The 70,513-nt window shown below is 45.8% G+C and overlaps 5 protein-coding genes, 1 long non-coding RNA gene and 1 pseudogene across 8 annotated transcripts; 3 read left to right on the forward strand and 4 right to left on the reverse strand.

Moving 5' to 3' along the window:
- Window positions 1-18,543: 18,543 nt before the first annotated feature.
- LOC136509924 (uncharacterized) lies at window positions 18,544-19,448 on the reverse strand. Its single transcript, XM_066504515.1, has one exon. The coding sequence runs from the start codon at window positions 19,176-19,178 to the stop codon at window positions 18,765-18,767; it is 414 nt and encodes a 137-aa protein (XP_066360612.1). The 5' UTR covers window positions 19,179-19,448; the 3' UTR covers window positions 18,544-18,764.
- Window positions 19,449-22,120: 2,672 nt separating this feature from the next.
- Window positions 22,121-25,674, reverse strand: LOC136509909 (ketol-acid reductoisomerase, chloroplastic). Its single transcript, XM_066504501.1, has 10 exons — window positions 25,163-25,674; window positions 24,939-25,031; window positions 24,641-24,706; window positions 24,195-24,335; window positions 23,733-23,960; window positions 23,475-23,592; window positions 23,261-23,400; window positions 23,010-23,177; window positions 22,749-22,904; window positions 22,121-22,654 (listed from the first exon to the last, which is right to left on the reverse strand). Exons 1-10 carry the CDS (start codon window positions 25,436-25,438, stop codon window positions 22,289-22,291), a joined length of 1,752 nt encoding a protein of 583 aa, XP_066360598.1. The 5' UTR covers window positions 25,439-25,674; the 3' UTR covers window positions 22,121-22,288.
- A 4,941-nt stretch (window positions 25,675-30,615) lies between these two features.
- LOC136509914 (U-box domain-containing protein 7-like) lies at window positions 30,616-36,837 on the forward strand. The gene is made up of 2 exons (XM_066504506.1): window positions 30,616-31,038; window positions 35,889-36,837. The coding sequence occupies exons 1-2, from the start codon at window positions 30,773-30,775 to the stop codon at window positions 36,787-36,789; spliced, it is 1,167 nt and encodes a 388-aa protein (XP_066360603.1). The 5' UTR covers window positions 30,616-30,772; the 3' UTR covers window positions 36,790-36,837.
- LOC136509926 (uncharacterized) lies at window positions 32,415-35,440 on the reverse strand. Of its 3 annotated transcripts, none has more exons than XR_010772568.1 (5): window positions 35,042-35,440; window positions 34,879-34,937; window positions 34,772-34,805; window positions 34,560-34,700; window positions 32,415-33,678 (listed from the first exon to the last, which is right to left on the reverse strand). It is a non-coding gene; the product is annotated as an uncharacterized lncRNA (long non-coding RNA). The 3 variants fall into 3 exon arrangements; XR_010772569.1 differs by having other exon boundaries at window positions 32,415-34,428; XR_010772567.1 differs by having other exon boundaries at window positions 32,415-34,700.
- Window positions 36,838-37,183: 346 nt separating the features above from the next.
- On the forward strand, window positions 37,184-38,069 carry LOC136509923 (uncharacterized; annotated as a pseudogene).
- Window positions 38,070-53,602: 15,533 nt separating this feature from the next.
- Window positions 53,603-54,628, forward strand: LOC136509925 (uncharacterized). The gene is made up of 3 exons (XM_066504516.1): window positions 53,603-53,966; window positions 54,124-54,222; window positions 54,364-54,628. Exons 1-3 carry the CDS (start codon window positions 53,775-53,777, stop codon window positions 54,415-54,417), a joined length of 345 nt encoding a protein of 114 aa, XP_066360613.1. The 5' UTR covers window positions 53,603-53,774; the 3' UTR covers window positions 54,418-54,628.
- A 128-nt stretch (window positions 54,629-54,756) lies between these two features.
- LOC136509908 (protein INCREASED PETAL GROWTH ANISOTROPY 1-like) lies at window positions 54,757-59,800 on the reverse strand. Its single transcript, XM_066504500.1, has 6 exons — window positions 58,253-59,800; window positions 57,032-57,163; window positions 56,762-56,943; window positions 56,555-56,666; window positions 55,197-55,334; window positions 54,757-55,105 (listed from the first exon to the last, which is right to left on the reverse strand). The coding sequence occupies exons 1-6, from the start codon at window positions 59,552-59,554 to the stop codon at window positions 54,977-54,979; spliced, it is 1,995 nt and encodes a 664-aa protein (XP_066360597.1). The 5' UTR covers window positions 59,555-59,800; the 3' UTR covers window positions 54,757-54,976.
- Window positions 59,801-70,513: the final 10,713 nt, after the last annotated feature.

Below are 70,513 nucleotides of genomic sequence, written 5' to 3' on the forward strand. Positions count from 1 at the left end.
TCCATATTATGAGGTTTCTATATTTTAGTAACACATTTGTCTTCCACACATGAAAAGTTACTAAATGAGAAACTAGTGTTTGTGTTACTAATGCCTTCTTGTGTTGAAGCTTATTTATAGAAAATCAAGAAAAAGAGGTTGTCTTGTTTAACTAAATAAATCATAAGCCCATGGTTACTCTCCATCTGAAGAAAGATGAGGTTGCTAGAGGCTAAAGAGACCAAATTCTCAGTTTGGATAAAATCAAGTTTGAGGTTGAGTTGAATAAGCTATATTAGAAGAATTCACAAGACTACAAGTATCAATAAGAGAAATGACTGGAAATAATATCTTGTGAGTATTCTCAACCAAATTCACCTCAAGATTTGACAAGAAGAAGAGAAGAATTAGGAATTATCAAATCTGTCCAGAAAATTTAAATGCTGAATTGGCTGCCTTCAAGTATGGATTTAGAAGTTCAAATACTGATGAATTGGCCTAAAACTTTATGAGCATATGTAACACCCTAAAATTTGCTTCTCTTGAAATAGGGCTAAAATTATTTAATTTGGAATTTATGCGCTCATGAAAACATAGGAAATAAAAAATTTCATAAAATTAAAATTTATTATAAGGTTTAGAAACATGTTTGTGCATTCCTGCTGTTGCATATTTATTTTGTGATGAGTGGTTTGATCCAAATTCAAATTTATTTAAAATGTTTTTCTTAAAAATGGATTCAAAAATAGAGTTCAGAAAAAGAAAAGAAAATTTAAGAATAAAAGAATTTAAAAAGTTCTATAAATTTATGTTTGAAAACTTACTAAAATTGTTCATTTTGTTTGAATTGAAAAGTGTGTTTGAAACCCCATTTGAATTTGACTTTGGTCATATTTGAATTTGGATTCAAAATTGAAAAATGGGAAAAACACTCCTCCCTCTTTCGGCTCAACAGTTAGCCTGCTCCTTCCCATCCTTTTTCTCCCATGCGAGCCCAGCTCGGTCGTTTCATTTCCCCGGCCTACCTCTGTTCCTCCACGTGTTCGGCCCAGCTCTGCTTCCCGCTCTCCCACAGTCCCAGCCACCCCTCGTCCTCGCTCTTGGACTACCCCGCTCCCCTGGTTCTCTCGCAGCGGCCCATTTAGCGACCAGCTTCGTAGCTCAGCAGCCCACACCACATTGCGCTCCTCTTTCCTTCCCTTTCCCACTGATAGCCTGGCCTCACCTGTCAGTCGTCTTCCACCTTGTGACATAGCCGCACCGGACTCTGAAGCCATGACCGTGTCCCTCTCCTCGTTCCTTTCTAGTAGCATGCTCCCCAAGCCGCACAGACTCATAAATACCGCACCCCTACCCTTGCCTCCTTCACCTAGCTCTAATTCGAACTGCTGCACTACTAGGAACCCTAGCTTCACCATCCTAATTCCACCGAGAAGAGCCCGACGCCGCCGAGCGGATTGGCTATTCCTCCATCATGGTAAGAAGAACCCCAAGCTTCGGGAGTACATCTCGAGCATGCAGAGCCTCTTTTCTTCCTCTTTTTCCCCCTGTGCTGCCCTATGCCGCGTAGCAGTTGCTCCGCAGCCACCATTGGTCGTCGCTCGTAATCTCTGCTAGCCGATAGCTATAATGGATCATCTAGTCGAGTTCGCCTTCACCCTCTCTAGCTCCCGTGCCAAAATCCGAGCCCAATTTAGCCATAGCGGTTTTCCCCAATATCTCTAGCAAGAAATCGGACTTCACCAGCGAGAAACCCCACCGTCGGCCACTGTTCCGGCCATTGTTTCCCCAATTCCCCTCTTCGTTCTAATCTGATCCGTTCGTTCCAGATCCAACGGCCTCAATTAGGTGATACCCCTTTGGCTAGAACAATTGCTAAAGAGCCCCTGCCCTTTTATAGATTCTAACCCGTAGTCCATGGCATCTTTTGAGATTACGTTTTCTTCTTTGGAAAGCGTAGTTTCTTCGGTTTAGATCCAAAATATGTTTTCACATATTTACAGTTTTGTCACTAGTTTTCTTTAGGCCATATCTTCTCCGTTTTAACTCTGATTTGACCTGTTCAACTTGCGTTAGGTTCGTAATTTCATAATCTACATGTTCATACTACGGTTAAGTAAGTTTTGAACTTTTAAAATTCAAGGTTAGATTTAATCTATTATTTTAATAAAGGAAATCTTGTTTAATTCATATCTTCTACGTTTTAGCTCCTAATTGACCCGTTTAAGTTGTTCTAGATTCATTGCAATGAGATTTATGCGTTAGTAACAATGTTTATCATGACACAATTTCTAAAATTTCATTGTTTTAACTCTAATTTGAAAAATAATTATGTAACTGGATTTTCTAAATAAAATATGATTTGTTTTACTTTAGTTTTATAATTCAAATCTAAATTTGACTTGATTCAATTTATATTATTTATAAAATATCTTATATATATGAATTTATATAGTTAAAATAAATGAAGCCTATAGTTTTCTTTTTCACGTATAAAGCAAATCTTTCGGTAGTTGTATCTTTTCAACCGTAACTCTGATTTGCATGCCTCTCGTGACTGTCTGTTCATAGCGATGCGTAGAATTATGTTTCAAACTCTTTTACTTATTTTTCTATGATTAGTGTACTGTTCTGATTTAGTTCTATTGTTTGATTTGTGTATGATTGTATGGATGCTTGTGTGGTGCTTTATGATTACGTCCAGTCGGTGAGATATACGTGGTGATCAAGAAAAAGAAGAAGAACATTGAACATTAAAGCTTACCGAAGGATCGGTGTTTTAAGGCAACTATAGCATGGGATCTTCCTTGTTATCCTATACACCTTAAATCATTTAATTCATACTGCATGTGTCTACCTTGATTGCCACTAAGGATTTTCTAGTACTTTGTACCTTGTGCCTTGACACCTATGGGGCATTATATTGGGTAGTATGATGCTAGTGCTCAACTACAACCATAATCTTGTAACTTGACTAATGGTATATGCAATAAATACTAAAAGATGTTTTTAGCAATATGGAACAAGGGGGCTAGAGCATTGGGCTATTTTTATGGTGCTCTAGACTCCTCTCCCTAAGGACTTATCTGTAAGTGATTATTCGGGACTTACAGTACAATTGTGAGGGCTATATGGCTCTGACTTTAGCTCAGTATGAAGACCTTTTCTAGCTTGTTAGAGGTTACCTTTACTAACGTAAGAATGGCTTGCCGAATTAGGTATAGGACAGCCTCTACTCTTATGTGTATAGCCATGATGGAATTGTGCCATTCGACAGGAGGTTCCTATATCTATTTGCCGAGTAAATCTAACGGTCCTAACTTATTAGACGAACCTTTGAAATGCTTCATAGTGAACCATGCCCACCTTCCTTGGTAGTGGGTCAAGAGGCTGATCACCTCGGGCAAAAGGATAAATTACGACTCACAATGAAAGTGTACAACCTCTACAGAGTGTAAAACTGGTATATCAGCCATGCTTATGGTCACGAGCGGCCTTAGAACCCTTACAGAATAGATGATGAACACTAATAATACTGATGATGAAAATGCTCACTAATGATTACTGTTTATGCTATTCATTATTTATGTTTACCTGATCATGTGTTTATGGGCTTGTGATAAACTTGTTGCTACTCAATTGCTAAAATCATGACTCATTAAAAGCTAATCGCAGTTGAACTAGTGTCAGCCTTTTGAGCCTCATGAACCCCATGTTATATTTGTTGAGTACGATATGTACTTACGCTTGCTTTATTTTTCACATATTTGGATAAAAATCCTGGATACGTACTAGATTGCTAGTTTGGAGGAATTAGGCTTATGATCAACCAGTCAGTTGTCCATGTAGATTTGGAGTACTCGCCTAAAGATCAGAGTTGTCTTTCTGCTATCTATACTCTGAGGTTATAATCTTTATACTAATACGCTATGTATTTGAGCATTGTCTTTCGATATTATCCTTATTTGTAGCTATATGTGAGATTTGACTTCTTGGGCTCACATATGGTGCGTATCTGGTTTTGTTCTTAAAATTGGGTTCTATAGCATGCTATACACATATAGTACTTGTTGCTGTATAGTTGGCATGAAGATTGGTTTAGAAGAAAGTCAGTTTTGAGTTGAACTCTGTTAGCTTCAGCACTGCAGTTTTAGACCTTAGCAGTTTTGGTAGAAAATTGATTTGACTGAACAAATGGAGTCCAAATAAGCTAAAATTTTCACAGCAGTTAGAGGATTTATGGGTGCACATATCAGTAAAATTTCATGCATATTGGACTAGTAGTCTGAGAGATATGAATTTTTCTCCAAGGAAGACAGAATCTGAAAACTCACTGTATTGGATTAGATTGTATTGTAACAACAAGATTAAGTTGGCTCTCAAGTTGGTCATGAAGAATCAGTATAAATGATAAGCATCAGTTTGGTCTAAAGGATTGCAATGAAAAAGAAAGACTCACACAAGGGTCTAAAGAGTTACAATCAAAATACAAGAAGTAGCAAGTAATTACAACCGATTAGAACTAGAAGAAATCAGTTATAGGCTTTTAGAAATAGTAGCTGAGATCAATTGAAACAAGATGAAACTAGTTAACTTCTACAGTTACAAGTAGCAGCAATAGGCTACAATCAGTTGGAACTCTTTGAAATCAATTGGAAGCAACTGAAACTAGCTGAAACTAATTAGATTGCATGCAGCTTGAAGGAGTTTAAGATTAGTTAGAATATAGTGTAAACTTCTCCCTTAACCTTATGTTATTGATGTGCATGAAGGTGCTTTGTGTACCCTTGTATGCACAAATTGAGGGGAAGTTTAGTCTATATCTTGTGGGACTAATGGTTTCTCTCAAGTGTATGTTGTGCAGTCCCACACATGGGAAAAAGAAGGATGGATGGTTCCTTTGGATTTCTAGGTGTTTCACAATTATTCTAGGGGTTCTTGGTCTTTGTAAACCAAGTGCTCCTGATTTATTATCGAATATTCCAATCCTTTAGTGGAACTAGATTTGAATGAGTTGGACAAAAGAATTGAAGAGTGGGCTTTTATTGCTATTTCTCCTCTCTAGAGCTCATTATATGCACATGATCCATCCCATTGATCACCCATGATCTTATCAACAAAGAGTGGTAACTCCTAGTTCACTATTTGCAAAATTCATGAATTTTACCTTTGCTCTCTGTGAGAATTGCTTTAGGTAAAGAAAGAACTAGAAACCAAATATGGATCTTGGATGATCATAAGAGCTCTAATTCACCATGAGTCATCAAGTGAAGAACTATGGCTATCCAAATCATCAAGTCTCACTTATGATGGTCATATCAATGTGGTGATCTATCTACCTTGGTGGTGGTATGTTTCCTTGACATAATTTTAATTGTTACAAATTTATCATGTCTTGACCAAGATATAGGATGAACTCCTCTTAACTCTTAAACCGATTCAAGTGCACTTCACAAAGTAATTCGAGTACTTGATGCACATATATAAGGGGGGCCCATTCTATGTCTTGTGTCTTTTGAGACTAATCTTTTCTTCTAGTGAATTTATGTAGTCTCTTGGTGAGAATGAGTTTCTCATGGGTATGCTACATTGACTCAATCCAAATTGGTAAAGTTATCTCTCATATTCATTTGGATTGTAATTTTATCTCTTGTGTAGCTACTCTCCATAATATAGTTTAAATTCCCTTGTTTGGACTTAATTGATCAAAAGTGCATATGTTCTTGCCTTCCACATATATATGTATGCACTATCAAAAGGGGAGAATTTAGTCTATGTTATGAGGTTTTGCAATTAGTGATCTACATGTCTTCCACATCCAAAATGATCACTAGTTGTGAAACTCTAGCTTGTGCAATTTAATGCTATCTCTTGTCTTTATGAGCATTCCCTAGGTGACATTATGAGATACAAGAGTCTATTCCAATTGGCATCAACTTATAAAGGCTCTCCTTCAAGTGGTGTCAAAACTGTGAAGATCATATTTCAATTGGTATTAGTGGATAATCTTTCAATTCGGTATATCAAGAAATATGTCTTCAGTTGGTATCTCAAAATGACAAGAAGAGCTAGCAATGGACTTTCAAACGAGATCAAGCACAAGTTTGTGAAATCTTCATGAAGGTCATGATTAAAAGAGATGGGCATAAATGAAATCTTTTTGCATTATTCCAAGCCCATCAAAGCACTAAATCCAAAATATCATGATCACAATGGAGATTATGAGGCTTAGAACAAAGATATTTGGTTTATATCTCTTGTGGTGATGGCATGACTCAGTCTCATGTTAAAAGTGTCATCTAAGTGAGGTATGAGTCAAATATGCTGACTTCTCAAGAATCTTGACTTAACATGTTGTGTACTTTGTTTGGTACTTGGTAGAAAACTCAGGAGAGAAATCATATATGTTAAACTTTTACCTACCTCTTGCCCTCACTTGTCTACCATTATTTCCTCCTTTTGGTGGTGAGATCCTTTTTAGAGATTAATGCCAAAGGGGGAGAAATATTGGGAGAGAGTGTAAGGAAAAGAGATTGATATGAGGATTTAAAGGGGTAAAAGGGAGGCATATAAGATTTTTCAATTTTTATTGCGTGGTGTGTGCAAAGATAGTTTAAATTGATGCTCTTGATAAGGACCATATATGCTAGTGTGTGATATTCATGCCTTGAATGATGTGTTGTTTATCTTCTCTGACTGCCACTGTGCGGCAGTGTCGCGCTCACTCGTGGAAGTGCCACATATGACAGCTTCAGAAACTTCTTGAGTGCATGAACTACCATGAGCATCATGTTTATCATAATGACACCATGCACCCTACGGATGCCAAGATATAGAAGAGTTCCCACACTTTATCTTGAATATGTGCATTTGGCATTTGAGGCCAAAATTTAAATTTCTTTCAATGCACACATTTAGGGGGAGCTCACTGTATCATAGGATTCAAAATCTTATTATTTATCATTCTCTTGTAAGCTTGAATTGTGTTGTCATCAATCACCAAAAAAGAGGAGATTATAAGTGCATCTAGCCCTTTGGTGGGTTTTGATGAACTGAATGACAACACCATTAAAGGTCTAACAAGTTTGCTAAGTGTTGAACAGGAAATTGAGTTTATTGCATACACTTGTGGACTGTGGAATGAGAAGTGTATATAGGTTCAACAAGAAGGCAAACTTGATGATATTCCATATAATCTTCAAATCAAGGCCAAATTGTGTATTGTTGTGTTGGAAGATCACGGAAATAATATAGTTCAAGAGAAAGACAACAATGCAAATGGAGTTGATGAAATGGCTTCTATGTTCAGGAATATCATAGTATCATGAGAAAGCAAGCATATTTGGCAAATGTTGAAAGAGACATGAGTTGATGATTTTGGATTGGTCTCAATAATGGCTTGCTTTGCATGAACAAGAAGAGTTTGATAGTAGATTAGCGTTGATCAAGGATTGAAGAATGAGTCAAGAATGCATAAGTGAAGAAATACCAAGCAAAGGTTTAAATGACAAAGGACACAACTCATATTGGATATAAGTCGGTCTCTATATTGGTTTGCTTGTATGGATAAAGAGTTGGAAAATCACTTTGCTTTGCTTTGATCAAGCTAGAAGTATGAAGATAGATATTGAAGTGAGTATTAGGAGTGTCAAGCCAAAATAAAGAGGATATAAGGAATCGTGAATTGGCTTGACCATATTGATGTTGATTCATATATGTCTTTATGTGTGTAAGGGACCATGACGCCTAAGTGGGGGGTGAATTAGGCAACTTAAAACTCTAACTCTATCTAAGGCCTCTAATTTCATTTCACCTAGTCAAAACCTATGCAAAAGATAAACTTTCTAAATGTGCAATTATGGTTTTGCTTGGTGTGTTGCTATCTCTACCGCAAAAGGAGTTATACAACCTAGGTTTTAAACCTACCAACTAGCCTATTACGAAGCTAGGAAAGTAAAGCACACACCAAGATTGCAATGTAAAGGCGGAAGCTAAAGAGTAAGGTAGAGATATGCAAACTCACATAGACGACTCCAGTATTTTTACTAAGGTATCAAGAAGCGTGCAAGCTTCCCCCTAGTTCTCGTTGGAGCCCCTTGCAAGGAATCCCTCGCTAGGGCCAAGCTCCCGGTCGGGTAACTCCGTGGATAGCCTCAGGCCTTCCCCACATGCAAGTGGGTCTCCAACGTGCCTTTCGGAAAGCCTCTCCCGAATGCTCTCCGCCATCTTCACTATCAAGCTTCCGGCCGAACCACCGCGGGCCTTATTCCCTTTGGTACATGGTGGCGGCCACACCACAAACGTGGTTGGTATGATCTCGCAAGACTACAAACCTCTCTGATGTACAACAATTGCGCGCGCAAGCACCGAGTGATAAGAGGTGTGTAAACCTCACTAAACACTAGGCCTAAACCTAGAGTAAGCGCATAAGCGGTGGTCTAATCAATCTAAGCACTTTGTAAAGCACCTACGCTAATCACCTAATGAATCACTAAGCACTATGCAAGTGGAGATCACTAAAATAGTGTATCAACACCCTTGGTATATTTCATCAGCTCTCCACACATCAAATGCCCGGTTGGGGGGTTTATTTATAAGGCCCATGAAGAAAGTAGCCGTTGGGGGCAAAACCTAGCCTTTTGCTACTGACCGGACGTAGCTGTCGTCCTGACCGGACACGTCCGGTCGTCCCAACCATTGGTCTAGGCTGAGTCCAGTCATCATCGATCGGACGTGTCCGGTCATGCTGGTGCCACTCTAGAACCTTTTTGGACTCTATCGGATGCCACTGCCTGGCGTGTCTAGTCATTCACAGCCGTTGTGTCTAGTCACGCTGAATTATTGCCACAATGATGAACAATGAAGTCCGTGCGTCTGGTCACTACCTCGCTCAACGTACGGTCACTACTGTTGACGCCTACTATTGCTGAGCAACTGATCAGATGCGTCTAGTCACTCATAGGGCCATGCCCGATCACCTCTGTGGAGCTTGTTTCTTCGTGATCTTGCGTCTAGCTTGGATCCTATCTTCGTGCTTGGACTTTGCTTGATATCTTGGATCATCTCTTGTGCTTCTAGGGTCTTTCTTATGGTGTTGATCATGGGATCATCATGTTGCCTTTTTCTAAGTCACATCTTGCACCCTATTGAACTACAAAACAATTACTTGTAAATTCATTAGTCTAATTTGGTTGTGTTGGTCATCAAACACCAAAACAATTTGGTTGTGTTGGTCATCAAACACCAAGATCCTATTGAACTCCATAATCCACTATCCTCCTTTTCTCGGACCATTACCAATTGTAAATTATTACCATTACCACTTGTAAATTATTATAATCGAGCTTGCTTTTGGTCCTACAAATTCTCCCCCTTTGGAATCAAACACCGAAAAGGAAGACATTAGTAGCACAAGGGAGGGTCAAACTTTGTGATCCTTTGTATGTGAAGTGGAATAGGTCACAAAATTTGACTCTCACATTACATAGACTAACCTTCCCCTAAATATATGCATACATATGATGGAGAATGAAGTTTATGCATAATTGGCAAATTAATGCTCAAAGGAGTTTAATCTATATAATGCATGGAGAAAGCGTATAAATACAAAAGTGAAATCAACATGATGATGTCAGCATATGTAAGCTAAAGATACCACAAGTAAGCTAATGCATATCACATGTAAACATCTTTGAAAACTTATATTGCCCTTGCAAATGTCCCCATGTGGCATTATGGATTTAAGTCTCCCCCTAACTCCATAATCCGCTATCCTCCCTTTCTCGGACCATTACCAATTGTAAATTATTACCATTACCACTTGTAAGTTATTATGATCGAGCTTGCTTTTGGTCCTACAAATTCTCCCCCTTTGGAATCAAACACCGAAAAGAAAGACATTAGTAGCACAAGGGAGGGTCAAACTTTGTGATCCTTTGTATGTGGAGTGGAATATGTCATAAAATTTGACTCTCACATTACATAGACTAAGCTTCCCCTAAATATATGCATATATATGATGAAGAATAAAGTATATGCATAATTGGCAAATTAATGCTCAAAGGAGTTTAATCTATATAATGCATGGAGAAAGCATATAAATACCAAAGTGAAATCAACATTATGATGTCGGTTTAGAAATACCACATGTGGAAACCAATTTGATTTATACAACTTGCAATAGGTGGTGGATATTTGAAGTATGATACTTAACTCCGGGGACTCCATTTTTCTTGCAATGAGACTACTACACACATGATAAGCTTGAAAAGGTGTTAGTCTCAGAGCATCCAACTTATAGAGTAACCTCCTCCTAAATTTGTGCACACAAGTATGGAATACTTGTAGGAGACATGCACATTGATTTTAGAATAAAAAATACCACTTGAAAGATGACATCACATGAATGTGAGAATCATTTTTGAAAGTGATATTTGGGAGAAATTATCTACAATTTGAACTTTGGCATATTTTTGGTAAACAATTGTAAAACAAGCTATGTGTCATGCTTCTAAACAATTAATCCATGTAGGTTTGCTCCAAGGGTTAAGAGTGAAACCGAGCAAGCCTACCATAAGATATACCTAGTGTATGCAAGACAAAAGATTAAACATGCAAATGTAAACCTAGGCATGAAAAGGAACTAGATGCTAATTGAAATTACAAAAAAATAAATCTAGTTACCTAACATGGGAAGTGGAATTTGGGTCCATAGTATTCACTGATCCACTTGGCAATTACCTTGTCCATAATGATGCACCCCATGAAATGCACCCATACTTTGCCAAGTCTTCAAATTCCCCGAAGTCCATTGGACTTCTCACTTACCTTTCGGGATCCAAACCTTCTTGGTGCTCTTCATATTGGAAATGATCTCCTTTGGCACCCAAATACGTTTGGCCCCATTGTTGGCTTGCTTGTTCACCTTGATAGCCACCACCTTGTCATTTTTCTTCTTCAAAAGATAAGGTGTGGAGGCCTTTTTGTCCACCTTGTTGGAGTAGGTGTTGGAGAGCTTGCTTGTTTCCTTTTTGTTTTTCTCTTTCTTCTTAGCTCCTCCCCCATTCTTCACCTTGTACTCATAGGACTTGTGACCTTCCTAGTGGCATACGTAGCAAACCACGGTTTGTCCTTCATCAAGCTTCTTCACTCTCTTGACAGTGTTATCTTGATGAAGTTGAGCTTGCTCTAATTTGTCTTTTACTTGAGTCAAGTCCTTGGTAAGGCAAGCCACTTCTTGCTTGAGTTGCTCATTCTCCATTGCGACCTCTTGTGTGCTTGTATCTACAATAACTTTCTCAACACAAACTTGGTTGTACAGGGGCGAGTCTAAACATAAATTGTTGCAAAAATTGAATTTTTCTTTTTAGATGCCCCGGTGAGGGTGGGACTGGACGCGTCCAATCGTCCCAACCGTTGGACTGTACGCGTTGATTGGACTCTGGGCCGAGTCCGATCATCGTCGATCGGACACGTCCGGTCGCACTAGAGCCGCTCTGTAACTTTTCTAGACTCAATCGGATGCCACTGCCTGTCGCATCCGGTCATGCTAAATTATTGCCACAACGATGAACAGTGAAGTCCGTGCATCTGGTCACTACCTTGCTCAGCATCCTGTCGCTGCTGCTAATGCCTGTTGTTGCCGAGCAACTAATCAGACATGTCTGGTCACTCATAGGGCCGCGTCCGATCACCTCTGTGGAGCTCATCTCTTTCGTGATCTTACGTCCAGCTTAGTTCCTATCTTCGTGCTTGGACTTTGCTTGATATCTTGGATCCTCTCTTGTGCTTCTAGGGTCTTGCTTATGGTGTTGATCATGGGATCATTATGTTGCCTTCATCCAAGTCACGTCTTGCACCCTATTGAACTACAAAACAATTACTCGTAAATTCATTAGTCCAATTTGGTTGTGTTGATCATCAAACACCAAAATCCAAAGTAAATGGGCCTAGGGTCCATTTCCTTATAATGTGAATCAAACAAAAGCTTGATTGATCTCAACATTCATATCTAAAAGATATTCAAGCAAGGATCATAATTTTGAAAAAATGGTTTTTCAATGGATACTTAATATGATGTGACTTGAGTATGGCTTGATAAGGTGAAGATAGCAAGAAAAGGGCTTCGAGGGACTAAGCAAAGGTGAAGGGCAAGCGATGGCTTGAGGATCGAGGTACTATGGCTAAGGTGAAGAAGAGAGTAATTGCATTGATTCGAGGAACTAATCGAGCTATGAGGAGTCATATTGTGTTGAGGATCAAACAATTATTGGAAGTGACTTAAAGCCATGGATTGAACTCACATGTGTTGAAATGGTTCAAGTCACATGCTCAAGGTATAATGGGAATGAGGACAATACATTCGATGGTGGAGCCCCCAATTATAAAAAGGATGCGGTGACCATCTTAAAGGTGTTTAAATTCTTTGATATTTTGAATTTGAGTTTAAGAAAAGTCATACTATAAAGGGGGATATAATGCACAAGCTTTAATGTGCAACCAAGTGCTCATTTACCCACCAAATATCCTTAAAGCCTCAGCCAAGACAGCAAGCTTTGCAATCCTATCTTTTGTGTTGCCTGGCAGGTGAGGCACTACCGCGCTAAAGTGAGACACTACCGCACTAAGGCACTGCCGCAGTTTAGGCAAGGCACTACCATAGTTTAACCATGGCACTGCCGTGACTGAACTGACCGGTGGGAGGAGGGGGTATTTATACCCCTTCTCTTCCTCCCCAATGGCTCTCTTGAACCTCCTACTCATTCTAGCTCGTCAAAAACAGAAAAGAGCTACTCTCTCTCCCTCACTCACCATTGGAGACCCTCAAGCTTCTCCCTTTGATTCCCTTCCAAATCCAAGAGAGTTTTAGCCTCCAAACTACATTAGAGAGCAGCCCCAACTGTTCTTCATCTCCTAGAGCACTTGGTTCGCATTCCATCCGGTGGATTATGTTTGTTACTCTTGGAGCTTGCTCCTAACTGGTGAGAGCGTTGTCCGTGGAGCTTGCCAACTTATGTGGCAGTCCTAGGAGGTTTATAATCACCCCAATCATCTAGTGAAATCACCCCTCATCTCAAGAGTTCATTCTCTTGACTTGAGAACGAGGATAAGGTTGAAAGAGACCAAAGCCTTTGTGGCTACCTCAATAATGTGGGCATAGGCAAGCCTTAGTGGCAAGCTGAACCATGGGTCAAATCGGTGTGTCACTTGTGCTCTTATGATTTGCATTGCTATACTTGTATTTATGGTGATTCTAGGGTTTGGTCCCGATCTACTTGCTCGTTCACTCATGGCGCACCGATCAGACACCTACAAGGAGTCCACCAGGGTGACTCTTTGTCCCCAATGCTCTCCATAATAGCGATGGACATGTTGTACCGCCTGCTACAAAAGGCATCTCATGATGGTGTACTAAGGAGGATGGCACCACTGGAGATAAAGTTCTAGTGCAGCCTATACGCGGACGATGTTATCCTATTCATCTGGCCGATGGTATAGGAAGCAAGGGCGGTCAAGGAGATACTAAACATCTTCGGCCAAGCATCCAGGCTACACACAAATCTTGCCAATGCTCCATCACTACGATTTATGGAGGAGATGACACACTGCCAGACATTCTGTCCATCCTCGGGTGCCAGGTTCAGAACTTCCCAATCAAGTATCTCGGATTGCCACTCAGCACAAAAGCTATCCTGAAGACCCACTACCAATCACTTGTTGAAGCAGTCGCTAGGAAGCTCTCGCCGTGCCACGGCTCGCTAATGGTGAGAAGTGGAAGACTAGTCTAGGTCAAATCCGTTCTGCGAGCCATCCCCATCTATGCCATGATGGCAGAGAACTTGCCTCCTTGGGCGAGGAAGGAGCTTGATGCAATCTGTAGGAAATTTTTCTAGGCAGGAAGAGATCAATCCATCAAAGGGAAATGCATTGTCGCATGGACAACTTGCGGCAGGCCGACGCAATTCGGTGGTTTGGGAATCGGTGATCTCAAACTGGCTGAGTATGCCCTACAGACTCGTTGGCTTTGGCTGTAGAAGACTGATCAGGATCGAGCATGGAGTCAGCTGCCGATCCAAACCTCCAAGGAAGTGCAAGCCTTTTTCAAAGCTTCAACCTACACAAGTCTAGGTAACGGCCGACAAGCATTTTTCTAGGAAGATCGATGGATCGACGAACAGGACATGGCCACCATCGCACCATACTTGTATCTGGCAATCTTGCAACGAGTGTGTCGCAAACAGACCATCAGAGAGGGACTGCACAATAGAGCTTGGGTGCACAGCATAGCCAGGGGACTCTCGGTTCAGGAGTTGGTGCACTACCTACACCTTTGGGCAGCACGCAGCAGTCGATGGTATCTAGCTCACTGATCAGGAAGATAAAACCATTTGGCAGTGGATGGTGGACGGCACCTACACTGACAACTCGGCGTATAACATGCTCCACACTGGCTCCATTCCATTGCCTAGTCACAAGTTGATCTGGAAGACCTGGGCACCGCTATGGATCAAGATCTTCCTTTGGCTGGCATTCAAACGCAAGCACTGGACCGGGGATAGGAGAGTAAGACACGGTCTTGAGGCCAGGGAACTATGCTACCTAAGTGATCAAGGCCACGAAACGATCGACCATATCATTGTGGCATGTCCATTCTCCAGGGAGGTATGGTTCTACGTCCTTCAAGCTCTCGGCTGACCAACACCGCCCTCATCCCCAACAATGATAATATGGTGGCGGCGATTGAGGTCCCTGTTCGATGGTGATAAACGAGCCGGCATAGACTACCTATTCGCCTTTGTCTCTTGGCAACTATGGAAAGAGCGGAACGCATGTTGCTTTCGGGGATCCTCAGCGGCCATAAGTGAAGTCCTGCAGATCATCAAGGCCGATGCCGACCAGTGGATTCAAGCAGGTGCGCGAGGTCTACAAGCCTTGGCACAGGGCTAGCGCGTGTTGGAACCCGGCAGGGCGAAGGATTGACAAATTCCAAGATGTATCGTGTAATAGAAAACTAATGACCGGGAGCAGCACTCTTGTAATATAAACTCTGCTTCTTCTAATACAATGATATGCACACTCGTGTGTATTCAAGAAAAAAAAATTCTGTCCAGTTCAGCAATAGAGCAAATCAGCAGTGTCTTGACCCTACCATCCGATGAACCATCTTAAGATTTAGTTGAGCCAAATCTAAGCGTGCACCTAAATTAGCTTTTTCAGACTTCAAGTTAATGTAATCTTTTGCGTAGTGTAATGACCCAGAAGGGGTTTATGAGTTATTGCTAAGTCGTAGACGGTATTGAAGATGAATATTAAGCCCTAGACATGGCTTGTTGTTCATTAGTTCAAGTATAATACTACAACTAACTATTGATTTCCCTGTTCGACATGTGTTCCTATTATTTTCAGGACTCCCACTTCCAAATTGCTCCTAGCTAGATGTTCAAAAACACTGAATTATTCGCACCCAACTCCCTCGCACCACCACAACAAATATGAGCTTCTATGACATTATGTTTTTGACATTGATCACTGAATATATATATATATATATATATATAACTTATGAATCTAGAACTTATGACGCTTGGATGGTAAATATTGGTTTGTTCCCTATCTTTCATTTTTAAGGATGACCAGTGACGAATCTAACATTTTTCATCACAAATTTTGTAACATTATTGCTTTGTCATGAAATTTGTGAGGTTTCATGTGGCATTATTAGTGTAGGCCTTTATATATATATATATATATATATATAGGGAGAGGCTATTCAGCAGCCGGGTACAAAATAAGTTATTCTGTAGCCACCTCTATTTACCATAATTTTATATACTAATTTACCATAATGTCAATACATATTTACAATAGTTGGGTTACTATAACACATGAGAATATTTACCATAACGTTATAGTAAACCACTTAGTAAGGAGTTACTGTAAATTAACATAGTAATTATCGTAACTCAAAGTGGCTACAGAATAAGTTATTCTATGGCCAGCTACAGAATAGTAGTTCTATATATATATATATATATATAGAACTTATGACGCTTGGATGGTAAATATTGGTTTGTTCCCTATCTTTCGTTTTTAAGGATGACCAGTGACGAATCTAACATTTTTCATCACAAATTTTGTAACATTATTGCTTTGTCATGAAATTTGTGAGGTTTCATGTGGCATTATTAGTGTAGGCCTTTTAATCTGTTCTTTGCTGGACGTGATGACGATGATGGTGATCTGTCGATGGGCTCATCTAAAGGGGACAGCTATATATCGGGCAATTGCAGTTTGGGTTTAATTTGGATTGGAGCTGACTCAAGATGGAGGATGGTGTGATATAGTTCATCGATCTGTGGGGTCCTTTGTGGAATGCATGTGTTTGAAATGATATATAACGGTGGATAGCAACATGCTTGGGGATCATGTTAACAGGTAACTAGAGTAGGAATACCTGCATGCGAGGACGGTGCCAAATGGAATGTATATTGGGGTTTGGTTCAGCAGCAAGTGGTTAATTAACAGCTTGGTCAAAGCTTTCGCAAAGTTTTCCGAGGGATGGCAGCAGCACTCAGACTTGAACAGGTCCAAAACCACGGTCATGTACTGTGTTTAACTCGGGTACGATATTGACTGATCAACAGAATAGCAGCAGCTTCTTCACGGCTTCTTCAACAGAATAACAGCTCTGACCGTGGTTAGTTGTCAAACTACAGGGCCGGCACAAGGTCAAAACGCCAGTGCAATTGCTGCTTCGACTTGCCTGCCTCTTCTCCTAGCTCCTCTCTTAGAACAAAACGAGCCTGCAGGCTGCAGCCAATATACTTGAGCCACGGCGCATCGGCAGCTAGCAATGTCGACGAGGGAGGATGGGAACCCCAAGCCCGTGACCGTGAAGATCATCGAGACGGTGTACGTGGAGTCCGACACCGCCGACGACTTCAAGTCCGTCGTCCAGAGGCTCACCGGCAAGGACGCCGTCGCCACCGAGCTGGAGGAAAGCAGCAGCAGGCCTGCTGCACCACCACAAGCTGCTCAAAGCAGGACGGGCCAGGGTCGTTCTCCTGGTGATCGCAAGGCTGCTGCTGGCGCCTCCAGCAAAAGGCAGAACGGGTGAGAGATAGATCGATGTGTGTAATTACTCTACCCTGCATATATACTTTATATATCATCATTCATGCAAGGTCTTCTTCTTTGATTTCTTCTGTCTCCCTCTTGTTCTTTCTTTCTTTCTTTCCTTAATTTGTGAAATAGCTAACGATCAGTTGTTATTTCGTCCGAAACTTATTATACTGTGTTACGATGAACAACGGCCTTTGCGGTAGCCGGCCGGTGTGTATGTATGAATTAATATGAGATCTGGTAGAAGTTTCCTTCATGTATGAACAACGGCCTTTGCGGTAGTTGCACCAAAATCCAAACTTTGACACTATGTAAAAAGAAGATTCACCGTCACATCAAACTTGCGGTACATGTATGGAGTACTAAATGTTGACGAAATCAAAAACTAATTGCACAGTTTGGTTGTACTTTGCGAGACGAACATTTTAAGCCTAATTAGTCAACGATTGGACAATTATTACCAAATACAAACGAAATGCTATAATATGCTACAGTGAATCTGCCGCCATGGATTCGGGCAAACTAAACGAGGGCTAGATCTTCTGTCGCTCTGTCAGCTAGCTATCTGTGGCATTTATTCAACATGGAGTACTATGCTAACCGTAACGAGAACGGCTCTCGTTGTTCACCCTTCACGCTGGCATAGCTATAGAAATAGAATCACATCAAAGGAGAAGGAGCTGACTACAAGCTAGTAGCAAGCAGTAGAGAAAACTCTGCATCAAATTAAAATCGAAAACCAGAAAGGTCGGACACATGCATCTTGTTGTTCATTGTTGCTGTTGCGTAATGAACTCTTATCCATTGTTGCATTTATTTTGTCAAGTAAACGAGGTAGACTATGATGTTATCCTTGCATTAGTTCCCACAAGTATAATTCACTACGTACACCATCGCACAGCTTCACACAGCGGTATCCCTGTTACCAACGTTGAAGAAATTAAGGGCTGACGCGTGCCTGTCCTTCGTTCAAAATTTACACGCCGCATAAATATTGCTTTCGGCTCTTCGCCTCTTCTTTAATTCTCTCTGATTTGTTACTGTTTCACCGGCTAACTAATTTTGGGCTTTCTGAACCTGAACGATATATAAATGCATTCAAGGGTTGTCGTTCATATTCATATACTATGTACTCCCTCCCTAGGTCCACGGAAAATTTGTCTTAAGTTAATATTTTATTAAGTTTTTATCAAATTCATAGAAAAGAACGCCATGATTTATGTAAATTAAACAATTAATTAATATCACTAAATACACCATAAGATATTTTTATAATATGATCATCTGGTGGCATATGCATTTATGCCATTTTCTATAAATTTGGTCTAACGTAAAAAAATAACTTAAGATAATTCTAGAAAATGATTTGTTCATCAATGAAGGAAGTATGACTAGATCAACATGGTACTAGTATAGTGTATGAAAAAGTATAGCATTTTGCTTTTATTTAGCTTTATTTCATCATATTTCTAGGAAAAACTAGAGTTTATCCATCATCAGGATCAGCAGGTATACATAAGCAGCCCATCGTAACATATATATTGGTAACACATCAAGATTATTATTACTATATGCGCAATACATAATGGTGTTTTTTTTATGAAACTATATAATGGTGTATTATAGTACGTAATATAAGATCGATATGCATGCATGGCTACTGCCTACTGGCCGGCGGCGAAGGCGTCAACGGGGAAGGTCTTGGTGACGCCGGCGAGGCTCTTGAAGTGGATCTTGCCGGTGGGCGGGTCGTCGACGGCCATCTCGTTGATGGGGGGCCAGAGCATGAGCTCCTTGGCCTTGACCCCCTTGAGCTTCTTGATGCCCCTGGGCTGGACGTAGCCGGCGATCTCGACGTCGTAGCTCACCTGCTTGCCGATCTTCTGGAACCGGTGCTCCACCTTCTTGCGCTGCGCCAGCCAGAAGTAGCCGGTGTCCCGCACGAACCCCACCTCCGTCACGTCCTCCAGCGGCAGCAGCCCCAGCGGCAGGCCGAACTCCTCCAGCAGCGCCGCCGCCGCCTTCATCCCCTCGTCGTTCCCCTTGGTCACCACCGCGCCCTCCTTCTCCGCCGCCATGGCTAGCTAGCTACTAGCTGCTTGGTGGGTGGTGTGTGCGTCTTACTAGCTAGCTACTAGCTGAGAATCTGAGATCGATCTACTTCGTCTGTTCTTGGCTGGTAGTTGGTTTGTGCTTGCATTGGGGGTGGCTGGGCACGCATATATGGGGGAAGACGGGTGGGCAGGTCGCAAGAGCGTGGAGCCATGTTTGGCTTGGACTCGCCGTTAGTTTCGGAATAGAGCGCGGTGTTGCATTGGGACACGCCCTCGGCCCTCGGACTCGGACCAGCGCGTCGATCGATTCGGCGCCCAGATTTTTGAATTTGCCGTTAGTTCGTCAACTCCGAGGGGCCGGCGTGCACGTACTAGACAATTATAATGCATGCCATTGCATGGTTTTTGAAGCATTTGGATATATCATATATGTAGCTCCGGCAGCGGCTCCATGTTTAAAATAAGGGAATTTTAAGATGGTACTAGTTCTAGAGTAAAGGTCAATGTAGCTCTGGCTCCATATGGTTATACATATAAATTTTAAAAAACGTGCAATGTATAACCGAACCATTACATTAGTGCAAGAAAACGTGATACAGTTTGAATGCTATTTAACGCTCTAGTGATTCTTGATTCACTTTTGCTTTGTTTGGAACAACAAAGAATTTTTTGTTGGTGCTTGAATTTGAATTTTATTTTCTTAGCTGCTCTTTTGCACAAGTTTGATAAATTTATTTGTTGAATTCAAGGAGATGTAAGTATACAAGTTTGTTGATAAATTTATTGTTCACAACTAACCAAAGTCGGTTATCTTCTCTCTTTTGATTTTCTACGTGGTATATATACCCATATAGATATTCTTTAATCTCTATTTGGTTGTATAATAAACTTATTACTCTATATATCATTCCATCCATATTTATAGTTTTCCCTTTGCATTGCACCTTTAGGCTCCCTTTGGAGAAACATAGAGGAATTTCCTATGAATCCCTTCAGAACAAATGACTGGGTTGCTACAAATCCTATGGAATGTCTTGTTTCATATGATTTGGAGGAATTTTACCAAGTGGAAAGTTTCATTTATCTCTCTCTCTCTCTCTCTCTCTCTCTCTCTCTCTCTCTCTCTCTCTCTCATCAAATTTCATGTATTTTCTCAATCCATAGGATTTAAGGCGTTAGGGCATTCTATTCCTATAATTTTTATATTCTGCCTTTCTAAAATCTTTGAATTGCAAAAGGAAGCCTTATGTGTTTAAAATACTGAATTTGTTGAAACTTTAGCTACCTTTCACAGTTTGTTCTTGCGCATGCAGCACCTGCATCTCGTGCACTATGATATGATCCTTCTCTTTCCAAGAATCGCTCAAGAAAGGACTAGATAGAGCTAGTGCAAACAAGGCCAAGATGTCGATTACTCTCACTCTGTGTGGAGATCTTTGCTGGTGAAACTAAACGCGTTCCATGTTTCACTTTAATCATGGTTTATTTGAAGGGCATTGCTGTGGTACTTCCTAAGAGGTATAGGTAATAGGTTAAATATATATTTAGTTATTTAATTTGTAATTTTAGAAAAATAGGGTAAACAAGACATAAAAATCTTTTTTATATCTAATTGATGCTTGTGTGATCTATTGGATGTGATAAATCTTTTTATTTGGTAATTTAGACTAACATAATTTGGTTAGCACTAATAAGGTGTCAAATCGGATGAGATGTGATGCTTACTCCCTCCGTCCCAAACGTTTTTTACTTTCACATATCTTGTTTGACCGTTCGTCTTATTCAAAAATTTTATGTAAATTATAAAATAAATAAATCATTATTAAAGTATCTCTATTGATATAATAAGTCATAACAAAACAGATAATATTTATAAAAAAAAAGTTTGAATGAGACGGACGGTCACAAGATGTCTGCGAGTTCAGCATTCCTCGTCGCAAAAATAGAGAGAGAAATGATTACAGTTCAGCAAGCAAATTTTATTTTTATTTGAAAAATGCTGGACCATGGTTTATATAGGAACCAAAATGCAAAGCGCGTTTCCGCCAAACTAGAGGCCACCGAACGCGCGCTACTTGCCTGCTTCAACAACCGACCACAACAAACTGCGTAACCACCCAAGCCTTTCTAACGCACTAGTAAGATGCGCCTACGTCTTCAGACTTTCAGAGTTGAGAGCAGCAGCTGTTGTTTAGGCAAAAGCTTGCAACAGCTTTTCTACTCCAAACCGGGCACACAACTTCTAGTGCCGCATGCGTAAAAGGAGCTACTATTTATCTTTAGGTTCTACAATTGTAGGAGTAATAAAATAATACTAAAAAACATGTTAAAATTTTATATATAGAATATTAATATTTATTATACTAATTTTTTTATGATACGCCTATTTAGAGTCATAAATGTTGATGTTATTTTCTATAAAATTAGCGAAATTTAAATAGTTAAACTTTGACCAGGTCTATAATTGTTTTTCTTCTTTTTTTGAACGTAGGCAGTTGCCACGGTTTGTTCCACGTGGTCTCCGAATTTTGCCCAAATCCCTACAAATTTCGGGCAAGACTTGCACATTGGTTCAGCCCAACTCCAGCCTCCAGGCAAGCAAACAGTGTAATGGGTTGTCGGAGACTCGACTTAACAATATCGATCCCTGGCGCGCCCGTCTGACCCGGTCGCGTTACGCTGGCTGGGCGAGCGTACGCGGTGTTGGAAATTGGAATCGCACCTGCTACGAGGTGTTGGGCCGCACCTGGCAGTTTCGATGATGGAGAGCCCGTTGGCAAATCCTATAGAGATGGGCCTATGTTCGCAGTGACAAGTGGGCCATGTTGGGCGCCCTAATAATACTCTCTTAGTCCATTCCTAGACAACATTTCGAGTGATTCAAGGCACGAGTACAAAAGCCCGGCCTTTACCAAAAAGAAAAGGTCATGATGAGCAAGATCACATACCCATACCCTCCCGAGCTATTCCATGGAAGGGTCCATTTTATTCCGAAAACAGATGCCCAAGCTTTCTCAGGTCCTCTGATAGAAGATCACATAGGTTCAGTTCGCACAACATACAGCACTCTGTTCTAACTCTGGACACGAAATCCTCTCTTCCTCTCCCTCCCTCTCTCTGCTCACCGCCTCAATCTAGGAAGACTGCCGGAGCTCCGGGCGCACAAAGTCGGCGTTGGCAGGCACGGAGATGTCGACGGTGGGCCTCAGCTCGGCACAGACCTCGATGGCGCCGTGGACAGGGTCTGACAAGAAGTTGCTGATGAGGTCCTGGTTGATCGGGGCGTCCTTGTCCACCGTCACAAAGGCCTGCTGCGTCAGGATGTAGTCAAAGCGCGGCGCCCACTTCCTGGATCCCAGGCGGGCCGTCGTGGAGCAGTTGTCCACCATGAAGGCGACCCCACGGGCGTGCATGAACGGGTTCAGCGAGTCCACCGACTCGATCACGCTCTCGTTGATGATCTCAGAGTAGGAGTGCCCCTTCTTCCTCAGGATCTCAATCTAGAGCCATTGAACAAACACTGAACGGGTAAGGTAACATCCACCGACAACAAGAGGTTCTCGGTTGTCGCTTGAGAAGTTGGAGAAACCTTACCTGAGCCATCATCAGGGCAATGTACACTCCAGCAGTGAAGGCATGGAGCGGGCCAAGATCACCTTCTGGACGGGTTGAGCGCACCTTTTCACCAACCTTCCACATGCGAGTTTGGTCGATGTTGCCCATCGGAAAAGCTGGGAGGCCCTCTTTATCCTATAAAACATAATTATTTAAGCTTAATAATCTGTGTCAAAACTGTAAACTTAACCATGAGCACAACCAAAATCAGAAATGGTAGTTCAATGTAACAGAACTCACATAAAACCTCCGCCCAGCCAACACCACGCTCCGGATTTCACTTCCAGAGGCCACATCTTCATAGCATTCATAGAGTATATCCATGCACGGATAAAACGATGCACTGTAAGCCTTGTTGAACTCCTTTTTGCCTTCCTCACTCAAAGAGTTGTACACTTCAAGCATCCCCTGGGGTCCAAACAGGAAATTCAGATCACAATCTAATAAACAAAGACTGACAATGGTTTCCATAAGTATGAATAATCGCTTACCTTCTTTGAGATGGTTTTCGAGATGATCCCAGTGATGCCCTCGACAGTGTTTTTGTAGGCTGACTCCTCATCCATTCCTTGTTCTGTGTATCTCCTAAACAGAGCCTCCACGATACCATGGACAGCACCCAGCAAAATGCCTGTATGTTAAATGGTTAGTTACATACTCACGGTACAATTATTAGAGGCACCATGAACAGATCAGTATGCTCACCTCGCTCTCCAAAGATATCGCTCTTGTACTCCTGTTCTAAAGTAGTAGCAAACGTGAAGGGGGAGCCAAGCGCAACTGACCATGCTAGAGCAACATCAGTTGCCCTTCCATCAACATCCTACACAATGAAACAACATTAGTAAAAGTAAGTATAAAGCACATCTGTCACCAAATGCATCTAAAATATGTTTTCAATAGATCAAACAAATAGAAATAAAAAATAAAACATTGATGAGCACAGCAAAGCTTCAAACATACCTGGTGCACAGCAAAGCTAGAGTTGATGCCAGCACCATTGACTTCCTTGCCCTGAACATAAAGCCTGCGAACAGATGGACCCATTCCCTTGGGGCATACAGCAATCACACTGATGTTCTTTGGGAAATCAAGTCCAAGTGATTGCAAATGTCCCAGAAGAAATCCATGAGATAAACCAAGGATACTGTTTGGTTTCATGTGAGAGAAGATCTTCTCATAGTTGTCAGCCTGCAGAAAGTGAAATCCAACTTTCAGGATGAATAAAACCAAAGATGCAACAATTAAGTACCAATATCAGCATAATGAAATGATGAATGGGTGTGCTACAGAACGACATATAGGTTGAACTAACCGGCAGGGAACAAAATAACCTCTTGTTGGCACAAGTCAAGCATCAGGCAGAAGTATACATATACAAAAGAATGCACATGAAACCGTGCAGCTAGTGAACATGGAGCAAACCTGTGCAGCATCAGATATCAGCAGCAACACAAGATCGCTGCCTGAGACAGTTTCCCAAATATCGCCCAAGGTTCCACTCTCTTCAGTGAATCCAGCAGCACGTGCTTCCTCGAAAGATTTGGATCCTTTCCGGAGACCAATCTGAAAGCAAAAGGCAGCAGCATGTTGGACTGACAGAACAGTGCCGAAGTATATACAGGAGGCAGAATATCTGGCTCATGATTGCCATGTCCAAGTTGCACAGAATAAAGAATTATAAACTCTCTCCAATTGAAGTTAATAAAGATTCAAAGAAACTAGGCCAGAGGAAAAATAAAATAAGATTTTTCACTGAAGCAAAGTATAGGTCTTGTTTTTTTCGTAAAAAAAGTAGAGATCTTTCAGTCGATGTGGTCTTCTCATGTATCAGTGCTAACATACATTAGTCCGACAAGAGAAGAACAAACCTTCACAACAATATCTGACTTGGCTTCAGCCAGTGAATCTCTCAGGTTCTGAGCTTGGGCAGGACCCTGCAAAAGGAACGGCGACATGTTATGAGCACTGAACCCAAACAGAAGTAGAAATCCAAGTGAAACCGATGCCATCTACTAGATATGACAACAGTTATGTGGCGATTTAAGCACAGTTGCTCAGTACACAATCTTAGCAACATATATGCCACAACCGACCGTCTACATGACTCCGGAAGAGGAAGAGGAACCGCATAATAGGTGTAGGAAAAAGCTGGCATGTGTGTCGAACCTGCGAGCCCCATCCAATGACTCCCATCTGCTTGACCCCCTTGAACGCCTCCGGGAGCAGCGGGAACAGGTTCCTCCCGCCGCGCACGATGTACTGCGCCACGAGAACCGGTCACGAACCAAACAAATCAAATCGTGCCGAAACGACGGAGAGATTCATCCACCCATCCATCCACGGAGTAGCGAAAGGGGGACGGCGACGGGCGAGTGGGGGGCGCAGCGCACCTCCTCGTGGCCGGCGAGGGAGACCTTCTCCTTCTTGAAGACGGAGGTGTCGAAGTCGAGCGACGGCATAGCGGTGCCGACAGCCGGCGGCGCGGAGACCATGGCGGCGACGTCCCGGCGGCGGGCCCCTGGCGCGGACGCGGACGAGGAGAGGAGGCACGCGGGCTGCTGGGTGGCCGGGAAGGAGACGGACGAGGAGGTGGGGAGGCTCTTGGCACCGGCGGCGGCGGCGGCTAGGGTTTTGGGGTGGCCGAACGCGAGGGTGGAGGCCGCCATGTAGCCGGGTGCAGGACAGCTGCGCGAGCGAGCAAGGACGGCGAGGCGGGTGGCGAGCGGTTGGTGGGGGGTGGGGACTGTCCGTGTGTGATTGATGAGGGCAGACGTGTCAGGGCTAATCCCTGTGGATTTAGACGGCTAAGCCAGCCATGTGATGCGCCGTCGTCGACTGCGATGCGACGCCGGGGCTAGCTAGCTGCCCAGGCCGTTGGCCGCTCACGTGCGCGGTGGGCCTACGAGGTTTTGGCGGGTTGCGCGGCGTGGCGCAGGCGGCGTCCTTTTTTAGCGTCTCGCCCCGCGCTGCTCGTGTCGATCTCGAGACCGCGGGCGCCGTCCGTGCCTTGCCGTCCGTGCCGGATACATCATACACGCGCAGCGCGGCGCGGACAGCCGGTCTGGGGCCGCCTTTTCCGCGTGATAAGCTACCATTGTTTGCTGGGGTTGGGTTAACTCCACGCAAGCAAGCAGTGTGCGTTTTCAGCGCACGTCACGTACGTACGGCGAGGTCAATTGGTGGTGGTGTCAGCGTTGGGTGGATGGATGCACCAGTGGCTTAGCAGCAGATTGATGGATTGAGTGGAGCAGGGTTGAGCCGCAACAACGAATACTTGGTGGATTTATTTCACTAGTCGCGATCTCGTGTGGCATCACGGGATAGGAGTATGTCCGTGGGGGCAGCTGAATCCCCGCCGAGAACGACACCCGATCACCCGATGGGAAAATGCCGAAGGTTCGCTGTCCCCACAACTACGGCCCAACTACCCATCCATCGGCCTAGCCCAGCCCACTGACGTATCATCTGCGGGACCACGTGCGACGTGCGAGACCTGCGACGGCGTGACACGCATGGGCCATTTCCCCTCGGGGCTTCCCCAACGCGGGCTGTCGATAGTGTTGGCTTCACCAAAGAGTTACAGCCAGCAACCCCTGGACAAAGCCAAGGCAGTTCTACTCCCAACGCAAGCCCACACTCAGGCCGTGTGTTTAGTTCGCGAAAATTTGGAAATTTGGCTACGGTAACACTTTTATTTTTATTTAATAATTAGTGTTCAATTATAGACTAATTAGGCTCAAAACATTCGTCTCACGATTTCCAACCAAACTGTGCAATTAGTTTTTTTTCGTCTACATTTAATGCTCCATGCACGTATCGCAAGATTCGATGTGATAACTACTGTAGCACTTTTTAGGAAAACTTTTTGGAACTAAATGTGGCCTCAATACTACTGCTAACTTCAGCTTGTGTCACATCTTTCTCTGGAACACGTCATAAGCATACAAGTTTCAATATTTTGTCAGACCAGGCACAATCAAACAGACATTTTGAGCTGTTTGGCTGGTATTAAAGTCGGCTTATCAGTCGACTAAAGCTATTTTATTATGAAAAAAAAATATTATAGATTCTAGCTGATAAATCGGCTGATAAGTTTGATTGAACAAGCCCCAAAGCTAGGGCTAATGGCCAGCGTGGTGCGTGGAGGACGGCCTCAGCGGCCCAACACCAGCACACCGCCACCACCCTCGCGGCCTCACACGGTCACACCGTCACACAGTGTGCCTCGCTCATCAACTGATGCTAGCTTGCTCAAAAAAGAAAAATGATGCTAGCACAATGACAGGACCGACACCAAAGGCTATAGTATACATGAATAGCATTTTGTGATGAATCTGGTAATGTTTTAGGGTAGAAAAAAGATAAGTACGGATTCCTAGGAGAAGGTACGAGATTATCTCAAGTTTAAATTTACAGGAGGCATTTACATGAGGGATATACTGTACAATATGTGAGAGATTTGGACAAATATTTTATCAAGAAATTGAGCTCACCAAGAGGAACCGAAGGATGCCTTGATTTGTTCTTGGCACAAAATGCATAATCACAAAATAGTAGTAGAGAAATATACGAGAGACTAGCTACTGGTACTGGCGGGTTTATAAACTCAGAGTCCCTCGCAGACCGGCTTCCCCGCAAAGGCTCGGCCCAAGCAGACAGCGCGCAACTCATGGGCCGGCCCAAGAGTCTAAAACAACAGGTCAGAAGAGCGGTCCAGTCACCAACCGGAAGGTCTGGTCAAGGAGGAACAATGCCCGCTTGTCGACTTCGACCCACCTCTCCGACCGGAGCGCTCACTTCGGTCTCCAGCCACCTCCGGGACGGTTTCTCCGACCAGAAGGCCTGGCGAAGCACTACCTCCGACTTCGACCCCGTGTCTCCGACCGGGGCATGCAAAGACCCTGCTCACTGCTCTTCTCTGACTAGCACGATCAGAGCCGACTGGAACCAACCGACCGGGGACGCCCGCTCGGTAGGGATCAGGAGACATGCGGAGAAAAGCAAGGCAAGGCGCACAAGTCAAACCACGATACCAGGGACCATACCCTATTGCCTGCAGGAATAGTACTCTGCAACCGCCCTAACACAAACAGTATTGTAGGCGCCGATATTTTCCTCTACAGTATTGTGGGCACCGTTAAACTCCCATACGGTAAGGCCCCCCCACATGCCTTTGGGCATTGATAGTGTTGTGGGCGTCGGGATTTACCGTACCAGGTGATCCTGGTGAAACCCCTCACATGCCTCTGGGCATCAACAATATATGCAGGTACCGACGTCTGCACACCCAAAGAAGACAACATCACCTCCCACATGCGTCTGGCACTCAGCAGTAACATCAATAGTGTTGTGAGCGCCTACTATTATCTCGTACCCGTCGGCGTGGGTAACAAGGCTCAGTGGCATACGTACCCTCTCCCTTTCACTTGCAAAGCCATCTCCTTCATTTATAAAAGGGGATGCGCTCCCTCCAATACAGTTAAGTTCCAAAAAGAAAAACCAAAGCTCGATCAAGCTCACAACCATAGAACCGTCAGGTTCGGACCTCAAGCACACGCTTAAACACTTAGCTCATAGCGGAGCTCCTGTCGCTCTCGGCCCTTCCGACCGGAGCCGACCGGATCTCTTGTACACCCCATTTCTCTCCTTCTCGTTTGTAACCCCACTGTAAACTTCGAGCACCTGGACTCAGGAATAAAGTCACCGACCGACTCAAACTGGACGTAGGGCACGTTGCCTGAACCAGTATAAACCCTGTGTCATTGAGTGCTAGGCCACCTCCAATCACAAACGTACGGTAAAACTATAAATATTTACTAGTTGGTCATTTTTTGCACCGACAGATACTATTTGAGCAAACCAACTTTCTAGTCATTATATTATAATAAAAAAAATTAGACCTTGCCCCTTACGTAACAAGGAGATAATAGGCTTAGGGGGTGTTTGGTTCTTTAGTCGCTCCTAAAATTCATATCGCATCGAATGTTTAGATACTAATAAAGAGCATTAAATATAGATTAATTATAAAACCAATTACATAGATGGAGGCTAATTTGCGAGATGATTTTTAAGCCTAATTAATCTGTCATTAGCACATGTTTAATGTAGCGACACGTTGTCAACTCATGGACTAATTAGGCTTAAAAGATTCGTCTCGTAAATTAGTCGCAAGTTGTGTAATTAGTTTCGTAATTAATTGATATTTAATACTCCATACATGTGTCTAAATATTCGATGTGACAGGAATTTTAGAAGCGCATGTAGAAACCAAACATGTCTTAGTCATTGTCAAGCACACCACTACACTAGTGGATCTCTAACGCTTCTCTTATATAATGCTCCACCATTTGTGTCCGAACCAGCCGACCCACCATATGCAGGCCACCAGCACTTACTACTCCTTTCTTTTTAATCAAATCAAATGACTCATTTGAAATGAGCATGTGAGTATGAGCTACCCGGCCAAAGCTCAGCCAAACATATATTTATGGAAAAAGTCCAAATTACTCCTCTCAAGTTTGGCATATGTCCAAATTACCCCTTGAACTTACATTTGGTTCAATTTACTCCCTCCAACTATTTGAGTTGATCTAGTTTACCCCTCAACATGATTTATTATATTTGTTTTTCTACGTACTAGTTGAGTCTTAATATCAACTTTTATGATATGATAGAGAACATCATAAATTATGTTAGAAAGATATATCTGAACTTTTTGCCACTATTTTGATAGCTTAGGAAATTTAATAATAAATTAACACTAGAGATACAATATCGTGTAAAACATAATGATGAAAATTCATAGTGCATTTTTCCAACACAAAATACAATGTCCTCTATCACCTCACAAAATTTGAAACTAAAATATAATTTGTACATAGAGAAACAAAAAATAAAAATCTCTTTAAGGTGTTGGTTGGACCAACTTAAATAGTTGGAGGGAGTAAATTGAACCAAATGTTAGTTCAGGGGTTATTTGGACATAGGCCAAAGTTTGAGGGAGTGATATGGACTTTTTCCTATACTTATCAGAGTCAGCCGAGATCTGGGTCCCTTGGCAAGTCAGCGGTGGAATATGTTAGTGCTGTAGCATGCCATTTGACACCAGAGTTTTTTTTTTCAAATTTCCATTCACCATCTTTGGCTTGAGATGACTACCATGACACCATCGTAAACGCCCTGATCAAACGGTTGCATTCGAACTGAATTTGCCGATCGAGCATCAATAAATTTTCTGTTGCAGTGCTTATGGACCCGTACGTACGTTGTACGTAGTTTCCATACCTATAAGCCGACCATGAGTAAATTTGGCCACGAAGGCAGACATGTTTTTGTCATGTGACAGTTCAGTCATCGCAATGACGATAGAATTCTTCCTTAGAAGATCGAGTTAGGTAGAATAATTTCAGGGCAGAAAAACAAAAAAAGCACGAGCAAGCTACGTCCAAAGCACCGCTCGCCATAATTCCCCAACGCACCCGGCGAAGAAGCACGGTCCTGCACATCGGTCCTGCACGCATGTACCCTGGGTACGTACCTGATAACGCCGGCCGCCGGCCATGCTCACAAGTCGTCACAAGAAAAGGGCACGAGGCCGGCCGGTGGAGGCGGCTGACCCCCAACACAACGCAAAGCCGGCCGGCCGTCGCCACTTTTGCAGCTTTCCCGGCCGGTGCCGCTGGTGGTGTCACGGTGCGGTACCGGTACCACCACGTCAAGGACCGAACCCCAACGCCCAACCCCGCCTCCCTACAAGTGCTCCACACGTCAGCCGCCGGGGGGCCGAGATCACCAAATCTAAAGCCACTTTCCCCCACAAAACGCCCGTGCCGAGCCAAACGCCCAAACCCAACCCAACCGCCCGCCACGGGCGCTACCGCTACGTTTGCCCGCGCGAAAAAACAAAAACGTACACCACCATCGCCCACCTCGGCAGCTACGTGCGTGCGTGCGCATGCACCGGCGCCACCGAGCCGGCGGCCTTACTGGTGGTGGCGGGGATGGGGGCAGCAGCGGTCGACGACGCCGCGTCGATGAGGGCCGCGGTGAGGCGGCTCAGCCTCGGCGCGGCGGCGGCGGAGGAGAAGCGGGACGCCGCGGGGGAGGTCGCGAGGCTGGCGCGCGCGGACGAGCGGACGAAGCGCCTCCTGCCCGAGCTCGGCGTCGTGCCGGCGCTCCTGGACATGCTGGCCGACGGGCGGAGCGCCGCGGGAGCGCGCGTGGCCGCGGCCGGGGCGCTGCTCGAGCTCGCCAGAGGGACGCACAGGTTGGTCGGTCACTGAGTTCTACTTTCTCCGTGCTTGTTGCCTACCTTGCCTGCGCGCCTGCCTTGGTGTTCTTTCCTCGAGATTCTTCTCGCGTGCAACTTCTTTTGAGAGACATGTTGTTACTAGAAACTCTTTTGGGCAGGGGAAACAGAGTGGGTAGCGTAGTATGGCTCTCCTGCATGAGATTTGAATTGGGGAAGCAATGGTCTTGTCCCAAAATTCAGACAAAAAGAGGCCACGTTTTTGGATAGTTTCTTTTCGAAGAAGGTGCTTGAACGTTTCTGTTCAGTGGTGTCCTTCCTTTCTTTTCCTCACTCAAACATGTTTGGTTTGCTTTGAATTTGAAATCCACCTATTGTTCAGACTTTGGAGTCAGCAAATTGTGTCTCAAGTCCCCCATCAACTGCTATTTCTCCAGGAAAAGAAAGAACTCTTGACGTCAGAAAGTACATACGTACGATCCTGTTCGAGAGTCTGTATTCGGCTTATAAGCCTTGGCTTATCAGCCAACGAACAGTATTTTTCTCTTACACCAAACCAACCAGCAGTACTTTTAGCCATGGCTTATAAGTCAATTCAGCCGAAATGAACAGGCTGTATATATTCGTTTGAATTAAAAAAAAACTCTGGGTTGCTGCACTTGCACATGTAACTGCGCTGTAGTCAGTCACGATGCTTTACATTCACAATTTTCACAAAACCATATAACAAAGGATTGAAAAATCACTAAATCAGAATCGGTTAGCCTTGACAAAGGTGTCCCCCCTTGGCCGGTTGTCTCTGCCATGCCAAATCCACTCAAACTGCTCTGACCTTTTGAGCAGCATTTGTCAAAGTCCTTCTTAAACAATATGCACGCCCATCAATTCTTGCCGGCTGCTGCTTTCCACAAACCATTAGGCAAGCACGGGCCAACTTTTGCGTACGTGAGAGTCCCCTCACGCCATTGTTATTTGATCTGCCAAAATCATTGACCAGAACACATACTGTTCGCTTATCTGCCGTACTATTTCAGCGAACGAACAGTGTTTTTCTCTCACAACAAATCAGCGAAACGAATAGGGCCATTAATGCCAGCGCTTTATCTGGCTCCAGTTTCAGCTTTGTTGGTTGGTATTAGGTAGCCCAAACGTACAATACTATCTCAGGCTCAGCTCTTTCAGGTTTCAGAGCCTCCCTTGTTTTCTGCAGACAAAGTTTACCAAACAAAATGGACCCAAGGCCTAACCATGTGTTTCTTTTCGTTTGTTCCATCACTTTGACGAAACCAGCTAGCTCTTACAGAGACATTTGTGCTTTATTCCCCCCCCCCCCCCCCCCCCCCCCCCCCCCCCCACACCCCCAGCGTAATGCATTTTTGGAATGTCATGTGGATATGGCCATGGGCCCCCGATAGTGACAAGCACATACATGGTGCGTCAGGAAAAGTTAGACACCATGTCACCATGTGTGTGACACGCCCACGTTGAGAACTTGGACGTACGTACCCAGTTTTTACTAGGTTTGATGTGGACTTGCACTCGTTGCTAATTTGCCTGTGTGCATCGACTGCCAATGGTGACAGTGGAATGAAACTGAAAACCACAATGGCACCCCGTGAAAGCACCCAGATGATAGAATCATAGAAGAGCAGACGTGTAATCCAATAGACCGTGATGCATGAAGCCATGTGACTTCTGAATGCTCCAAGAAGCGTTTTCTAATCGACTGGAGTTTGTTTATCCTTTCCTTTGGCTGCTTGATTAAAATTCAACAATTCACTAGTTCAGAATTGTTTCTCCTGAATTATATATTATATACTAGTGGGTACCCCGCGCGTTGCCGCGGGGAAGTGATGCAATCACGATTGAAAATTATAGTAACTAAGATGAATACACTAAAATCATCTATTGAGCAGAGCCTTTGTAGGAGCGGCTGATAAGTGTATGCGTACTGATATCATCTGTATGATCAAGATAGAATTTTAGTTGGTCTCTATAATTTATAATAGGGAGAGTAGTATTTGTATAGAAGGGCGGGCCTGGTGCAAGCGGTAGAGTCTTACCGCCTGTGACCAAAAGGTCCCGGATTCGAGTCGCGGTCTCCTCGTATTGCACAGGCGAGGTTAAGGCTTGCCACTAACACCCTTCCCCAGACCCCGCACAGAGCGGGAGCTCTCTGCACTAGGTACGCCCTTAGAGTAGTATTTGTACAGGGGCCGAAACAGTATACTTGACAGATCAATACATAGCTAGAGTTTGCCGGTTCCATGTAAGTCTTGATGAATAAGAGCAAGACGAAGCAGCAGCGAGTGTAACGGCAAGGTTAGAATTAGTGCCACAGCCCACAGGGTTGAACAATTCAAGTCTACATAAACAAAAGGAAGACAAAGCAGAAGCTGAATCCTTAGGCCTCCGCTGAGCTGCAGTGATATGGAAATAAAATTGAAGTTAATGTGATGCTGTTTGTATACATCACCATACCAGTTGGAATGGTTTTCAAGCAGCGAAGTGACACTGCCATTTGATATGCTCATAGAGTTATAGGACCAGTACCAAGATAGCATTAATTACATGTGTGGACCTGAATGACGGACCTGAAAGATGGCCATAAGAAAGTGGAGGCATATGCATGGTCATGGGAGGTAAAGGAACAATGATCTACAAAACAGAATGATGTAGATTTCAAGGCACAGTACCGTGAACTTCTCATTTTATGTTGCTATATGCAGTATGGTCATACATAAACAGAACGTATTTTTCTTCTTGGTAGGTCTGTATAATGTTCAATTAAATGTAGAGAGGCAATATGTTAACATACGCTCCTATCAGGTGCAGCAAGAGCAACAGTTAAAGTATAGGCTAAAAGATTTTTTTTGGAACATTTATGAATACTCAGTAGCAGTTAGAAGCACAAAGAAAGAGGAAAAAATAATGGTAATTGCTCCTTATACTAAGAACAGTAGGTGTAATAGTGGTAGTACTCCGGGAACATCTGTTTTACTTTTGGATCAGTGTGTGTATGAACATATTTATGGAAAGGTTAGACTTCTATCCATCATCAGGGAAAGATACTATAGGTAAGTTCACGGCTTGAAGATCACCATTGAGTATACAACTTGTTAGAAGATTGGATTGGAGGATCTAATTATATAAGAAATGTTAGTAGGGTACATGACAAAGGCAGTAACACAGACATATAGTATGGCCCGAAAAATAAGCCGTGGGTAACTAATGTAGTAGCTAAGTGATGTAAGTATTTTTCCCTATGAAATTATAAGGCTATCAGGTCTCTGCGGTAATTGTAGACTGAGTAGGTAGCTGTAATTTTTTTGCCAGTTTGACGACTATCATAGAAGTGGTTACTATATGTCTTCCTATTGGATCGGAACGCAGAATGTTGGCATGAACCTGAGGACACATACAGAAAATAGCAGATGTAGAGAAGGTGAAGGGGTTTGTAGTGTAGCCATAAGGGCAAATTGCATCTGACAGAATTCAGTAAGCCGACGTGACATGGTAAGTAAGCAGTTCAGGTGTACCTATATTTGTAAGTCACATGAGATGCCATTTTCATCTCGGGTTGTCCAAAATCTGTGGTTTTAATCACCTGCACCACTGTTAGCTGAAATGGTACTTCAGGGGAGGAAAATCATGCACAAAATACCCAAATCTGTAAGGGGCTGCAGTAGCATTGCAAGTCAGTAAATGTAAGTTTTGACACAGTATGAGCAGAGTTGCAAAAGGAGAGTACCTGTGGAACCGTAGTAGCTGCACACATCAATAATCTGTAGAGTATTTACGACACGGTTAGAAACCCACACAACCAAAAAAAAAGGACACGTACGCAGGCATTAATACCTGAATTCAGTTGGTATTTGTTCACATGTCATTTAAAATTTCAGTGTGGACAGAAATTTCTGTAAGCAAAGGTACCATAGGTATGAGAAAACAAAAGCAACTGAATTGGAGAGGCCGACGGAAGGTATCCATTTATTTTCTGCAGCGAAGCATGAGAACTCACCGTTTCCGTTCCTGGAAGCCGCAAACAGTCTACGCCTTGTGCGCCTGAAAGTCCGGTGGGATGTGCGGCACCTGAATCGGAGGAACCGGAGATGGAGCGGAGGAGGGACGCACCAGTGGGCCACATCTTCCTTCACCAGCGATGGCAGCAGCAGCATGCACGCGAGCGTAGATGCAAGGGAGCGGCGTGCAGCCGGGGACGGCGGAGCGGGCCGGGGCTGCGCCGGCATGACCAGCGTGGAGCGGGGGTCGCCTGCTGGGACGCCGCGGCCAGGAGGACAGGGTGGGGCAGTGGAGGAGGAGGCGGCGGCGTGGCGAGGAGGCCGCGGATTTTTTTTCTTTCTTTCTTTCTTTTTACGGCAAGGAGGCGGCGGGTGTTTGCGGGCAGCGTGCTGCGGCTGCTGAGGAAGGTTCCAGGTGAGGCCAGAAGGGAGGAGGATCGGACGGACCTCATCGCTGGATGTACGGATGGGACAGAAGGAATTGTTAGGTGACGTGGAGGCAGGGGCTGTCAATTTTGGTATACAGCATTAAGAGAATAGCATTAAGAGAGTATGGTAGATTAGTCTGCAATTTGAGTAGTTGATGGAAAAATGGCAAAGCCTTTCTTTGAATTTGCATTATGTTTTTGGTGCATCTGTTGATTCTGCTCTGCAATTTTAGTTTTTAGGTGATTGATTGAAAAAAAAGTAGTGCTTTATTAGTACTGCAATTTTAGGTGATTGAAAAAAGGGCAAAATTGTTCTTTGAACTCCATTGCAGCATGTTTTCTGCCCATCTGTAATATTCTGGGTTGTCATTTTGGTTATCTGCTGAAGTGCTGATGGGCTTCTGCTCTTGGTTTTCAGAAATAAGGTGCACATCGTCAAGGCCGGTCTGCTCAAGAAGCTGCCGCGGCTCACGGACGACAAGGACCTGTCGAGAAGCCAGGAGCTGGCGCTGCTGGTTCTTTCCATCTCGTCACTGGCCAACACCGACTTCCCCCTCTCCACCACCGAGCTCCTGCCGTTCCTCGTGGCCACGCTGAGCGCCGCCGACGTCCCGTCCGACACGAAGCTGCCGTGCCTGGCGACCCTCCGCAACCTGTCGACGAAGCTCGAGCACGCGCGCGACGTGGTGTCCAGCGGCGCCGTGCGCGCGCTCCTGTCCCTGTCCCTCTCGCTGGACCGGAAGACGTCCGAGGCGGCGCTGTGCATCCTCGGGGAGCTGGCGGCAGCGAGCGCGGCGGCGAGGAAGGCGATGGAGGAGGAGGAGGGCGAGGCGGCGTCGCGGGCGGTCCTGGAGGCCATGACGCGGCACGAGAGCGCGCGGTGCCAGGAGCACGCGACGTACCTGGCCATGGTGCTCGCGCGGCACGGCAGCCGCGCGCTGCGGCGCAGGATGCGCCAGCTCGGCGTCGTGCAGGCGCTCCTGGAGGTCTCGCTGCTCGGCAGCCCGCTCGCGCAGCGGCGGGCGGCCAAGATCCTGCAGTGGTTCAAGGAGGAAGGGCCGCAGCAGAGCAGGGTCAGCGCGCACTCGGGGCCTCGCGTGGAGGGAGACGGCGGCACGTCGTGCCCCGACGACGACGTCGCCGGCGAGGACGGCCGGGAGGCGAAGGATTGCCGCCGGGATACCACCGTGGGCAAGATTGTGAGGCAGAGCCTGGATAGGAACATGAAGTGTATACTGAGGAGGGCCACGGCGTCCGTGGACCTGACCAATGTTAAGCTGCTGGTTACGAGCTCTAGCTCCAAGAGCTTGCCTTGCTGAACTCGATTATCAAGTGTTCAGTTTTCCCTTCTATTTTGATGATCACCATTCTTTCTGAGTGCTGGAAGGTTGACGCATTCTCCTCAACTTTTTTTTTTCTTTTTTGGTGAAAGGCGCGCATAGTATCACCATCGAAACCGCCTGCAAACTGCCAAACTGCAATGAACGGTAGAGTAGGGCTGAGCACAGCATACAGGTTTGAAGAAAGGCAAATCTACCCTAGTTGCCATCGATAATGCGGCCCATTAGCACCTAACCATCTTGGAAACCTTCGTGGGCCGTACAGGGTCCTTCCGTCGGCCAGGTCGTCTTCGGCTCCTCAAACTCGCAACGCAACACACACTTACCCCGCCGCCGCCGCCGCCGCCGCCTTCCACGTTTGTTTGAGGCAAGCATGGCAGGCATCCCATCAGGTGAAGGCGGCGGCGACGACCGCAATCACAGTTGGTTTTCGGAACGGTTTCCGCCTTACTCTACTTTTGTTCTCCAGTCTATCAGCAAGTACGACTTGGACCTCCGAGATGTTGTCTGGCCTAAGTCATCTTCCGATACACGAAAGGATGGACGCCCTTGGAAAGGTGCGCTCAGTTGCTTTTCCTGTTGTCATTTGAACTTTCACATGAACCCTATTGTCGTGCCTTTTATAATCCCTAATGATATTCCCCAATCTGTATCGACGATCAAAGTATACTAAGATCAAGCAACCGTAACGCCTTTTCAGAAATGGAAAGAATACTCGCTGTCTAAAGCACCTTCGGTACACACCAGTACCAGCGACGACGACGAGGATGGAGATGAGGTGGACGAAGACCAGGTGGAAGAAGTCGAGGAGGACTGGGAGGGAGGAAGACTGAAGGTTTGTATTGTGTTCTATAAATTTCAATTGATATTCCAACATACCAGATTTGCTCAGCACTTTTAGTAACTTCTTAGGCTAATTTGTATAACATTAATGTTTTTCAGCTGATAGATGATGGAAAGAAAACTCTTTGTGCCGAAGAACACCAGATCTATAATGAATGTGAAAGAGAATGCAAGAAGCCATACTTAGCTGTATGCGTTGAGCGCCATGGAGAAGAAGCCTGAGGCTCGAGAAACAAATAATCCTTTTAGCCGGCAATGATTTATGTTCAACTTAATTATTATGGCGCACTGGTTTTTGTTGGACTCTTGCTTCTCTTATAATCCGTCTTTTTTCAATTTGTTTTTTCAGTCGGAACAGTGTTTTTCTCTCACACCAAATCAGCCGGAATAGTGTTTTGGCTTATTTTTTCAGCGAAGCGAACGGGGCTGATCATCTATGAAGAATTATCAACTCTTGAAGCTTCATGGTTTGAGTGTCTATTGGCCGTCGCATACATCTGTTATACCCTGCATTAGCTTCAGAAAGTTAGGCAACCAGTGCCAGTTAGTTGCTACGCTTAGGGCCTGTTCGGCAGGACTGAAAAATACTGTTCCGGCTGATTGTTGTGAGAGAAAAATACTATTCTAGCAGGATATAAACAGTGATTTTGAGTGGCGGAGCCAGCCAGCCGAACAACCTCTTAGTTTCTAAAAGCCCTGCACTATTGTAAGCCAAGAAAAAAATATTATTTTTTTATAATACATATCTGTATTACTAGACAAGGACAACCTAAAAGACAAGCAAATACAGATATGACGGTACAGGATAGTCCCAACGAACTTGCACAGAAGCCCCTATAGAAAATACAAATCACATCCCTGGCCACCGTGCACGTCGATCTCGTTGGCGAACTCCACCTCCGTCCATTTCAGACGCCAGGAACACCCGCCGCCACCCAGATCCGGAGGAACCCCATCGCATAGTAGCTTTGAAATGAGCCGCACTAGACACCCGACGCCGAGCCCGGGTCGATTCTGTCGTTGAAGAAGCTTCGGCCAGGGACGCACCCCGAGTTCCACCGACCATGGATCGCAGCTCGCCGTCGACTCGCGCCGAGGGAGGCTCGAGCTCGATCCACTCTTCAGCCAGCCACATCACCCTTAACCGTCGCTGCACCCTTGACGAAACACGTCGCCGGCACCGCCGCCTCCCCGAGACGACGGAATGGCAATCCGCGCGGACTCCTTTACAGGAGCCGGCAAAGCCGGACTCCACCTCCATGCGATCGTCGCCAGCACCGGAGTAGAGCTCTCACGAGACGGGGAAGAGCGTGAGAAGACCTTATTCCTTGACGCCACCGCCGGACACCAGACCCTATACCTAGAGGGACCTAATCTACACTGCCGGGCGGAGATCCACTCATTCCCCTCACATCCGAGGCCAGTAAGACCATCGGAGACGAGGAAGAATGGTGGTCTCACCGGCGGGAGCACCTGTTTCTCTCGCCGCCTCCGCAGTCGCCTGGAGAATAGACGAGGCTTCAAAAAAAATATTGACAAAGGAAAATAAAGGGCACCTATAAAATTCTGGGATAACTAAAATGATAAAGACCAAATTTTGTAGTTGCAGTCTACCATCAAACATACATGCCATACAACGGTGATAAAACAAGAGAAATCTGACACAATCATGGAAGCATGTTCCGTTGATTAGTAATCGTCGTTGAAACATGTTTCTTTAATAGTAGTATTGCATCAACTTTAGCCCTTTCAGTCTTTATTAAAAAAAAGCAATGGCAGCAGGTATGAGGTAGATGCAAATCTGATAACGCTGGAATCACTTACCACTCGATAGCATTCAGCCTTAATAAAATACAGAAATTTGGAATCCCCTACTACTTGAAGGACCGGAAACGGCGACCAGAGGGGGGGTGAATGGGAGCCTCAAATTTCTTTCGAAATCTTCGACCACTATCCCAACATCAATCCTCAAAAAGCATACACGAAAGACTTGATGACCACGACCCTAGAGAAGGGTGGATGCTCCCTCAGAACACAGCGGGTCACCACAGAGCAAACGGAACACAGATCAAAGCCCAAACGAGCAAACTCCCAAAAGAAAATAGCACTGCTCCTGTAAATATCGGACACGTCCGGTATTATATCGGACACGTCCGGTATTTTCCGGACACGTCCGGTATGATATCGGACACGTCCGGGATTTTCAGCAGCAAGCTGACCAAAAGAGAAAAATCCAAAACCCCATCAAACGGTGTCCAAAAATCATGAAATTTTAACCATAGCTCTTTAGACACCAAGGGAAGGTCTCCACAAAATTTCAGCTCAAAACTCCAAAGTGAGAAATATCGGACACGTCCGGTATGATATCGGACACGTCCGGGATTTTCAGCAGCAAGCTGACCAAAAGAGAAAAATCCAAAACCCCATCAAACGGTGTCCAAAAATCATGAAATTTTAACCATAACTCTTTAGACACCAAGGGAAGGTCTCCACAAAATTTCAGCTCAGAACTCCAAAGTGAGAAATATCGGACACGTCCGGTATGATATCGGACACGTCCGGTATGAACGAGCAGTTTCTCGGGAAAAATTAAATCAAGCCATAACTTGATCAAATCAACTCCAAATGACTTGAAATTTTGCACAAGAGTTCACAAGTGAGTAGAAAGGCAACCTCTAAAAGATCATAGCCCGAGATAAACTCTAACTCCGTGAATCGAAGGAATTGAAGAAAACCCCTAAGAAATAGGTCAAGAACTAAAATTGCCCGGATCTACGATCTCGTGAGGAATTAGTGGATTTCCTTCGGTGGAAAGCTTCTACTCATGTCACTGATCGATCCAAGGCAACAAGAACGAACCAAAACCGTCCCAAATCGAAGAAACGAGAGGGGAAACAAGAAGGGACAAAAGGAGCTCGTGAAGAACACCAAAACCACATCAAGAACACAACTAAATCATGAATCCCGGAGGACATACGGTGATTACGGCCACCGATTCCTTCAAAACCAAGTCACAATTTGAGTTGTGGACCTCTCTTATACATGGAAGCAAACTAGAGGAAGAAACCCTAAAGGAGAAAATAAAAACTAGAGAAGGTGAGGGAGATGGGGGCTCCCTCATCCTATTTAACAGGGCTATTACACATTCCCAGTTTTGCCCCTGGATATAAATGAGTTGAACCGCTAAGCCCAAGGGCGTTGTTGTCCAACCCGGTGTAATCTTGATCCGACGGCCACCGCGCCTTCTCACCGGTAGCTTCGCCTCGACGCGAACTCCCCGATGCCGCCACGTGCCGTCCGTCCCACCTCGGAACCTTCGCCCGGGTTTTGAGGCCCAAACCCGTAAACCGTCCATCCGATGGTTTTGAGGCCCAAACCATCAAACCGTCCGCGAGTAGCGTACTCCATACGCGTCCCCCGCCATCCGACGCGTGTCACCGCCGTCCTCGACCGGCCGGCCCGCCAAGTCCTCCTGAGCCTCGCTCGACTCACGCGTCCGCCGTCTTGACCCGGTCAACACCGTCACTCTATGTCTTCTTACACTTGTCGATGTCCCAAGTGTCAGCCACCATGGCTAGTCACCCGGCCTCTGGGTCCCTCGGTCCAAGCCTCACGTCCGTCCTTCACCGCTCCCAGTCTGTCGGCACGGCACGTCCTCCTTGACCTTCACCTCGCCGTCGACCACCACATCCGAGCTCCACACCTGCACAACACAAGCCAAAAGACATGTCGCACACATAGCTTTCGCCATGGTAGGGTTAGTCACCACTCAACCTACTTCGTGGATCACATTGACAATCACTCATCACAAAACGAACACACAAGGGTACTTGTCAACCTTGTGTTCGCAATCTCCCCCTTGATGAGTGCATTGTCAACACCAATACACGAACAGCTTGAGCAAAAGAAAAAGAAGAAGAAGAGAAACGAAAGAACTCACCCAAATGACCAAAAGCCAAAGAAAGCCAAAAACTGGGTCATTTGAAGGTGAGCAAAACTTGGTCCCCAAAGACATGGGCAACGGCTCGACGCAACCAAGTAAAACAAAACTAGCCCTCAAGAAGAGGCAACGGGCTCAACACCACTAGCAAAGCTCGAAAAGCCGAAAAACTGCTAGACCCTCCAGAAGAGGCAAAGGCTCAACACATCTAGCAAAACACCTCAAATGCAAAACTGCTAGGCCCTCCAGAAGAGGCAAAGGCTCAACACATCTAGCAAAACACCTCAAATGCCACTCCCCCTGAACAAGTGCAATCTCTCTCAAATGAATGCATATCGCTCAACTTTAGGTGACATTGTGAGTGTGGAAACTTCTCCCCCTTGTTGACACATGCACTTATCAAGCTAGAGCCTAAAGATTGCATCTTCCCCTCAAATTATGCTATGAATGCAGAAATGCACGAATGCAGAAGCTTCAAGATTATAGTAAGTAGATTGAAAAGAGGCTCTAGTTGATGCTGTCATGTATATATAGCAACACATACAAGTGCTAGCAAATGCTCAAAGTGACCAAATGAGACGAAATATGGCATTTAAGCAATTTTGATCAAGTTTGAGCAATTTTAAAAGAGGATTCACCACCAAAGGAGCACATAGCAAAAATAGACAGGAGATCGACCTTGTGCTACACATGTATGCAAAGCGAACTACCCCAAACAAGGTTCACACATCATGTCATGAGACAAACTTGTGGTTTGATCAAATTTTAGACACCAATTGAAATTTACCAGAGTTATGCAGCTTATTACCAAAGTTTGTCAGACAAGTGTGTGCGGAAGGTTATCTGTGCCACCAAAACCTGACTTAGCGACCATGTCAAGCCTATGCCAAAAGCAATCAGAAGCTTAAGACAATGATCTCGGTATCCATTACAGAGCTCAAGTTCACCAATAAGTGCAATTTGGAGCTGTCTCGATACTCTGACATAGGATAGTACAGACCCATCCCGATCTTTTCAATTCACTTAGTTTGATTTTCAAGTTTTAGCACAAATTCAAGTTTCTCAAGCAAGTGTGTAACTCAAAGTATGAGCCGTAGCAACTAAGCATATACATGAAGCAAGAAAAAGATCTCAACACATTCTACACATGCTAGTGCCATAAGTAGTGGTGAACACATTTCATGTTTCAACAAGTTTTAATCAAGTTCACAGTTTGGAAAATAAGCTTAGCTCATAACATGCATCAATTGATCAAGAAGAGCCTAAGCCAAAAGCACATCATGTATATCCATAACATCCCCAACAAGAGCATAGTGTCAATCTAGCTACTATAAGGATGAAGCTCAGGATGCAATATGATACATGATGATATGATATGCAAGTATGATATAAAGACAAAAACAAAGACTAAACTACAAAGAAAAGCAAAACTAGAATACAACAACCAAAGTTTCCCTCCTCTAAAAAGGGAAACAAACTCCAAGCTCCCCTCGCAAGCGAGCAAACTGGGCTTGGTCAAGTGGTTTGGTGAAGATATCTGCGAGCTGGTTTTGGGTATTAATGTGGTGCAGATCAATATCACCTTTCTCATAGTGGTCACGCAAGAAGTGAAAGCGAACTTCTATGTGCTTTGTCTTTGAGTGAAGGACTGGGTTTTTGGCTACACTTATGGCGCTGGTGCTGTCACAAAACAAAGGCACTCGCCTAAACTCTAACCCAAAGTCTCTCAGAGTAGCTATCATCCAAAGCAACTGGGAACAACAAGCAGCAGCAGCAACATACTCAGCTTCTGTGGTGGATTGGGCGACGCTAGACTGCTTGCGAGAAGACCAAGACACAAGAGAAGATCCAAGAAATTGACAAGTCCCTGAAGTGGACTTCCTCTCAACACGACAACCAGCATAATCCGCATCAGAATACCCACAAAGAGAAAGGGAGGAGGAAGCTGAAAACCAAAGACCAAACTCGGGTGTGAAACGAAGGTACCTGAGGATCCGCTTGATGGCTTGACGATGAGACGTGCGCGGAGAAGACTGAAAACGCGCGCACAAGCAGACTGCGAATTGGATGTCCGGTCTCGTCGCCGTTAGGTACAGCAGGGACCCGATCATGCTTCGGTATTCCTTCTGGTCCACTGCCTCTCCCTCCTTGTCCTCATCCAGGGCCGTCGTGGTTGACATGGGCGTCGAAAGAGGCTTGGCCTCACCCATATCAAATTTCTTGAGCACGTCCTTGGTGTACTTGCCTTGGTGCACGAACGTCCCCTCACGAGTTTGCTTGATTTGCAGCCCAAGGAAGAAAGTCAATTCGCCCATCATGCTCATCTCAAATTCCCTGCTCATAGTATCTGAAAACTTGGCAACAAGAGCATGAGAAGAGCCACCAAAGATTATATCATCCACGTATATCTGAACCAAAAGGATGTCTGTGCCTTGCTTGAGGAGGAACAGAGTCTTATCTACGGAACCCATCCTAAAACCCTTATCAAGCAAGAAAGCTTTCAAACGCTCATACCAGGCTCTCGGGGCTTGTTTCAAACCATACAAGGCTTTGTGGAGTTTAAAAACATGGTTGGGGTACTTTGGATTTTCAAAGCCAGGGGGTTGCCTCACATAAACCTCTTCCTCTATGTACCCATTCAAGAAGGCACTCTTTACATCCATCTGATACAGCTTGAACCCTTTCGAAGCTGCAAATGCTAAAAGAATCCTAATGGCTTCTAGACGGGCAACAGGAGCAAAGGTTTCTTCATAGTCTATTCCCTCTTTTTGGCAAAAACCCTGAGCCACTAATCTCGCCTTGTTTCTCACCACCACCCCATCCTCACTCTGCTTGTTCTTGTAAACCCACTTTGTACCTATGGGGTGGCACTCTGGTGGAGGTGGAACTAAAACCCACACTTGGTTCCGCTCAAAGTTCTCTAACTCCTCGTGCATAGCATTAACCCAATCGGCATTAGATAGTGCGTGTCCAATATCTCGAGGCTCAAAAGAAGCTACGAAAGTAGAATGAGCGAAATGGGAAATATGATAAGACTTGGAACGCGTTACCCTTTCGTCGATGTCGCCGATCATGGTCTGAGGAGGATGGCGTCGCTGGATATGTCGAGGTGCACCCAAAGATGAAGTCGCCTCCCCCTCATCCACAGCTGGGGCCTCCTCAGTCGATTGAGGAAGCGGCTCGCACGGACCCCATGAAGTAGAGGTGGAGGGCTCGGGGCCGTGAGCCGAAGTGGTCGAAGCTGGCTCGATCGGGGCAGCCGGTTGAGATGGCTTGGGATCATCCCAATCGACATCATCGTCATCCTCAACAAAAATGCTATCACCCATCTCTTCATCACCTGCACGTTCAAAGACCGAAATAGAAGAGGGCATGGTTTCATCGAAAGTGACTTCACAAGTCTCCACGACACGGTTAGTCTCAAGATTAAGCACACGGTACGCATGTGAATGAGAAGCGTAATCAAGAAATATACCGTCCGAAGATCTAGATTCAAACTTGTCAAGATTACCTTGCTTAAGAGTGAAGCACCTACAACCGAAGACTCAAAAATGACTCACCTTGGGTGGACGCCCAAACCGCAATTCGTAGGATGTCTTCTTTAAGAAAGCACGAAGAAAAATGCGGTTTGAAACATGGCAGGCGGTGTTGATGGCTTCGGCCCAGTAACGCCTAGGAGTCCTATGCTCATCGAGCATCGTCCTGGCCATTTCAACCAAAGTCCGATTTTTGCGCTCAACAACACCATTCTGCTGAGGAACATAGGGCGAAGAAAACTGATGTTCAAGACCCAAAGAAGCACAAAAGGTGTTAAACTGAGAGTTTTTGAACTCAGTGCCATTGTCACTGCGGATAGCTCGTATGGCATTCTTTGGTAACTCAGTTTGCAACCTCAAGATCAAGTCACGAGCATGAGAAAACGCTTCGTCCTTGCCCTCCATGAAAAACACCCAAGAATAACGAGAAAAATCATCCACGATCACTAGAACGTACCACTTCTCTCCCTCTGACCGAACCCGAGCCGGACCAACAGTGTCCATATGGAGTAGCTCACCGGGTCTCGTGGTCATGACCTGAGTCACTGGAGGATGGGAAGCAGCCACCATCTTTCCGTGGCAACAGGGATGGCATACCAGATCCTTCTCAAACTTAAGTTTGGGCAATCCTCGGATCATGTCAAGAGAACTCAACCTCACTAGGAGATCAAAGCTCAAGTGACCAAGTCTCCTATGCCACTTCCACAAATCAGAAGAAGATCCGGCAACCAAACAGCGAGAAGAACCGAAAGACTGAGAGAAATCAGCTCTGAAAACTCAGCCAAAAGGAACGATCTGACAAACTAGATGTCCCTGAGAATCGAGCACACGAGAAAGTCCAGTCTTAAAGCGCACCTCAAACCCATCTTGAAGGAGTTGCGAAACAGAGAGCAAATTAAAATGCAGGCTTGAAACCAAAGCAATGTCCTTCAAGATAAAAGACTCATTGACCCGAATGGTCCCATGAGACAGCACCTTACCTTTGCTATTGTCCCCAAATGTGATGTACTCCTTGTATTGCATGGGGTCGAGGCTGGAGAACCATTTGGAACTTTCGGTCATGTGGCGCGAACAGCCGGAATCAACAAGCCACGTGTTCTCCAGGCCTCCGCTCTGCATCAATAGAAAGACAGGGGGTGAGCAAATGGCACAACACTGGGGTTAGTGAAATGAGGAGAATACCAGTGTTGAGTCATTTGCCCTAGAAAAGTGTTAGGAAAAACACCATACATGCCATGTCCCATTGGAGAGAAGCGATCACCACGTGGGGGAAAACGTGGTCCGCTAGGAGTGTGGGACTGAAAGCCACCGTCGCGAGGTCCAGAGTCATATAGATCATGACTTGGGCCACGCCGGGCACGACCACCACGTGGTCTCGCCACCTGAGGCCTAGCACCTTGAGGCATTGCACCTCTAGGCCTAACACTGTGCCTCTGAACAGGCGGTACATGTACGCCATGGGGAGGATGGTACATGTTCCGGTTGTTCAACTCGTACTCACGCCGCTCATCTCTCTTCCTCCTAAAGCAAAACTCAGCCAAATGACCATCTCTATGGCAATAGTCACAGTGGTACCTCACCTCTCTCTTGGATGGTGGTTGACTCACTCTCTTGTGGATGTGGTTCACTCTCTGAGGCTTTTTGGCTTTAGGAAGGGGTGCACTAGAGATGTTGGGTAGAGTATCGAGTGAGTTTCGAAAGTGGTTCGGTTTGGGAACCCAAACTTGCTTGGATGGTGGAGCTTTTGGTGGTTCTTCAAACACACCATCTTTGATCATAGGCTTGGTAGACTCTGGTGGAGGGATCCTGATCAATTTGGGAGTGTTGGTGGGTTTCTCACTTGGGTTCAAACCACTATGTTCACCAACCTTGCCATAGACATGCTCACCCTTCCCACCTATAGCAAAGCCTACTCTCGATGAGTCAGTTCCCCGCCTGAACTGGCTCACCATCATGCCCAACTGGGGTTCACTGCACGACACCCAGCTCAAGATGGATCGAAGTTGTGTGTTTTCTTCCTCGGTTCCCATCTTGTCGTGCCTGCAGGACTCAAGCTCCAACACCAAAGCTTCACATCGAACACATGTAGTGGTGATGCTATCTAAGTTGGCCTTCTCAAACTCAGCAAGTTTGGCAACCTTCTCTGCCAACTCAGATTGCAAGCCTGAGCAGGACTTGCACGCACCGAGCAACCCAGAACAAGACTTCAACTCATCACATTCATCAAGCAAAACAGCATACTTGGATTGCAAGTCAAAGAGGTTAGACATGTGTATAGCGCACTCATCGCACTCCTCCTCCTCTGACACCACTACACCACTCTTGGCAAGCTCCAACTCCTTCAAAGCAACCTCTAGCTGGTCCTTAAACTCTTTTCTCTCACGGGCAGCACGCTTAAGCAACTTATCTTGACTCATCAATGTATCATTCATAGTATCAAGCTCAAGCATAAGTGAGTCAAGTGTGGGCGGTACCTCATTTTCGTCGTCGTCGACGTCGACGTTCTTTTTGAGCTTTGCTCCACCGTCAACCGCCATAGTGCAAAACCCAACACGGTTTGCACCGGCGACAAAGCAGAGACCGTTGAGCTTGTCCTCGCGCTTCTTCTTGGACTCATCGTCGGTCGAGGGACAAGAAGAGTGATCATCGTCGGAGTCGTCGTCGAGGTCGCTGAGGGAGGCGAGGAAGGCGCGTTCTTGAGCTTTGGCCTTCCTGCGGTACGCCTTCTTGATCGCCTCCTTGTCGAAACCGCCCTTGGCCTTGTGCTTGCCAGAGGTGTAGTCGCGCTTATCCTTGCGCTTGCCGGAGTCGTACTTGTTGATGAAGGGCTTCTTCTTGGGGCAGTGCGCGACGAAGTGGTCCAGATCTCCACATTCATAGCATCCCTCCTTCGGGCCACCACTGCGTCGGCGATTCAAACGGTTGTTGTGAAACCGAGAGAACCGACTGATGACGAGTGCCAACTCATCATCCCCAAGAGACTCCAGCTGCTCCTCTGTGACTGACATCAAGCACGACAAAGAGAAAGAAGCTTGTGAAGGGTTAGTCAATGAACTTGAACCACTACCTGAGACCAAAGCCATGGCTGGTGCAGAGGGATTCTTGAGCTTGGCTTGGGTTTGGTAGTCGATCTCTGTGGACTTGAGCTTGCTGAAAAGCTCGTCAACAGTGAGGGTGTCGTAGTTGGCGGACTCGATGATCGCCGACACCTTCACATCCCATACCTTTCGATCAAGGGCATAGAGAAGCTTGAGCGCCCTCTCATGATCATTATAACGTAGGTTGGCCTTGTTCGCTTTCATTTTGTTGACGATAGTCTGAAAGCGGGAAAACATGGCATCGATGGACTCGCCATCAAGCTGAGAGAAGTTCTCGTACTCACGCTTGTACGTCTCGTAGAGTCTGGTCTTGACCTGTGCGGTCCCCTCGTGATAGCTCTGAAGCCTCACCCAGATCTCTCGAGCTGTAGTACAATCGGAGACACGCTCGAACTCAGAAAGCGAAAGACTCGAGAAAAGCACACTGCGAGCTTTGCTATTTGCGTTGTGCCGATCCTTGTGATCCTGGGTGGTACGGGCCGCGGTAGGGAGCACAACGTAAGTAGCATCCTCGCAAATTTCCCAGACGAGCCAATCAATCCCCTGGAGATGCGCAGACATGCGGATCTTCCAATAAGGATAGTTTGACCCATCGAAGTGCGGTGGTTTGCCAGAACCACGCTCCATGTCGCCTTCGTGGATCACGGACCGATTAAGGTGGAATGATCCTTAACCGGCTCTGATACCAATTGAAGGACCGGAAACGGCGACCAGAGGGGGGGGGGGGTGAATGGGAGCCTCAAATTTCTTTCGAAATCTTCGACCACTGTCCCAACATCAATCCCCAAAAAGCATACACGAAAGACTTGATGACCACGACCCTAGAGAAGGGTGGATGCTCCCTCAGAACACAGCGGGTCACCACAGAGCAAACGGAACACAGATCAAAGCCCAAACGAGCAAACTCCCAAAAGAAAACAGCACTGCTCCTGCAAATATCGGACACGTCCGGTATTTTCCGGACACGTCCGGTATGATATCGGACACGTCCGGGATTTTCAGCAGCAAGCTGACCAAAAGAGAAAAATCCAAAACCCCATTAAACGGTGTCCAAAAATCATGAAATTTTAACCATAGCTCTTTAGACACCAAGGGAAGGTCTCCACAAAATTTCAGCTCAAAACTCCAAAGTGAGAAATATCGGACACGTCCGGTATGATATCGGACACGTCCGGGATTTTCAGCAGCAAGCTGACCAAAAGAGAAAAATCCAAAACCCCATCAAACGGTGTCCAAAAATCATGAAATTTTAACCATAGCTCTTTAGACACCAAGGGAATGTCTCCACAAAATTTCAGCTCAGAACTCCAAAGTGAGAAATATCGGACACGTCCGGTATGATATCGGCACGTCCGGTATGAACGAGCAGTTTCTCGGGAAAAATTAAATCAAGCCATAACTTGATCAAATCAACTCCAAATGACTTGAAATTTTGCACAAGAGTTCACAAGCGAGTAGAAAGGCAACCTCTAAAAGATCATAGCCCGAGACAAACTCTAACTCCGTGAATCGAAGGAATTGAAGAAAACCCCCAAAAAATAGGTCAAGAACTAAAATTGCCCGGATATGCGATCTCGTGAGGAATTAGTGGATTTCCTTCGGTGGAAAGCTTCTACTCATGTCACTGATCGATCCAAGGCAACAAGAACGAACCAAAACCGTCCCAAATCGAAGAAACGAGAGGGGAAACAAGAAGGGACAAAAGGAGCTCGTGAAGAACACCAAAACCACATCAAGAACACAACTAAATCATGAATCCCGGAGGACATACGGTGGTTACGGCCACCGATTCCTTCAAAACCAAGTTACAATTTGAGTTGTGGACCTCTCTCATACATGGAAGCAAACTAGAGGAAGAAACCCTAAAGGAGAAAATGAAAACTAGAGAAGGTGAGGGAGATGGGGGCTCCCTCATCCTATTTAACAGGGCTATTACACATTCCCAGTTTTGCCTCTGGATACAAATGAGTTGAACCGCTAAGCCCAAGGGCGTTGTTATCCAACCCGGTGTAATCTTGATCCGACGGCCACCGCGCCTTCTCACCGGTAGCTTCGCCTCGACGCGAACTCCCCGATGCCGCCACGTGCCGTCCGTCCCACCTCGGAACCTCCGCCCGGGTTTTGAGGCCCAAACCCGTAAACCGTCCATCCGATGGTTTTGAGGCCCAAACCATCAAACCGTCCGCGAGTAGCGTACTCCATACGCGTCCCCCGCCATCCGACGCGTGTCACCACCGTCCTCGACCGGCCGGCCCGCCAAGTCCTCCTGAGCCTCGCTCGACTCACGCGTCCGCCGTCTTGACCCGGTCAACACCGTCACTCCATGTCTTCTTGCACTTGTCGATGTCCCAAGTGTCAGCCACCATGGCTAGTCACCCGGTCTCTGGGTCCCTCGGTCCAAGCCTCACGTCCGTCCTTCACCGCTCCCGGTCTGTCGGCACGGCACGTCCTCCTTGACCTTCACCTCGCCGTCGACCACCACATCCGAGCTCCACACCTGCACAACACAAGCCAAAAGACATGTCGCACACATAGCTTTCGCCATGGTAGGGTTAGTCACCACTCAACCTACTTCGTGGATCACATTGACAATCACTCATCACAAAACGAACACACAAGAGTACTTGTCAACCTTGTGTTCGCACTACTCAATATATTCTTTGGATTACCCTACGAGAAGATAAATAACTTCACGAAGTCACCACTAACCTTTAGGAGGTATATGAAAGCTGATCTGTAGCACAAAAGGTGTTGGAGGGTAAACAATGCAATGATATACATGGAAGAATGGAATACATGATCAGACAAGCTTGCACAAGAGAAAAACTGCTATTAGCATTGGTCTCCAATCACTACTGGCTGAAAGATTCTCTTTCAATTAGATACTGATTATTCCAAATGCCTCAGCGACGCTGGTCTAGTTGAGACGGTGTAGCCTGGAAGATGGTAACCAAGGAAAATGAACAAATATATTGAAATATATCGAAAGAAAGTGCAACGAATTTTGTGGCCTGAAGAACTTGCATTTAACCAAACACATAAATTGCAAGCATTTAGAAAGAAGCAAACCTAACAAGATCACCTTGGATGTGGCGAGCGTGGCAGAGTCCACGAGCAGCAAGTATGGGCGTCCGCCGCGAGCTCCATGGCGGCATGGCGGAGGTCCTCGATGAGCGTGACTGAGTCGACGTGGATCAAGCGCCTACAGACGGCCGGGTGGGCCTCCTGCCGCTTCGAGTTCGACGCAAGTGGAGGAGGGTCATTTTGGAAACCGTCGAGGACTGTCGGCCTGTTCGCTGGTCGGTTTCTGGGCTGGTTTGAGCTGGCCAGTGCTGGTTTGTTATGAGAGAAAAATACTGTTGGTTGGCTGGCTTGCTTATAGCTAGCTAGTCCTTCCGTCGGCCAGGTCTTCGGCTCCTCAAACGCGCAACGCAGCACAGTTTGTTACCCCCGCAGCCGCCTTCTTCGCCTTCGACGTTTGAGGGAGAGCAAAGCATGCCAGTGCCAGGCATCCCATCAGGTGAAGGCAGCGGCGATGACCGCAATCGCAGTTGGTTTTTGGAACGGTTTCCGCCCTTCCCTGCTTCTGTTATCGTGTTTTTCCACAAATACAAGGACCTCCTCGGGGAGATGTCGTCTGACCTAAGTCATCTTCCGATACACGAAAGGATGGACGCCCTTGGAAAGGTGCGTTCAGTTGCTTTTCCTGTTGTCATTTGAACTTTCACATGAACCCTATCGTCGTGCCTTTTAGAATCCCTGATGATATTCCCCAATCTGTATCGACGATCAAAGTATACAATGTTCAATATCGTAACCCCTTTTCAGAAATTGAAAGAACACGAGCTGTCTAAAGCGCCTTCGGTACACACCAGTGAAGACGAGGAGGACGAGGAGGACATGGAGGGAGGAAGAGTGAAGATTTGTATTGTCCTCTATAAATTTCAATTGATATGCTAGCATACTAGATTTTGTGCTGGCAGAATCCGTAGATTGCATTCGGTTTGCTTAGCACTGTTAGTAACTTCTTAGGCTAATTTGTACAGCATTAATGTTTTTCAGTCGATAGATGATGAAAGGAAACCTCGTCGTGCTGAAGAACATCAGGTCTATAGTGAATCTGAAAGAGAATGCAAGAAGCCATGATTAGCTGAATGCGTTGAGAAGCCTGAGGCTCGAGAAACAAAATAGTCGGAATAATCCTTTTACCCAACAATGATTTATGTTCCCACTTAGTAGTTATTATGCACAATCAGAATTCTAGACTTTCCCTGGTAAGGTGGACTTTTCTTAGTGTTTTAGCATTAAAAAATTTAGTATAAATTTTTCCTACTAAATGCCTCCTAGTGTGATTTTCATGTGCTATAACTAGTGATAGTATTTTACTGCTACTTAAAAATACTAGGAGAAATCCACCATTTTGGTAGGGATGGCGCACTCTATTCTAATGCATTATTTTTATATAATGTTCTTGTTAATTTGGCTAAAATCAGAGTCAGGTTGGTATGGTCGGTTGTTCCAGCATTCGTGCGATTAAGCCTGCTGTACCTTTTTCGTCAAGTTTCGATATACCCTCCTGAACAGTCAAACCGTGTTAACTTGGTGATCTAGATTAACTAGAGTTGCTATGACAATAGCTTTCAAATTGACCTCACTAGATATATTATTCCTCCGTTAAAATTGTAAGTTTTTTTTTGTAGATACTAGTGGTCATGCACCTGCGGCACGTGTGGTTATGCGATACATTTACATTCATGAGTTGAGATAATACAAAAATAACCTTGGATGTTTTTTTTCATTCAAGAGTTGAGTTGATGCAACCAATTTGGCTGCATTTATCACATCCTCCAAACAAGACCTTATGGTCCCGTTCGTTTCGCTGAAAAAACAAGCTGGAATACTGTTCCGACTGATTTGTTGTGAGAGAAAAACATTGTTCCAGTTGAAAAGACAAGCCGAAAAGCATTGGTATTCATGTCTTAGGGCATGTACAACCCATAGATAGGGTGTCGTCTATAAAAGTTTCGAGTCTGATATACACACAGCTAAAAAGACATATCATACAATGGACTATAGGTTTAATGTTTTCCATATAGCCAAGATAAATCATGAAAACCCTTTTGCTACCATTGTGTTACTATTTGACAGAAAATGGATCAAGCTCTTCATCTTTAGAACAGTAATGATATGTTCAAAGGAACGTATTTGGTTCAAACATACCATACATTGCAATAGGTGCCAAACAGCCAATATATAATTTCAGTTATCAGAAAAATATCACCATACATTCCCTCAAGGAAGTATCACCACACATCTTTCTACCCGTTTTCCTCCCCCACCCGAAGCACCAACGAGGTCGAGCGGCCCATATTTCTCACCCGCGAGCCAACAACGCCTGCTCCCAACTCCTCTCCCCCACGCTCACCCGTGGTCACGGGAGTCGGAACGGAAGCCGCACGCGACTCAGCGTTTTCTCCCTGAACTGGCGTCCGGCGAACCAGTCTAGCTTCGAGTGGCGGCGCCTTGGTGGCCGTCCGGAGAGCAAGCATGGCAGGCATCCCATCAGGTGAAGGCAGCGGCGATGCCAGGGATTGCAGTATCCCGGTTTCGGACTTGTTTACGCCTTTCCCTTCTTCTGTTACCAAGTTTTTCTGCGAATACGACTTGGACCTCATCGGGGAGATGTGGTCTGGCCTAAGTGATCTTCCGTTTGACGAAGGGTCAGAGGCCCTTGGAAAGGTGCGTTCAGTTTCTTTTCCTGTTGCCATGCTTCAGTCATTTGAACTTTCACACGAACCCTACTAGCTATTGTCGTGCCTTTTATAATCCCTGGTATTCCTCAATCTGTATCGACGATCAAAGTATACTAAGATCAAGCATCCTAATGCCTTTTCAGAAATTGGAAGAATACTCGCTGTCTAAAGCGCCTTCAGTACACGCCACTGAAGAGGAGGACGAAGACGAGGAGAAGGACATGGAGGGAGAAACACTGAAGGTCTGTATTGTGTTCTATAGATTTCAGTTGATATGCAAACATACCAGTTTTTGTGCTGGCAGAATCTGTAGTTTGCGTTCGGTTTGCTCAACACTTTTAGTAACTTCTTAGGCTAATTTGTATAACGTTAATGTTTTTCAGTTGTTAGATGATGGAAAGAAACCTGTTTGTGCTGAAGGACAACATCAGGTCTAAAGTGAATGTGAAAGAGAATGCAAGAAGCGAAAGATTAGCTGAATGCTTTGAGTGCCATGGACATGGAGAAGAAGCCTGAGGCTCGATAAACAAATAATCCTTTTAGCCTGCAATGATTTATGTTCAACTTAATTATTAAAGCGCACTGGTTTTTATTGGACTCTTATCATCTATCTAATGCATTATATTTATAATGGTCTTGTTCATATCAGCTGCAAAACTCCACGTAATTTGGCCCACTATACATTTGTATTTGTTTGGTGATACAAAAGCATATCAGAAGTTAGTCCTGATTGTGTATTGATAATATGTCAGATTACGAAACTTATCAAGATCAACAGTGCATGTATCTCTAAAATAAAAAATACATGCTCAGACCTCCTACATGCTCTTATATATATTAAAAATAAAGAATTCGGCTGTAAGGCACACGCCACTACACAGGAACAACATTCATGCCACTCAACAAGATGACTGAGAATGTGAGATATAGCATTTGGCCAAGTAAATAGACGTTTCCACTATGCTATATTGACGGACTGCTATAAATACATGTGTTTCAACTTCTGCCAGCGAGCCTTTGCTGTTGCAGATGTTGGTTTTGGCTTCCCCGTTGCTGGAAGGTTGACGCCTTCTCCTTCAACTCCTGAAAGGCGCGCATCGTATCACTGTCGAAACCGCCTGCAAACTGCAAGGAATGGTAGGGCTGAGCACAACATACAAGTTTGAAGAGTTGAGCATATCAACTCTTTGTGTACATGAGTAAGTGGAGTGGTTACCTGGTGTACTCTGAAGGCAAATCGAACTCCTTGAAGCACCAGCTCCTCCTCTTCGTCAGGGCCAACTTGTATGGCCTCAAGCTCTGAGGAAACCCTTCTCAGATACTTCATTGCTAGCTTCACGGATTGAAATTTGATCTGCATAAGACTCGGTTTGTCATCAAAACGCCATTCATGTTTGAGGAAGTAAATTCTGTAAGGATATATAACTGTATCCACAAAAATAGGCTGGTCAATTGTAATTTGCTGTTAGGTTTAAGGGCTTAAGCTTATCCCAGTAATTGAATGCAACACAAACGATAGGGGAACTAGATATTTGTTTAACAAACATAAAAAGTCACTCCTAGATTTCAGTTCACTATTAACATCAAAGGAAATACAAGTGTACACAACACTCATTGATTCGTGATGCACACCGATTTTCTCTCTCAAAGATTTAGGGTGTGATGATCAATTGAGCAAACCTATGCTACTATGCTAGGCTCAGTCCAGCTGCTTATGCACAAGCACAATTACAAACTTGCCGTTTACCCAAAAGTTTACACTAACCCATTTCTGAAGACTTTTTCCGAGGGAGAAACCAATGGTCGGTAGCTGTGCTGAATAATACAAGAAGGTAGCAAGCTTTTGTATCCAATCACCTTTTTTTCTAAAATAAAATGTCTAACATGAGCCAGAATAGAATAACAGAGTGTTTGGTACTTTTTGTTTTTGTTCAGCTCAAAATTCATGGACCATGCTTCTGGACCAAAACATCAGAAGGGTACATGCAGAAACAAAACTGATTCACGAGAATCCCTGACTAACACAGGGGTTCACAGCACATGGCCACCACAGTTGATATGGCCTTTTTTGGTCCCAAAAATACCAGGTTTGCGTACATTTATTTTTGTGTTGGTACCACAAGTTGCAAACGACAGAAAACATATGCCGGACCAAATAACAGCACAGCACAGTACTAATTTGATCCCCGATATTCATCAGGACATCATCATACAGAAACAAAATAGATTCACGAGAACCCCTGGCTCACACGTGCATTTCTTAGCATATCACAACAAGAAACAAAAGCTACTATTGGTCTCAAAATACCAAATTGCCCAAAATTCTTCCTGTTGGCACATGAGTGCGTCTCATAGTAAATTATGGATTTTGTTCCTGCCGTGCGTCTCATAGTAAATTATGGATTTTGTTCCTGCCCTATTCGTCTACAAGTGCATGAAACACAGCAGCAATATACATGCTCATCTAACCATTTAGAGTATTTTGGGGAAAAGGAAGAATGGTTAAACCCAATGATGTTCATTAACTCAATCAACATGTTTTTTTCCTAGTGAAAACGAATTAACTTGCAGTACCTGACTAACAATTCCCGTGTCCTGCATCCACTCCCATGGGATCTGATACCCACGGTACCGGCTCATCGCGCCATCTCGCACACGCACAAGGCTGTACACTCCATGCTCCAACCTGCTAACGAAACGTCAATGAGCACAAGAACAAGCAAAAACAACTGAACGTCAATTGCCGACACCAGAAGGCAGAAGCTACAGAGTGTAACTTACTTCTCGAAGAGGGCCTGCATCTTCTTGAGAGCAGAAGAGCAGGGCTGCCGGGGGTCATCACAGAACGATGACGCCTCCGACTCAATCTTCTTCAAGTCGCGGTAGCCAAAGGCAGCCTCACGCAGCGCGTCTGCCTTCCCTTCCGGCCAGTCGAAGTGCTTCAGCACCGCCCTCTCGTCCACCTGCACGCTCGTAGCGTCCAGTGAAAACAAAGTTAGCTGGTCGCTGTTACACGGAATTCGTGACGGAGACACCGAATGGATAGCCCACCAGACGTGAGAGCTTGACGTCAAGCAATTTGACGAAGGTGACCACGTCCTTGATGTCGACGAACGCCGCGCCCTGCACCTCCTTGATCAGGAACCGGATGAAGTCGCTCTGCGTCTCCACGTCCGATTTGATCTGCAATCACCAATCAAACTAATCAGTTCAGATTTTTTTTGTGTTTCCCATCACAAACCCAATAATGAAAGGACTAAGGGGGTGTTTGGAAAGTGACTAAAATTTGGGGGCGTCACATAAGGGTGTCACATGGGGTGTTCGGATACTAATAAAAAAAAACAAATTACAGAATCCGTCAGTACTCCACGAGACGAATTAATTAAACCTAATTAATCCATCGTTAGCGCATGTTTACTGTAGCACCACATTGTCAAATCATGGACTAATTAGGCTTAAAAGATTCGTCTCGTAAATTAGTCGTAAACTATGCAATTAGTTTCGTAATTAATCTATATTTAATACTCCGTATATGTGTCCAAATATTCGATGGGACAGCGACTAAAGTTTAGGACGATGAACCAATCACCCCCTAACAGCCCAGCAACAGAAGCAGACTCATTTTATTTCAAAAGTTTCTTCGATCCAAGAACACATGGCGCGAAGCAACGGTCGAGTTAGCTAGGCTCCAACGGCTAGCTGGGCCTCGAGGTTTCGGCTGGGGAAAAGCCACGGCGTTTTATATTCGAAAAAAAGCGGCACTCCCTGTCTCAGGTCATTTATTACACTCCTCTTTTATCTATCAGTGGCAGCATCAGCACTTGTGCTAGTGGTGACAGTGTCTGGACCCCACGAGTCAGTCTGACAACACTGAGCCTGTTTCGATTGATTCACAGGACCAGCCAGAAGGGGTTGCAGCTTTCTTTTTTGTTCCCAACTAGAGATTGTCCTATTCGGCTACTCCTATCCTGTTCATCCCCCTCATCTTCTCTGCTCATCATGGACCGTAAAATTCCAAGACAAACGCAGACAGGAATCCATGGATTTCTTGCACGGATTCATGGAAGGTTGGTGAGCACGGGGGCGATGAACAGGGGAAAAGGCGCTTGTCTGTTTCAACTGTGAATGGGTCTAAAATGGCAAGACAAGGGAATTTTACTTTGTGAATAGTAGAGTAATAAAGAAATATGAACGAATTTTATGGATCGAACACTTTCTTTTCCATTTCCATTACCAAGATGGAGTAAATCGATCGAACAGACGAACACTTACCGCGAGAAGATGAGAAGAGCGGTTCTCTATCTCGCCGATCATGTCCCTCGCGGCGGCGGCACCCCCACCGGCGCCAGCGTCGCCGGCAGCGGCGCCGTCCCTAGACCTGGAGTCCCTCCGCATTAGCGAGTGGTAGAACTCCACCACCTCGGGGACTCGCCTGACGCACGGGGCGGGAGCCGGGGACGAAGCTTTGGAGCTCCTCCTCGACGCCGGTGGAGGTGGTGGCGGCGGCGCAGGAGGCCCCGCCCCTCCGCCGCTGCTACTGGTGCTCGAGGTCGACGGTGACGAGCTCGCGCTGCGCCGTCCGCCCGCCGGCATAGACGGTGGCGGTGGAGGAGGCGGAGGCGGGGGTGGGGCGGGTATCGGCGGGAGCTTGGAGAGCTCCGGCACGCGGCTTCTCGACGCCGCGGTGTCTGAAGAGTAGGTCGGCGTCGATGGCGCCGACGAGGAGGAGCTGGACGAGGAGTTGGCCGGCGAGGCGCGCGACGAGCCGGAGAAGTAGGACGACCTGGACTTGTGAGGCGCCGGCATTGGCGGTGGTGGCGGAGGCGGAGGCGGAGGCGCGAGAGGAGGGAGAATCGACAGCCCTGGCACGACCGCGTTTGTCGCCGCATCGGAGCAGTCGGAGTTGTCCGACGACACCGACGACGAGGAGCAGTCATCATCATGGCCAGGCTCGGGATCCCGGCGACGGCGCCTCTTCATCTCCGCCACCTCCTTCTCCAACTCAACCACCCGCTGCTGGCTGGTCCTGGCGGCGGCGACGGCGGCGTCGAGCTCGGCGCGGAGGCGCGCGTTGTCGGCCTGGAGCCGCGCCAGCGCGTCGCGGCAGCGGCCGAGGTCGCTGCTCTTGGCGGCGAGCTCGGTCTCGAGGAACGGCACGATGGCGACGGTCTCCTTGAGGATCTTGTGCTCCAGCAGCTCGGTGCGGAGGCGGGACTCCCGCTCCCGGAGCTCCTCGACGAGGCGGACGAGGTCCGCGGCGGCGGGGCCCGGGCCCGGGCCCGGCGGCGGCCCCGCCGCGCGCGCCGGCTGCACCTGCGCGGACGACCGCGGGAAGTAGCGCGAGAACGGCCCGCCCCCGCCCTTGGACCCCGACCCGGGCGGCGGCACCGGCGAGCCGGACGACCGCCGGCTCGGCGTCTCCGGCTGCCCCGCTGCCGCGGACCCGGGCAGCTGCAGCGGCGCCGGCGCCTTGCGCGAGGACGAGGTGGAGGTGGAGGACGCGGCGGCCCCGGGCTTGGGCGTGGCCGGGCTCCGCTGGAAGCCCATGGCCGCCTTGACGCGGCCGGCCACCATGGCTGCTGGCTGATGCTTCGCCGGCCGTGGAATACGAAATGGACGCCTAAGATTGCGCCACGGGCATGGCCGTGCCCTGGTTGCCTGCGCTCGTCGTGGTGGTCGACTGGTCGTCGTCGGTGTTGTAGGCTAGGCTTTTTGGCGTTAGAGGAACGGTCTTTGGTTTGGTCTGCTGGTGCTGGGAGTGAGACTTTGAAGCTGGAGTGATGAATGCTGCTGATAGTGGAGCGTGGGAGTGGAGTGTGGTAAAATACTCTACTAGTACTCGTCAGCTTCAGCTCGTTGGACGTTGGGGGTGGAATATGAACGTTGGGGGGTGGAGGGCGTTGGCACGCCACGCCACGGGTGGCACGAGATGGCCACCCCGACCCAGACAATCCACAACTGCATCTGCTTTGCATGTTCTGAATCTGGAAACCTCCTCCTTTTTTGACCCACTGCTTTTGCTGTTCTCAGCTCCTTTATCTGTTTATTTATCAGCTAAGCTCAGTGAGATGCCCTTTCTTTCTCGCTTTCTTGCTGTGGGTTCATATGAAATCCGAATGCCCAATCCCACACACACACGCGCACACGAGATTCGAAAATTGTTCGGTTGAGCTTGCGTGCAATCGCATTCATGCTACCATACAGATGACGCACACGCACGGCGGCACGGGGGTACGGACGGCGATTCGTGCACCAGCTGCGACGACGTGTTACACCACGTACTAGTATGAACTGCCACCGTGCGTAAGCGTAAGAAGCATTAAAACCCGAGCATGGCACTACTGGAGACTGTTATATGCATAATGCATGGAACGACGGGATCCCAGTGAGAGTGACGTGTCTAAATCGTTCGGTTGGGGAGACTTCCTTCCAGGGCTTGGAGGCGAGGGAAAGCGTGCGTGGGTGTGTGCGTGCGAGTGCCATCCTTTGCTTGTCCGTACCTAGGCAGTGAGAGTGACGTGTCACCGTAGCTACGTAGGCACGCTGCACGCAGTGCACCGAGCTCCTGCACCAGGTGCGTACGCCATGCATGCCATGCACTGGTGACAGGTACAGCGCTCCTACTGCTACTGGCCGGGACGGCTGGTTTCAAATTGTACATGTACTACACCAAGCGCTGAGTTGGAGTAATGGCACGGCTCGCAGGGGGAAGGGCAGCGCGAGGAAATAATAATAAATGGGACCTGCTACGACTACGAGGTACTAGCACCGTAGCAGCAACCGTTACCGTTGCTGGCGCAGATCTCACGTGACGATAGGAGTAGATCTTTGCATGCTGTGCACACAAAGAAGATCCATCATTATCAACGGTGGTTAAGGGAATGATTAGCAAGCAACCCATGTAGATGGCTGATGGCGGCATGGCGCCACGTCGTCGGTTGTCAGGCCCCGCCACCCACGCACGGCGGCAGACTCCACTACGTGCACGCCATGGAGTACTACTAGTGCTCTGCGGACTCACTGGCCCGAGACGTACTCCGGCCGCCGCCCGCCGGTTCCTCGTCAGCGAGCAAAACACCCACAGAGCCATCGAGGGAGATCACTCACTTCATTGGTAAACCCCAGTGGTTTCGGGCAGAGAGAGACCAGACGAAAAATGATGGCATCCCACTCCCGCCACGCGACGACCGGCCGGTGTCACTCACTTGATTGCTGATTTTCACCCGTTCGCTTGGGTTTATTTAGCTTATAAGTCTATTTTTTTTCAGTCAACGAACAATATTTTAATAGTTTATATACACCTTCAACTCATTGATCAAGTCCACCGCCGAGGCTAACCACTCATCAGGGTATGTTTGGATCACTATAAATTAGCTAGCTAATAGCTAAACAACTAAAAATTTTTAGCTAGCTAAAATTTAGCAGGAGGTCATTTGCATCCTCTTAATAATAGGTGCTAGGACAACGAGTTGAAGGTGTATATGAACTATTAACATTAGCAACTCTAAACCTACTAATGCAACTAATAGTTAGTAGTTCTTCAGCTAATAATTAGCAGGTTTAATTTATTACCAGATCTGTTCGGATCCACTGGTACTAATTTTAGCTGATACCACCTCCATTCTCTTTTATAATGCGAACATACATATCAAGATTCAAACTTCAAAATCTTTTGACTAATAATTTTTAATTATCATAATATAAATTTAATATAGTTAGGTTTGCAAGCTATTCAATTACCATAAGTTTATAAGTACAAATAATATAATATAAAATAAATAAATAAACGGTCAAAGTCTAATCTAGAAGATCGTGTTATACCAAGTTGTGCCTTATAAAGAGAATGGAGGGAGTAATTTTTAGTGCTAAATAGATCCGAACTTATTTCTACATCCATTTAGTAGGCAACTTAACACGGATTACACGAATCCACTTAGATACGATGTGTGTGTTGGGGGGGGGGGGGGGGGGGGGGGGGGGGGGGGTTGTGGAATCCAGATAAACACACCCTATGCGTCAACAAACACGCCATCATCACGAGACCGGATGCCGAAGCTGCGCGCCGCCCTGTGCTAATTCCGGTCGCCGGCGGAGCAATTAATTATCAGCCGCATCAGTACATCACCGAGAATGTTTTTGGCAGTCAGGGAGCGACCAGCGACGCTTAGGCCGAACGTTACGGATTATATATCGGCGAGGGAAAGGGAGTAGCATGGACGCAAAGGATCTCATGAGATCGAGTGCACTATCTAGCCTTTGTCTTCATGCTGAAATGGGCAATGGCAGCTTCGATCCATGGAAACGCCGGTTGGTGAAAGTGATTATCCTTTGGCGTGTTGGCCGCTCTAAGCAACCAGATTTGTCCCCACTAAGTTGAAACTACTACTCCCTCCCTCTGTATGTAGTACTAAATTCGTCCTAAATTATAAGACGTTTTAAATTTTCTAGATATACATTGTTTTTACTGTGTATATAGATATAGTGTATATTTATGTACATAGCAAATGCAACGTATCTAGAAAAGCAAAAACTCTTATAATTTAGAACGAAAGGAGTAAAAAAGAGTCAAATCTATATACCTATTAATATAGAGGCAAAAATTTTAGCTCATTTTTTCGTCTATCTATTTTTTTTTCCGTCTCCCTCTCTACCGGACCATGAAGAGTTTCTTCTACTTGACTCATGTATATAACCCATGCTCAATGAGGAATCCTATTCTAAATAGGAATCCTTCGTTCTCACATCTGTTCTTTTTTGTCCGATTTTGATCCTGTTTGTCCGATTTTGATCCCGTTTCCGTCCTATCCGTGTCCTGATTTTTCCATCCGTTTGATTCTTTTCTGTTTTGATTTTGCTTTTTCTGTCCTTCCCTCTTTCAGTTTAGGAATCCTTCGTCCCGCATCTGTTTTCTTTCCGATTCTGATTCTGTTTCCGCCCTATCTGTGATACGAGGTACAAAGGGGTTCTCTCCCATATCTTTGTCTCCCTATTTATTTCAAAGAGAGGGCCACGTTGAAAATTAGAATTTGTAGCATTGGATTTATCAGAATTGACGATTAGAACATTATATTAATAATCTCTCCATTGCAAATTATAAGTCCTTCCTTCTTTCTTAGGTAAGAGATTAAAATCATAATTACTTAACTGTCTCGATCTCATGAGTCGTACTCATGCGAGTTAGATAGCATATGTCCAATCAACATAGAGTCGGATTCTGAAGCGTATTAAAACATATGGCACAAGATACAAATCCCGTTGCAACGCACGGCATGTTTACTAGTATATAATAAATTAGTAAGCTAATCTGTGCAAATAGTATGGGTAGCTAGCTTTTTTTGCTGGAAAAAGTCTACTTAACCCCCCACCTTTCATACTTGGTCTACTTTACCCCTAAACTATGAAACCGTCTGTTTTACCCCCATGAACTTTCTAAAACCGTCTATTTTACCCTCTCGGCGGTTGTCAGCGGCTGTCGCTACAGTAATAACGGGTCTGCTACAGTAACGTTGTGTTTGCTACAGTTACGGTGTATTTTGGTTTTTCTTAGGCCCCGTTTAGATGCCTCTCAAAACCCAAAATTTTTTACACAGTACCCGTCACATCGAATCTTGCGGCGCATGCATGGAGTACTAAATGTAGACGAAAAAAAAACTAATTGCACAGTTGGGTGAGAAATCGCGAGACGAAACTTTCAAACCCAATTAGTCCATAATTAGACACTAATTGCCAAATAAAAACGAAAGTGCTACAGTAGCCAAAATCCAAAAATTTTGGATCTAAACGGGGCCTTACTTGAAAATATTTTTTAATAATTTTGTGTTTTTATTTGATTGCATCAATTCTTTGTCCGTCAGCCCTATTGCATCTATCTGTTGGTACAAACTCACCATAGTCGTCTCTCTCATCCCTTTCTTTTCTTCCTGCTCCAATCAATTGGGTGTGCAATTTTGGTCGATGCCAAATTTGGTAGTTTCCAGTTTTGTTTTGATGAGCTCTAATACTCAAAGAAACCACAATCCAAGTCACGCAGAAGTTGTTCGATCCCCGGGTCATTTTGTAGATTTAACTTTGGGTAATGCTCTCGTGCAGGCGTCCGGAGACGGACGGATGCGGCTTCCCCACTGGCTACCTCATCCGTTTGCTCGCTCCTGTCCGCACCCCTTAAAAAAAAGTTCTCTCCACGCACTCGGCCTCCTCTGTCGTGGCCTTATCCACCGCTCCATTGGACCTCCGCGTCCGGCTCTACCGCGTTGTTCGCCTTCCCCACTGTGCGCTCCACCGTGCCGCTTGCCTACACCACGACATCTGCGCCGCCACGGCAGCCTCCGCTGCCCGCTTAGCCGGCGAGCAGGTGCTCGCCAAGGGTGCGCTGGCCTAGGACGTCAAGCAGGTGCTCGCCCAGGGGTGCTTGTGCAGATGCTCGCCCAGGGTGCTCACGCGCCTCGCGTAGGTGCTCGCCCAGGCCGCTAAGCAGGTCCTTGCCCAAGGACGCACCGGCGAGCTCCATGCGTCGCCATCGACATCGAGCTCCGCAATTCGTTCAAGCAGCAAGGTGACATTGCGCGCTGAAAACACATGTTGCAATAGTATGTTTCATCTGGATGTTGCAAGTGTTTTATGTGGATGTTGCAAAAGTAGACCAGGATGTTGCATATGTTGCAATGGTTGTACACGTATGTTGCAAGCTTTTGTTCCTAATATTTTAGCTTTTTTCCAGACGTATGTTCTAAGTGTGTTTCTTTGGACGTTGCATATCTTTAATACATATATTGCAAGTGTTTTATGTGGATGTTGCAAGTGTTTTATGTGGATGTTGCAAAAGTAGACCGGGATGTTGCATATGTTGCAATGGTTGTACACGTATGTTGCAAGCTTTTGTTCCTAATATTTTAGCTTTTTTCCAGACGTATGTTCTAAGTGTGTTTCTTTGGACGTTGCATATCTTTCATACATATATTGCAAGTGTTTTATCTGGATGTTGTGTTTATTTTATATGGTTTTCAAGTGTTTTTCAGGTGTTTTTGTAAATGTTTCGGATGCATGTTTCAAGTGTCTCATCTGCCTTCAGACGTAGGCTGCAAGTATTGCATATGGATGTTTCAAAAGTAGATTGGGTATTGCATCTCGTTCCCTCCTCGCCTTTGACTGTCATGCATCGGTGTCTCCACCTTCTCTCGGCGTCGGCCGGGCATCCGAACAGAGGCGCAGGCGGGCGCCGCCCCCTCCCCTTCTTCTCAATGCCGGCGGCGTGGCGGGGGACGGGCCGCCACGAGTGGCACAGGCTGCCGCTCCTTCTGTTCCGTGGTTCCATTACGCGGGCGGGCGGGCGGGCGGACGCGGATGGGTCGTAGCTGTGTCCGAACGGGTCGTAGAGCTGGACGTTCGGGCGCGGTTGTCCCATTTAACTTTTGGACTATCTTGTACATTTGATTGCGCCTATTTCATAGTTAGTATTTTCCCCTAAAACATAGCTAGATCCATCAGAATGCTGCTCATGTTTATTGGAGCAACTACTGCCTCAAGCAGCCACTAACTAGCCCTTTCATCGCCCCAACACCATCAATGCCCCAAGCCTTCTCAAAAGAAAGCGTGGAGCCATCACTGGTAATGTGCCCCATGCCACTCTGTTGCATTGTTGTCGGACATCATGTGACCATATTTGTTTCCATTTGTGATAGATCCTGCGAAGGAAAAGGCCCAAAGATGGATGATCGTAAGTTTCTCACGCATGCGAACTGAGGAATCAATGGACCAATTTCATGTAAAATATCATGTAGATATGCTTTTAGTGATTCGGTTATAATACTAGCTGACGAAACTTGTTCCTCTTCTAGAGTATACTACCTTGATAGCCGTCAGATGTAAACAATGATCATTGAAATCGACACGTTCTATTTGGTTGTTTCTCCTTTATCTATATCACTGATAATGCAAAACTTCTTGACTAGAAAGATGGGGATAGAGCGACTCAACAAGTGGACATGTTGAGATGGTAAAGCCTAGAACACAGTGAATGGAGGAGAGAAGGATGAGGGAGTGGCCTGGACATTTGAAGTGCTTCAAATATGTTTTCTTTTAAAAAAACGGAACCGGCAGTGTATTAAAAAGAAGAGAGCCCAGAAAGGCAAAGTACAAACATGTACAAATTTGTACAACGGGGTCAAAGCTCCCTGAGTCCTCAGCACAGCAGGGTTTACATCAAGCGTGCAATAATAAGTTAGAGACGTGTTTTGCTCCCGCCATTGCCCATAGGCCCACTTCATCCTTGATTTTCTGGAGGAGTTGCGTTGACGCGGACTCCTTGCGCTCAAAGATTCTTGCGTTTCTTTCATTCCACACCTCCCAACATACAAGAATAATGATGGAGCGGAGACCTCGTCTCGCCGTCGAAGGTGTGCGATCTATGTTTTTCCACCAAGTTTGTACCCAGGCGGGAGGTCGCAGCTGCTCATTACCCAACCATATTGCAATGCCTTCCCATATACGCCTAGTGCAGCGACAGTCTTGAAATAGATGGACGCCAGTTTCTTGACTGCGCCTGCACAGGGGGCACACTCCATTATTCGGCCATTGCCACGCTTGTAGCCTATCAGCGGTCCAGACTCTATTTTGGATGGCGAGCCATGCAAAGAATTTGCATTTTGGCGGGGCCCAGACTTTCCAGATGAGTTGCTTGAAATTTGTCAGCGTTGCTCCAATAAATTGCGCGTGGTACGCCGATCCTGTCGTGAATTTTCCATCCGGCTTAAAATTCCAGTTGATGTTGTCCTGCCTGTCGGGGTGTAGTTGGATGTGGCTAAGAGCGCTCCAAAGCTGGACATATTCCACAAAGTGTTGGGAGGTGAAGCCTGCATGTTGCAGGTCTATGTCCCTAATCCACGCTCTGTTGCGCATACCTTCGTGGAGTGACTTGTTTATGTTTTTTGAAATTCAGAAGATATTTGGCACTAGATCTTGGGGCCTTGGACCTTGTAGCCAGGCGCTGCACCAGAAAGGTGTTCTCTTGCCATCGCCAACTGTGATTGAAGTTGCTACAACAAATAGGAGCCTATCAGTCGTATCACACGGTGTGTCAGGATTGTTCAGCATCCTTCCTTCGTCCTCCCACTCTTTCCATAGCCATTTCAGACGTAGTGCTCTTGCAAATTTTCCTAGATGAAGAATGCCTAGACCTCCAGATTCAGTTGGTCTTGTGGAACGTGGCCAATTCACTTTGCATTTCCCCCCAGTTAGCTTGTCGGATCCAACCCATAGGAAGCTCTTTTTGAGGTTATCAATTTCCTTCGGCCTGGTTTTAGGAGCTCTTAGTGACGTGAGGCAATACACAGCTCGTGAGGTGAGGACTGCTTTGACTAAAGTGGACCTTCCAACATCGTTAATATTCTTGCCATTCCAAACCGTGAGCTTGCTTACAACTTTGTCAACAAGTGGCTGAAAATCAATCCTCCGCAATCTGGTGCTTGTCAGAGGTAGACCCAAATATTTAGTTGGGAAGAGGACTCGTCTTGCAGGGAAATCACGTAGGACCTCGTCCAAGTCGACACCTTGGCATCTTGTGGGGATGACAGATGACTTCTAAATATTTGTTTTGAGTCCTGACACTTTGCCAAAGTTGGCGAGAATATCAGTGAGCGCTATGACATCCTTCTTATATGGCTTAACGAAGATTGCCGTGTCGTCCGCACATATGGATGTCCGCATGACAGCTTGTTTTCCCTTGAATTTTACCAAATGGCCTTCTTTCATCGCAAGGAAGGATTTTTTGCGATGGGTCGATAGCAATAACAAATAGCAATGGTGAAACCGAGCTTGGAGCACTCCCCTGCCATGTTTGATCGGTGCAGTGGGGACACCATTTAGCAGGATGCGAGAAGATGATGCTGATAGCAGTGCGGCCACCCACTCTCTCCATTTTGGGGGGAAATCGAGCTTACTCATCAGGGCAAGTAGATACTCCAAACGAACTGAGTCAAAGGCCTCTGTTATGTCTAGCTTGAAAAACAGGGCGGGTGTCTTGGATCTATGGAATCAACTCACAGCACATCGAACCGACATGAAGTTGTCATGGATGCTTCTTCTTTTCATGAAGGTGCTTTGGCTCTTGGAGATCAAACTATTCATGTGAGGCGTCAGGCGCATTGCCAAGACCTTTGCAATGATCTTCGCGAAGGAGTGAATTAAGCTTATAGGCCTGAAATCCGAGATTGACTCTGCCCCATCCTTTTTTGGAATAAGCACAACGTTTGCTGTGTTGAGTATGGCTAAATTGGAGGTGCGCAGTCGGTGGAAAGCATTGGCTGCGTTCATGATACCCCCTTTGACAATATCCCAACATTCTTTGAAAAAAGGTCTGTGAAGCCATCAGGACCCGGCGCTTTGTCAGAAGGCATTTGATTTATGGCATCCTTGATCTCAGATTCTGTAAAGTCACTAGCAAGCATGTCCAGATTATGTGGTGAAATTTGCAGTCGGTCCAAATTTAAATCAACCTGTCATTACGGCTACTGCTTCATGATATTTTGGAAATGTTCCTGAACCACCACGACTTTTTCATCATGCGAGACCGCCCAACCTTGCTCCTTTCACAACCTCTGAATGTGGTTCTTCCTTCTTCTCACGTTCGCTCTTCGGTGGAAATATTTTGTCCATGCCTTCAGCACCACCTCTTTGAATCCTAGAAGTTTGACCTAGAAATTTTCGAAGCGGAATATCCTCGGCCGTCGTGGGCCACTCTGATTGGAGAGTAGAAGCGGGGCATGGTCTGACAGAGAGGTGGAGAGAGCGTGAAGAACATGGGAGGCGAACGTGGAGTCCCACTCGGCATTGCAAAAAACTCTATCTAGCTTCATCAATGTTGGATGGCGCCTCTCATTGCTCCATGTAAATTTGCGATTCTGAAGGTGAATCTCCTGGAGTTCGCATTCATTCAAGACCTCTCGGAATTGTCGCATTAGTCTGTGGTTTAGTCTTCTATTGTTCTTATCGGCCGCTTTGTAAATTAAGTTCAAATCGCCAAGAAGTAGCCACCGCGTATTGCTGTCTGGTTTGATTGCTTTTAGTTCTTCCAAGAACCTTTGCCTTGCACGGTGCCGAGTTGGCCCATAGACAACAGAGAGTCAAAATTTTGTCGAGCACTCCTTAACTTCAATGTCAGCCGAGAGGTGGAATTCTCCCATGACGCAGTTGGTTAGAGTGATGGAATCATCATTCCATAGAACGACAATTCCGTCTCGCGTTCCAAGAACACCAGTCGCCGGTTTGAACACAAAGCTATGCAGACGAAAGCCGCCCAGGTAGGCTGCAGTTTGCTGATCGAGGGAGGATAGCTTTGATTCTTGCAGGCATGCGATGTGGCACCTTGTGGCTGCCACTATCTGATGCACCACATCTTTTCTATCTTTTCCAGCATAATATGTCCATGTTTGGTCCTATCATCTGTGAACACAAAAAACTCGGTAGGCGCCCCAGCGAAAAGTTTGTGCGGGAAGCAGCAGCAGTTGGCAGGAGCGTGCAGGAGTGTAGAGAACTAGCAGCATGCAGTAGTATGCAGGAGAGCTGTAACTTGCAGCAGCAGCCACAACATGGAGCTTGCTGGAATATGCATTGCATTGAGCACAGAACAGGTACACGGCTGGGAGTTGCATCAAAATACTAGGCCCTGATGGCTGAAGCAAATAACTGCGACGAGTCCTCAAATGGCGAAGCAATCTTGCCTTAAGAACATCACAAAAGCTGAAATTAAAATGTTGCGACAACGGAGATTTGAAATCTGGATACATGATGATAACAGAGTTGAACTCGTTGGCCATCAGGTGGGTTGCTTCAGGTTGCAGTAGGCAGGATCGCCTCCAGGCGATCGGCGATTCCTTCACCCGCCAAGTCGATGAGGGCCTCGTTGATCTCCATTGCTGGGCCGTCATCCAAGTTGAACATCTCAGCAAGCGCAGCAATCACCTGTTCCGGCAGTGGACCATTGAACATGGCGACAAATTCCTGCAAGGCAATTTCAGCTGGTTGGAGGTCGTCTTGCAAGAGGACAAGCTTCCTGCACAAATTCTGTTGTGCACGCTGCATCTGTGTGATGGGCCGATTTTTGGCGAGGCGTGCACTGCGACGTACCGATGACATGTCGAAGACTCGGCGCTGGCATCTGCGACGTTGCACTGCTGGTGGCGCTTTCAGCGGGCTGGGATTGCTCTGAATGATCGGTGGCATCGTGTTGGTGAAGAAAGCAGCAACCCCTGTTGGTATTTCCTCCATGGGAGGGCTGTTACTATTAGCAAGCTGAGCTTCAGTGACACTAGCATTTTGAACATTCAGACCTGCAAAGAGGGCCTGGAAGCTCGCTGCCTGCAAGTTGACTGTTGGTGAGGTAGGCTCTGGTGTCTGCTGCATGTTGATGGTCGGAGGTAAAGATTTCCAAACAGGCCGGTTGAAACGGGCTGGCACGAGCCCGGCGCGAAAAAGCCCGGCCCTAGCCCGGCCCAGCCGTGCCCGTGCCTGGGCCGAGGAGTCGGCCCGTAGTGCCGGCCC

The sequence above is a fragment of the Miscanthus floridulus genome, chromosome 16 (genome assembly GCF_019320115.1).
Source record: "Miscanthus floridulus cultivar M001 chromosome 16, ASM1932011v1, whole genome shotgun sequence".
In the NCBI taxonomy this organism is placed as follows: domain Eukaryota; kingdom Viridiplantae; phylum Streptophyta; class Magnoliopsida; order Poales; family Poaceae; genus Miscanthus; species Miscanthus floridulus.

Bases quoted from the DNA above. Each gene is read 5' to 3' on its own strand.
- LOC136509908 (XM_066504500.1), bottom strand. From the start codon at position 59,554: ATGGTGGCCGGCCGCGTCAAGGCGGCCATGGGCTTCCAGCGGAGCCCG. The intron at 57,164-58,252 runs GTAAGTGTTCGT...TGGTGATTGCAG, and splicing joins GCTCTTCTCATCTTCTCGCG to ATCAAATCGGACGTGGAGAC. The intron at 56,667-56,761 runs GTAAGTTACACT...TTTCGTTAGCAG, and splicing joins ATGCAGGCCCTCTTCGAGAA to GTTGGAGCATGGAGTGTACA.
- LOC136509914 (XM_066504506.1), top strand. From the start codon at position 30,773: ATGGGGGCAGCAGCGGTCGACGACGCCGCGTCGATGAGGGCCGCGGTG. The intron at 31,039-35,888 runs GTTGGTCGGTCA...CTTGGTTTTCAG, and splicing joins CTCGCCAGAGGGACGCACAG to AAATAAGGTGCACATCGTCA.
- LOC136509924 (XM_066504515.1), bottom strand. From the start codon at position 19,178: ATGGCGGCGGAGAAGGAGGGCGCGGTGGTGACCAAGGGGAACGACGAG.
- LOC136509909 (XM_066504501.1), bottom strand. From the start codon at position 25,438: ATGGCGGCCTCCACCCTCGCGTTCGGCCACCCCAAAACCCTAGCCGCC. The intron at 25,032-25,162 runs GTGCGCTGCGCC...CTCGTGGCGCAG, and splicing joins CCCTCGCCGGCCACGAGGAG to TACATCGTGCGCGGCGGGAG. The intron at 24,707-24,938 runs GTTCGACACACA...TTCCTTTTGCAG, and splicing joins TCATTGGATGGGGCTCGCAG to GGTCCTGCCCAAGCTCAGAA.
- LOC136509925 (XM_066504516.1), top strand. From the start codon at position 53,775: ATGGCAGGCATCCCATCAGGTGAAGGCAGCGGCGATGCCAGGGATTGC. The intron at 53,967-54,123 runs GTGCGTTCAGTT...ATGCCTTTTCAG, and splicing joins GGTCAGAGGCCCTTGGAAAG to AAATTGGAAGAATACTCGCT. The intron at 54,223-54,363 runs GTCTGTATTGTG...AATGTTTTTCAG, and splicing joins TGGAGGGAGAAACACTGAAG to TTGTTAGATGATGGAAAGAA.